This window comes from Globicephala melas, chromosome 10, assembly GCF_963455315.2.
Source record: "Globicephala melas chromosome 10, mGloMel1.2, whole genome shotgun sequence".
In the NCBI taxonomy this organism is placed as follows: domain Eukaryota; kingdom Metazoa; phylum Chordata; class Mammalia; order Artiodactyla; family Delphinidae; genus Globicephala; species Globicephala melas.
The window spans coordinates 77,087,344-77,159,432 of record NC_083323.1 but is presented as its reverse complement, the minus strand read 5'-3'; the positions used below and the strand labels follow the sequence as shown (position 1 = coordinate 77,159,432).

General features: G+C 39.4%; 1 protein-coding gene and 1 non-coding gene across 3 annotated transcripts; one reads left to right on the top strand and one right to left on the bottom strand.

The window, feature by feature from the left end:
- Positions 1-39,336: 39,336 nt before the first annotated feature.
- On the top strand, positions 39,337-39,471 carry LOC115839172 (small nucleolar RNA SNORA70). Its single transcript, XR_004033943.1, has one exon. It is a non-coding gene; the product is annotated as a small nucleolar RNA SNORA70 (small nucleolar RNA).
- A 1,085-nt stretch (positions 39,472-40,556) lies between these two features.
- SINHCAF (SIN3-HDAC complex associated factor) lies at positions 40,557-70,059 on the bottom strand. 2 transcript variants are annotated; one of them, XM_030830438.2, is made up of 6 exons: positions 69,904-70,059; positions 55,589-55,736; positions 54,190-54,289; positions 52,450-52,576; positions 46,103-46,253; positions 40,557-42,651 (listed from the first exon to the last, which is right to left on the bottom strand). In XM_030830438.2, exons 2-6 carry the CDS (start codon positions 55,714-55,716, stop codon positions 42,492-42,494), a joined length of 666 nt encoding a protein of 221 aa, XP_030686298.1. In that variant the 5' UTR covers positions 55,717-55,736; positions 69,904-70,059; the 3' UTR covers positions 40,557-42,491. The 2 variants fall into 2 exon arrangements, with proteins under 2 accessions (XP_030686298.1, XP_060161928.1); XM_060305945.1 differs by lacking the exon at positions 69,904-70,059 and adding an exon at positions 61,119-61,235.
- Positions 70,060-72,089: the final 2,030 nt, after the last annotated feature.

The following is a 72,089-nucleotide window of genomic DNA, read 5'->3' as shown; positions in this document are numbered from 1 at the left end:
CTATTGTCCCCATTACAATCAGTGAGCCCATTTCTGTAACAGCATCTCCTACCAGCAGCCCAGAGCTTCTCCCCAAGGACCTGCTTTATTTCTAAGGTAAACAAGAGTGTCCTCTAGGTTCCCACAGAACGTAATGGCTGGTGGGTTTTCTGGCCTATGTAGTATATTCAGTCTAGCATGCCCACGTCTCTGTACATTTTGATTTCTTCTTTCACTATTTGCCATAGCAGTGCTTCCAGTTCTACCTTATTTAATGTAAGCTAATACATGCTTTATCCTGAGCATCTAAGAGGCGAACTTGCAGTGTATTAGTGCCATCTCCTGGCGTCCTTGCCAAGGTGTAAGCCCTGTACCACGAGAGAACACTCACACAAAACAACCTCCCTTTTCCAATGTTATATTCTGTGCCCCTTGATTCAGCACCCTCAGAATCCAGCCCCACACATACACTCCCAATTTCTGAGGGTACACAATGACCAGGTCCTACAACCACTTCACTTCAGAGTATAGTCCATTTTTCCCTTTGTAGGCCCAGTACTTCTCTGGCCGAGTTATGTTGGAACTTGACCCCAGTTACGGGTCTGATGGCCGCAAGAGGAGACAGAGATACATCCTGAGCAGGGCACAAGATTTTTTGCATCATCTGCAAATAAACAAGGGGCACTAGCCTTTAAAAGGAAGGAGTGTATCACTTCTGCAGGTCTAGAGGGTCCAAAGTAATCATGGAATCTTTAGTGCACAACCCAGCTGTCCCCACCCAACACCTCAGACTCTCACTCCTTCCAAATCAGGGCCCTGACCTAGAAATAGCAGACCAGCTTGAGCTGAGAATTCAACATTCTCTGGAATCCTGTTACTCTTAAAGATGTCTTCAGTTTACTGCTCCCAGGCTGCAGGAGATGGGAATCAATTTATGTAAAGCCAAGGCAGTACTCTGGCTTCACATTTCACAATATATTGGTGAGTAATCGTCCTCAGCCTTTCATTGCCTCTCTCCAAAGCAGCCATGACCATCTAATTGCAAACAACAGTTATCTAATTCCAAAATACTTATACTTACTTAATTCCCCCCGAAACTCTCAAACCCCTGAGATGTTGCACCTGCCGGCACATTTCTTCCCATCAGTATCCCATCTCAGTTTACCACTTGTAAAAGTTTTAGCAATAGCACTGGAACCGCATGCCTGGGACTATTAATGCTCCCCCTACTACCAGCAATAGGGTCTTTATCACAGCCAGCCAGGGCCAGCAACAAAATCCCATTTTAGGACCACAATGAGAACCAGCTGTCATTGGTTGGGTTTCCCAGGAAACAGACTGAGACACTGAGGTTTCTGTGCAGACGTTACTGGAGAGCCCTGGCAGACATAGCCCCTGTGAGTGGTGAGGGAAGAAAGACTGGGCAGAGAAGAAAGTTTGAACTGCAATGAGGTTGCAGCCGAGGTCTCAGCAGATTCCCATGGGGAGTTCTGAAGCTGGGATGGCCCTTCTGTGATATCCCAAATTGAGGCAAAGTCGACAAGTCTTTGTCTCCCACATGAAAAATTCATTAGGTGTGCCCTGTCCCCAGGGAGGGAGCATAACCTTGGGCAAAGTGTCTTTCTTTTGTTGAGAGCAGGTCCTAGCTGGGAAGCATCAGGCAACAACTCCTCCAGCAAGTGGAAGAATAAGAAGTTCTGCAGCCCTGCAGGGGAATCTGGGCGCACACCACAGCATCCACAATGCTCTGTGACCCTGGGCATAGCACTTCACTTGCTGAAACTGTTTTCTGATCTGCAAAATAGGGGAATGATACCTACTTCACAGGATATCCAAAAGATCAAGTGAAAAAACAAGTACAAGCAATTTGGGACTGTTAACAAGGTTATTCTTTTCAGTCTGAATTTTGTGGCAATCTCACCACGATCTATGTCCCACACTCACTTCTCATCTCAAGAGTAGTCAGTATTTTACTTTTCTAGCAAGATTTATCTTTAAAGTCAATCGTATTGTTTCTCCAAAAAGTCGCAGCTATGGGGTTAAGACATGGATAATTAATTATGTGCATACTTGGATTATTTTTCATCATAAATTTCTAAACTAGATCCTATAATAATAATAAAAATCTATTAGTCTATAATCTGGGACTCGATAGAGAATAAAAATAAAAAATTTTAAAGTTTGAAACTGCTCGCAAAAAATTTGACCAGTTCAAAGGAGATTCTGAAATGAATTATGCTATTTTAAATAATTTTCACTAGAGGGGGCTAGTTACAAATAAATACTTTTACACAGCTTCAATTGCTGAGTTTAAATATATTTCAGACATGTATACAAATCGTGCATCTAAAGCTGCCTGATCGATATGGGTATATTTTTAAAACTCAGATAATATCAGTTGAAGATAGAAGATTAGACCTTAAAATTCTAAAGGGAGCATAAAAATCTTCTCTTTCCAAACATTTTGGAACATTCAAAATATTTGTACAGTAATTCTAGAGCATTCACAGATATGATGTCACTTTTTGTGTTTAGGAAGAGAAAATCAACTCTGTGATCTGTAACTCCCGATCCAACTTACCTATAAAATGATTGTTTGGAATATGAAATGTAAGAGTGTAGTTTATACAGATAATAATTAGAAATACGTTAATTTAGAGTTACTTTTAAACGATTTTGTAATGAATGGAGCTGCAACATGATGAGCTATACGGAACTTAGAGTACCTTGATTTGATTTCACTTATTAAAACAAGGGAACAGGGCTTCCCTGGTGGTGCAGTGGTTGAGAGTCCGCCTGCCAATGCAGGGGACACGGGTTCGTGCCCTGGTCCGGGAGGATCCCACATGCCGCAGAGCGGCTGGGCCCGTGAGCCATGGCCGCTGAGCCTGCACGTCCAGAGCCTGTGCTCCGCAACGGGAGAGGCCACAACAGAAAGAGGCCGGCATACCGCAAAAAAAAAAAAAAAAAAAGGCAACAATTTGAGAATAGAAGACACTATCAATACCATGTTTAAACATGATTCATCCTATCGATTTAGTGACCTCTATAATGCATTAGCTACAGAAAACCCTTGTTTTCAAAATGGAACTGGGGGTGAGGGGTTGGAGAGGAACTAGTTTGCAAATTTTGCTGTATGGAACTTTGTATTATTGCTGTTTTTCTGGATTACCCTAAACAGAGTTATATGTGGTGCCTCTTCTCCTCTCTTCCTCCTCCTTTTATTTATTTATTTATTAGTTAGTTAGTTGAGCTGGGTCTTAGCTGAGGCAGGTGGGCTCCTTAGTTGCAGTATGTATGTGGGATCTAGTTCCCTGTGAAGGGATCGAACCCAGGCCACTTGCATTGGGAGTGCAGAGTCTTTTCCCCTGTACCACCAGGGAAGTCCTCTCTCCTTCTTTTTTTAAAACTTCATTGACTTCTAAACTCTGAAACTTTTCTACTCTTTCTCAACTTTCATTTCTTGACTTGGTAAAGACTAAGACAAAATAATCTAGAAGCAAGCAGGAAATAAGAGTTCATTGCAACGTGGTGCAAAGCAGAGCCTTTGGCTCTAAACTCAGGTCGACCATGATCTGAACTCAATTACACCAGTTACGAGCTGCGTGATCTGGATAAATTCCTTAACCTCTGGAAGCTTCCCCATTTTCAACTGTAAAATGGAGGCAATATAAGAAGATTCTTGCAAGGGAAGCATGTAAAGCACTCAACATAGTGCCTTTGGTACACTCCGGCTATTGTGATGGTGAGAGAGAATTTGTGATGGGCAGGAATGGCAGAATCCCAGGCTGTGTTCATGGACCAAACTCCTGAAAATCAAACCAAGAATTTTGGATCAGGAAGAGACCCCAGAGGTCATCAAACCAAACCCTCTTTTTTTTTTTTAATGATGAAAACCAGGACCAGAGAGGCTACGTGTCTTTCAAAAGTTCCCACAATAACATGCTCACAATATGAAAAGCCATAGTGATAGAGCTGAGGTCTCCTCACTTCTGGTTCCATCGTTGTATCAGGGGCTATGAGTCCACGGCCTAAACCTCCTCTAGGAATAGGGCGCTGGGCTAGGGCTCAGGACCTCGTAGAATGCCAGAGGAGGGTGGAACTTTCCTCAGGAAGTATAAAGACGTTAGCAGCTCTCTCTAGCTCCTGGATGAGGCCAGCCCATCACTTCTTTACATGGTGATTTCTTTGGGGCTCATCTCCTTATTCTCCACTTTGGGTTGTATGGTAGGAACTGATCAGGGGCTCGGTGGCAGGATGGGGCTCAGAAGCAAGGACACAGAAGCTGTGTACTTAAGGGTGGAGGTATTTTGTAGACTTTGCTAGCTGCTTCCTTAGCAGGGCAGTAATCTTTGCCAGTCCTAAAACTGTGGTACAGCCATACAGAAAAGGAAGCAGCGCACATATTAATGCTCTAGGCTGTGCCTCAATCTAAAGGGGTGTAGAGTTTGTGTGATCCACCACAGGCCTGCACAGGTCACTGTGGTGACTGGCTACAGTGGATCTGGAGCAAAATTCCTGGCCAGCAATAAGCAACGTTCGTCCTCTGGCATGACCGCTGTGGAGGCTGAAGTGCTCAACAGCTGGGGTCATGGCTGCTCTTCTCCCAGACGACGATGACCACGTGGCCTCCTTCTTCTCATGGGTTTTTGTTCTTCACCTGTACCTTTCCCCTGACTTCGGATGTGCTGCTTATTTTCTGCTCTAGGCACATTAAATAGCTGTTTCCGTTACGTTTCTGCCTTTGAATCATGGATCCAAGATATTAGCTGTAGCACAAATTAGCTGATGCCAAAAATATCCCTTTTCCTGAGTCTTTCACTTCACACATTTCACTCAGTGGTAATGACTTAAAACTTTTATTCTCAAAACCAGTTGGTTTAATGTGAGATCTGAGGGAGAAGTATCAAATAAGTGAACTAAATGTCTCAAATTCAATGATTTCTATTGGCTTTTCTTAAATTCTTCTATGGCATAATTTTGAAAAATTATTTTTAGGGAGGAGGAGAACAAAAAAGAGTTATTCCACTTTTTAAAATGTAAATGAAGAGAGGCACTAGTGATTTGCTTAGTCAGGGCTTCATTTTTTTTTTTTTTTTTTTTTTTTTTTTTTTTTTTTTGCGGTACACGGGCCTCTCACTGTTGTGGCCTCTCGCTTTGCGGAGCACAGGCTCCGGACGCGCAGGCTCAGCGGCCATGGCTCACGGGCCCAGCCACTCTGCGGCATGTGGGATCCTCCCGGACCAAGGCACGAACCCGCGTTCCCTGCATCGGCAGGCAGACCCTCAACCACTGCGTCACCAGGGAAGCCGAGGGCTTCATTTTTTAAGTAAAATAATATTGAGTCAAAGAAGAAAACAAATATAACATCAAACTATTTGCAAAATAATGAAAATGAAAGTAATACATATAAAACTTAGTTTAGGAGTTGTAACCAAATATACTCAATGGTAAATAACCTTAAATTTAAATGCTTTCCTTCTTAAAAAATTTTTTTTCCAACTATTCAACTCATAAAATTAGAATACCTAAAATTAACCTAAGAAAAAGGAAAATAGAGATAAATTAAAAAATAAAACAGTAAAACTGATAAAGCCAATAGCATGTGTTTGGAGGGAAGAATACAAACAAAAATAAACATCTTCCTGTCAAATTCAATACACACACACACAAAGGAGAAAAAAACAAATAAAGAAATGAGCAATATACTGGAAATTTCTTGTTATAAAATAACAAACTTCAGTATATGCAGATAAATGAAAATCTCAATAAATTGGATGATTAATAGAAAACTTGTAATGGCCAGAACTGACTTGAAAGAAAACCTGAAACTTATAACTGAAGAAAATATTCAGTTATCAAAGGAATGCCTACAGAAGCTTTCCAAGCTCAGTTAGTTTTGCAGTTGAATTATTTCAAACTTTGCAGAGTTTGACAAAGATACATAAACATATGAAAAGTAATTTATTTGCCAAACTTAGTCTGTGCAGCGGAACTCATTCATACCCTGGGTGTGAGTTCCTGCCCTCTTTCTTCATTGACTCCGGGAAGTCTACAACTTTCACCCAGGCTGCTAAAACACTTGATTGGACTTTTCATTTCTTTGGTTCTTAGAAAGTTAAAATGTTTTTTATGCCCAGCTCCACAGACTCCTGATTTTGATGAAATTTTGCCTTCTTTCATATTCTTATGTGAAGAGCCACCCAACTTTTTAAACAGTTTTGAATGGCATCTGATTGCATTCTAGAAAACTCTGTGCCTTTGAGAGACCATGAGGTCATACTACTAAGGTCATTTTCCTAACTAGCCCTTCCAGTTATTAAAACATTATAAACCACAATAATTAAAACAGAGTGATATCGACATAAGAAGAGCTTTTCAGTGAAACAGAGAACGCAGAAACAGGCACTAGATCTTAAAAAGACGTAAGTTATAATAATCACTGATCAACAGAAAAGAGGAAAATTGTTCTATTTATGCATAAATCCTTTTAAAATTAGCTAGCTCTTTGGTGATACAAAAAAAAATTATAAATTCCAAATGAACAAAAGATCCAAATATAAAACAAAAGCAAAAACTATAACATAAATATTTATCTTTTTTAATAGAATAGGACTTTCTAGGTTTAAACACTAAAGAAGATATCCATTTGACTGCATAAAAATTTTAAATATCTATATATCACTAAACATAAAACCAACAAGAATAACCAGTTGAAAATGTGACAAACATAAAATGGTTAATATACTTTATATATAGAGTTCATACAAATTGCTACGAAAAATAATAAGACCTCAACAGAAGATTGATTAAATTATATATAAAGAGGTTTCCCAGAAGAGGAAATATAAATAGAAAAGAAACATGAAAAAATTAACCTAGCACAACACCAAGAGTGAAACTTAATGTGGACAATCAACTTTGGGTGGTTATGAAGTATCAATATAAGTTCATCAGTTGTAAAAAAAACCCCACTCTGGTGGGATTTTTTGATAATTGTGGAGGTTATGCATGTGTGGGTGCAGGGGGTACACGAGAAATCTCTGTACCTTTCTCTCAATTTTGCTGTGAACCTAAAACTGCTCAAAAAAACTGTCTTTGAAAAAAGACTATAAGAAAAAATACTAACCTCACTAGAGATCAAGTAAAAGCAAATTTTTTCCAATGGAAAAATACCTACTTTTTCTATGAAATTAACAAAGATTACAAAACTGAATATTCAGTGGTGATGAAGGTACCATAATATAAGTACTCTCATATACTTCTGATGGGAGTTGATCAATATAACATTTCTGGAAAGCCATTTAATACTATCAAACATGTTTAAATATTCTACCTCTTAATCCAGTTTTTCTGTATATTACTAATCTATTGCTGCATAACAAAGTACCCCCAAATTTAGCAGCTTATAGGACAATAACTTTTCTTTACTGAAATGTATTTGACACATTGTAAAATTTAAGCATGTTAATTTGATACATTTACATATTGTAATGTGATTGCCATTGCAGCAATAATGAACACATCCATCACATGACATAATTATCATTTCTTTTTAGTGCTTGGAGTAATTAAGTTCTAGTTTCTTAGCAAGTTTGATGATTATAATACAATATTGTCTGTATTCACTCTAGACAATACATTTATTATCTCACATAGTTTTTGCAGGTCAGGAATCTGGGAGTGGCTCGGGCTAGATGGTTCTGGGTCAGAGTTTTTCAAGCTGTTGGCCTGGGCTTTTGTCATATGAAGGCTTGCCTGGGGCTGGAAGATTGGCTTCCAGGACAACTCATTCACATAGCAGTTGGCAGGAGCCTCAGTTCCTCAACACGTGGACCTCTTCATAGAGATGCTGAAGCATCTTCACAATGTGTCAGCTGTCCTTTGCCAGAGCGAGTGCTCCAAACAGAGAGAACAAGGAAGAACCCATGATGACTTTTGTGACTTAGCCTCAAAAGTCACACTTCATCATTTGCAATATTCTATTGGTTAAACAAAAAAGCTCTATGTATTTAGTGTGGGGTTGGGAATGGGGAGGACTTAGACAAGGGCAAGAATACCAGAAGAGGGGTCTCACTGGGGGTCATGCTGGAGGCTGGTCACCAGAGTCTACTTGTTGGAATCTAGTTTAATCAAATAATTTGAAATGCAGACAAAATTTTATACATTAAGATATTCATTGAAATGATATTTATAATAGTAACAATTTGGAAACACAATATTCAACAATTAAGCTGGTTAAGTAAACTATGGCATATCTATGAAATAGAATATGATATTCAATCATATGTTCATGAAATGTTTTAAATTATTTTGGAAAATGCTTATGCCCTGGTGTTATACGATAAAAATGGTGTATAATATTGAGCATTTAGGGAAATCCCTGGCAGTGGTTAGAACTCGGCGCTTTCATTGCCATGGGTCTGGGTTCGATCCCTGGTCAGGGAACTAAGATCCCACAAGCCATGCAGCATGGCCAAAAAAAAAAAAAAAAAAAAACTGAACACTTGTAATGTGCTAGGGACTGTTCTAAGTGCTTTGCATGTATTAATTCACTTAATCCTCACAATAACCCTATTGAGTAGATCACTAATATTATTCCATATTATAGTTAAGGAAACTGAGTTACAGTGAAAATAAGTACCAGATTACACAATTAGAAAGTGGAGGATCCAGAATTCAAACCTAAATATTCTGGCAATGTTAACCACTATACTATATTGCCTCTTATATAGTACCATAGTATTATATAAAATATATATAATTTTCATATTTCTTTGTATATTTATATGTATAGAAAAAAGATGAGAAGAAAACACACTAAAATATTAATGACTACTACCTCTAGATGATGGAATTGTGAATGATTATTCAGTTTATTTTTCATACTTTTCTCCATTTTCAAATTTTTCTAAAATGGGTACACATTATGCAGATCATCAGAAATAATCCTTTCAAGGAACGATACATACTGTTAGGGACTGTGTCTAGATTCCAGTGACAAGAAAGCAAAATTTAAAAATTCATTCATCTAGGGGCTTCCCTGGTAGCGCAGTGGTTGAGAGTCCGCCTGCCGATGCAGGGGACACGGGTTCATGCCCTGGTCCGGGAAGATCCCACATGCCGCGGAGCGGCTGGGCTCATGAGCCATGGCCGCTGAGCCTGCGCGTCCGGAGCCTGTGCTCCACAACAGGAGAGGCTGCAACAGTGAGAGGCCCGCGTATTGCAAAAAAAAAAAAAAATTCATTCATCTAGGAAAAGCATTACCAAAGTTATTTCACTTTCAGTCCACCACACTGCAAAACCATTTTGTGGAAGGTGAAATATGTTAGACTTTGTGCATGTATTATGTACACAAGTATAAAAAGAATGACAACACATTTTTTAGAGTGTTTTGTAGAGTTTACAAAGCTCATTCACATAGTTATTCATTTGATAAACCAGCATGCTTCAGCAATTAACACCCTTTCCAGCTATTTATATCACTCTTGAGATGTTTGAAAAAGGCTCTTTGTTAATTGGTACTGAACACAGCCAAATTCTTCCAGGGTATGTGGTTTTGTACAACATTCACTGAGGAAAGCAACCAATTGTATGTGTGCACACCCCAGGCAGAATTTGTTTAAGAAAACTGAGATATGTTTTGGGGTTTTTTTTTTTGTTTTTTTTTTTGCGGTACGCGGGCCTCTCACTGTTGTGGCCTCTCCCGTTGCCGAGCACAGGTTCCGGACGCGCAGACTCAACGGCCATGGCTCACGGGTCCAGCCGCTCCGTGGCATGTGGGATCTTCCCGGACCGGTGCGCGAACCCGTGTCCCCTGCATCGGCAGGCAGACTCTCAACCACTGCACCACCAGGGAAGCCCCGAGGTATTTTGAGTTTGAATGTTTTCCTTCTCTGACTAGTGGTTATCATTTTAACTTTGTTCTTTTTAAAGCTTTATTACACAGCCATGAAAATACCAATTTTAAACCTGCTGATGGGAAGCAAGTAATCTGCTCATTCTTTAAAGGTACATGTATTCTTTCAGGTCAATAGGGTCACACTGCAATATCCTGAGCGTTTGCGCTCAGTTGAATTAGAAAGTTTATGGTTGAATTTGCCTCGCTAAGTAGCTTAGCTACTCAGTTGTCCTCAGTGGGACTTTGCTGAAGGGTATATTTTCATTATTTCCTGCTAATTTTAAAGCGTGGCGTGTTGTACTGCAAAAACTAAGTAATTCTTCCATGAGAGGAAAACAACTACCATAGCACCTGTTACATACCTTCCACTTTACTTATTTAAAAAAACATTAAAAGGTATTGCCAGGTGAGTAAACTGTTTTATTTTGAATCTAAATGACCAAACATCTTTTAAAGGGTATGTAATCAAGGAGAAGAAGGAAATTTGGATATTTTCCCAAGGGTTAAAAGGATGGTTACGTGCATGGGGGTAAAGGAAAGAGGCAGTGATTTAGACTGCAGATCTAATGTCTTCAAAACAATGGGCACAGTTGACAAGGTGTCTGGTTGGTGTAATGGAAAAACCAATAATTCAGGTTTCAAATGAGATTTTGTTTTTATGCTTGAATTATCTTATTTTTAAGATAAGTTTGTCTTATTTAACTACATAATCACCAGCTTTACCCTTTGTGCTAAAAAGTGACCAGGCAGATATGTCACCTCAGGCAAGGGAAACAAAAGCAAAACTAAACAAATGGGACTACATCAAACTTTTGCACAGAGAAGGAAACTATCAACAAAATAAAAAAACAGCCTACTGGAGGGGAGAAATATTAGCAAATGATGTATCTGATAAGGGGTTAATAATCAAAATATAAAGAACTTCGGGGCTTCCCTGGTAGCACAGTGTTTGTTTAAGAATCTGCCTGCCAATGCAGGGGACATGGGTTCGAGCCCTGGTCCAGGAAGATCCCACATGCCACAGAACAACTAGGCCCGTGCGCCACAACTACTGAGCCTGTGCTCTAGAGGCCACGAGCCACAACTGTTGAGCCAGCATGCCACAACTACTGAAGCCTGCGTGCCTAGAGCCTGTGCTCAGCAACAAGAGAAGCCACCGCAATGAGAAGCCTGCGCACTGCAATGAAGAGTAGCCCCCGCTCACTGCAACTAGAGAATGCCCAGGCACAGGAACGAAGACCCAGTGCAACCATAAGTTAATTAATTAGTTAATTTTAAAAAAGAAATAATGTTTGGCACATAGGTGACCATTTTATATATATATATATATATATATGTATATAAAGAACTTATATAATTCAGTAGCAAAAAAATAATCTGACTAAAAAATGGGCAGAGGATCTGAATAGACATTTTTCCAAAGAAGACATACAAGTGGCCAACAGGTACATGTAAAGGTACACAACATCACTAATTATCAGAGAAATGCAAATCAAAACCACAAAGGGATATCACCTCACACATGTTAGGACAGCTATTATCAAAAAGACGAGGAGGGCTTCCCTGGTGGCGCAGTGGTTGAGAGTCCACCTGCCGATGCTAGCGGACATGGGTTCGTGCCCTGGTCCGGGAAGATCCCACATGCCACGGAGCGGCTGGGCCCGTGAGCCATGGCCACTGAGCCTGTGAGTCCGGAGCCTGTGCTCCGCAACAGGAGAGGCCACAACAGTGACAGGCCCGCGTACAGCAAAAAAAAAAAAAAAAAAAAAAAGACGAGGAATAACAAATGTTGGTGAGGGTGTGGAGAAAAAGGAACCCTCGTGCACCGTTGGTAGGAATGTAAATTGGTCCACCACTATGAAAACTGTATGGAGATTCCTCAAAAAAATAAAAATAGAACTACCATATGATCCAGCAATTCCACTTCTGGGTATTTTTCTGAAGAAAACAAAAACACTAATTTGAAAAAATATATGCACACCTATGTTTATAGCAGCATTATTCATAATAACCAAGATATGGAAGCAACCTAAGTGTTCAACAGTAGATTAACAAATAAAGAAGTTGTGATATATATACAATGGAATATTACTCAGCCATAGAAAATGAATGAAATCTTACCATTTGCCAAAATATGGATGGACCTGGAGGGTATTATGCTAAGTTAAATAAGTCAAAGACAAATACCATATGATTTCATTTATATGTGGAATTCTTTAATGAACAAACATAACAAACAGAAACAGACTCATTGAGGGACTTCCCTGGTGGTCCAGTGGTTAAGAATCTGTCTTGCAATGCAGAGGACGCCGGTTCAATCCCTTGTAGGGAAACTAAGATCCCATATGCCACAGGGCAACTGAGAGCATGCACTGCACCTAGAGAGCCCGTGCACCTCAACTAGAGAGAAGCCCTTGTGCCGCAGCAAAAGATTCCGCATGTCACAACTAAGACCCGACTAAGCCAATAAATAAATAATAAAAAAAAAAAAAGGAAAGAGACGTTGATACAGGGAACAAACAGGTGGTTGCCAGAGGGGAGGAGGGTTGAGGTGTGCAAAATAGGTGAAAGAGATTAAGAGATACAAACTTCCAATTATAAAATAAATTAGTCATGGGTATATACTGTACAGCACAGTGAACATAGCCAGTAACATTGTAATAATTTTGGGTGGTGATACGTGGTAGCTAGACTTGCTGTGGTGATCATTTTCTAAAGTATAAAATTCACTATGTTGTATAGCTGAAACTAGTATAATACTGTAAGTCAACTATACTTCAATTTTAAAAGGTGACCAGGTATGATAGTATGGCAGGGAAAGCCTCATATACCCCAGAATACGTCCAGTTGGGCTCCATTGGTGTGATCCTCTGACTAGCTGCAAAAAAAAACTGTCATGTGCTTCATCTTACCTTCAAACCATTGTAGTATATGGGGGGGGGGAAATGGCTATGAATTCTTTGCAGCAACTTCCATCAAAATGTAGAATCTTTTTCCCCACATCCTGAACATGGACTGGCCTTGTGACTTGCTTTGGACCATGGGACGCAAAAAAATGAGGGGCAAGCAGAAGCTTGAAAAGCAATTATGCACTGGGGCTGGTCCTCTATTGTTGCCTTGGGAAATAAGCTACTAAATAGGGCTGAGGTTTCCCCTCCATTTCAATAACCACTGAGCTCAACCTTTCTGATAAAACTATTGGTTTAATTAAAATGCTGTTTTTGATAGGAGATATTTATATTTACTTGACAAGAAACTATGCAAGGAGATTTATGAAAGTCATGAAAATGAATACATTCCTGTCTACGTCCTGCAGGAAAATTAATAAGGCAATAGCCTTAAAAATACACAATAGGGTCCTCACTTAACATAATAGGTTTCAGTGTAGCAGTTATTGATAAGTCAGTTGTCTGGATATTAGAATATATATCCATGTATCTATCACAGTGTTTGGCACATTGCTGGTGCTCAAGAAATAGTTCTTGAATAAATGAATGAATGAAGGCATGAATGAACAAATGGGAAGCGTAAATGGCTGTTATATTCTCTGACTTGGAACAGCAAAGAAACTTGATGTGCCTTGTGATGATTCATTTTATGTGTCAAATTGGCTAAGCCATTGCACCCATTTATTCAATTAAACACTAATCTAAGTGAAGGTATTTTTTTAGATATGGTTAACATTTACAATTAGTTGACTTTAAGTAACGGAGATTATCCTTGATAATCTGGGCGGGCCTCATCCAATCAGTTAAAAGGCCTTAAGAGCAAAACTAAGAGAGAGAGGGACTTCCCTGGTGGTGCAATGGTTAAGAATCCGCCTACCAATGCAGGGGACACAGGTTCCATCCCTGGTCCAGAAAGAGCCCACATGCCACAGAGCAACTAAGCCCATGTGCCACAACTATGAGCCTGCACTGTATAGCCCACGAGCCACAACTACTGAAGCCCACGTGCCTAGAGCCTGTGCTCTGCAACAAAGAAAAGCCACCCCAATGAGAAGCCCGCGTACCGCAACAAAGAGTAACCCCTGCTCGCTGCAGCTAGAGAAAGCCCATGTGCAGAAACGAAGACCCAACACAGCCAAAAATAAATAAATAAATAAATAAATTTATATTAAAAAAAAGATACTAAGAGAGAGAGCAAGAGGTCAACAACTGTTGAATCTATATGAATATATATATATGTGTGTATATAGAATTGTGTTACACTATCATTGCAACTTTTTGAAAAATTTTCAACTTTTTGAAAATTTTTTTCAAAATCAAAACAATTTTTAAAGGCTGGAGGAAGGTAAATGGAGTAAAAATGTTCAAAGTCCCCATATTGTCTGGGAATAATAAAAGTACTTATTTATATAATTTTAATTAATCAAGGATTCATGTTTAATCTCTTGAGTAATCACTGAAAGAGTAGTAGTAACTAACAAGCTAATGCTAGAGGTGGGGGGAGTAGGGGCAGCAATGCCCCTTTCTTTTTCCAAAAGAAAGCAGAGAAAAGAGGGAATAAGCAACATAGCATACACAGGATAAAACAGAAAACAAATGGTAAGATGAAAGATTTAAATCCAAATATATAGTAATTACATTAAATGTAAACAGACTAAAAGAGAATGGTTGTCAGACTGGATTTTAAAATGATTCTGTTTTCATAATGAAAGTAAGACTTTTTCACTCTGTTGACATTTGCACTGATGGTGGAAAAAACAATGGTGGGGAAAACTGCTGGCACCTTAACCCAAGTCAAGGCAGTGACACTAACCTGTACTAATAGCCATTGTTCTCTTCTCTGCCAGGTACCGGCAAAAAAAAAAAAAGTCAGTTTTACTTAAGAATGACCTTGATGAAGCATTAAACATTACTAATTTTATGAATCTAATTCTCAAAGACAGTTCTTCATACAGAAGGAGTCTTAGCAGTCTTCTCCTCCTGTCCTGTTTTCATACAAATCACCTCTTCAGGATTCTAATAAGTGATCAATTAGTTTGGGCTTGAATGCTTCAAGGGATAGGGAATGTGTTCCTTATTACAGAGTTTATTGAAAGGCCATCAGTTCCTATTGTCTTGTCCCTGACCAGCCTCTAGTTCCCCCAGAGAACAGATGCTTACCTCTCTGCAAAGCAAACTGCATCTTTGACAGTGCTAGTAGCTAAAGGCAACATTTCACCAACATTCTAAATACCTTTGGTTAACAAAGCTGAAGATTCCCTAAGAGTTATAAACCAGATAATACTGAAAGAGCCAGGAGGGTACCGTGTTAAAAATAATCAAACCCACGGGCTTCCCTGGTGGCGCAGTGGTTGAGAGTCCGCCTGCCGATGCAGGGGACACGGGTTCATGCCCCGGTCCGGGAAGATCCCACATGCCGCGGAGCGGCTGGGCCCGTGAGCCATGGCTGCTGAGCCTGCGCGTCCGGAGTCTGTGCTCCGCAACGGGAGAAGCCACAGCAGTGAGAGGCCCGCGTTCCGCAAAAATAAAACAATAATCAAACCCAGTTTTGTGTGTGTGTATATTTCATTTAACCTTATAATAACCACATAAAAATTAATAAACTACTATGGCTCACTCCACAATTTATACATACACATGTATTTTAACACACTCTCTAAATTTATTTTCAGAAACTATAATGTGCACAACAATAATGCTAGGAATTGTAGAAAATACAATGTGATATACAACAATAACTGCCCTTAAGAAGCTTAGAGTGCTGTGTCTTTTCTGTAGACTCATGGTAAATTTTACTCGCCCATCGCTCTTTTTTACTTTTGATAAATTTATTTATTTTTGGCTGAGTTGGGTCTTTGTTGCTGCGGGAGAGCTTTCTCTAGTTGCAGCGACCAGGGGCTACTCTTCCATTCGGTGCACAGGCTTCTCATTGAGGTGGCTTCTCTTGTTGCGGAGCACCGGCTCAGGGGAGGTCTAGAGCGCAGGCTCAGTAGTTGTGGTGCACAGGCTTAGTTGCTCCCTGGCATGTGGGATCTTCCCGGACCAGGGCTGGAACCCGTGTCCCCTGCATTGGCAGGTGGATTCTTAACCACTGCGCCACCGGGGAAGTCCTCGCCCATCGCTCTTTGACTAAGAAATAAGCTGACTTTGCTTCTCTAATCAGTAACCACCATGGCAAGGAAGAACTAGCACCTTATAGAAAAAACATTCAAACAAAAAAGAGGCAAGAATAAAACAGATGACACTCCGTTTAGATTGACACGATGGGAAAATGCCAGCCATGATTAATATTAGTCACAAAGACTCAAGGAGCCAGAATGTACCTGACAGTATTCAGGGTTATATTTTTGGAAAGATATTTTTGACAAAGTTGCATTTTCTTACATTCCAACTAGTTACCAAGGATGTTCAGGGCAAAAACCTGCCTGACCAAGTTCTCTGGTGAATCTTACTTGTAAAGTGTGTTCCACCATCACAAAGGAACAGACTTTAATGCCTACATTCATGGCAGTCAAGCAGTGGACTTTGCATTGCTCCTTTTGTGTTGGATTTACCAAAAAGCACAAAAGATTTCTAAAATCTCTGGTAGCTGCTCCATCCATCAGTATCCAGTAGGTGCTTCCAGTCTGGATAATAATGGGAATCATGACACAGAAAATATTTTTTAAGTGACTTCAAATATATTGGTCTGTAATTTTTTTTTTGGTAGTGTCTTTGTCTGGTTTTGGTATCATGGTGATGGTGGCTTCATAGAATGAATTTGTAAGTATTCCCTCCTCTTCAAAATTTTGGAATCATTTGAGAAGGATAGGTGTAAGTTCTTTGTATGTTTGGCAGTGAAGCCATCTGGTCCTGGACTTTGGTTTGCAAGGAGTTTTTTAAATTACAGTTTCTATTTCACTTCTAGTGATCGGTTTGTTCAAACTATCTGTTTCCAATAAATGCTGGAGAGGGTGTGGAGAAAAGGGAACACTCTTGCACTGTTGGTGGGAATGTAAATTGATACAGCCACTATGGAGAACAGTATGGAGGTTCCTTAAAAAACTAAAAATAGAACTACCATACGACCCAGCAATCCCACTACTGGGCATATACCCTGAGAAAACCATAATTCAGAAAGAGTCATGTACCAAAATGTTCATTGCAACTCTATTCACAATAGCCAGGACATGAAAGCAACGTAAGTGTCCATCATCGGATGAATGGGTAAATAAGATATGGCACGTATATACAATGGAATATTACTCAGCCATAAAAAGAAACGAAATTGAGATATTTGTAGTGAGGTGGATGGACCTAGAGTCTGTCATGCAGAGTGAAGTAAGTCAGAAAGAGAAAAACAAATATTGTATGCTAACACATATATATGGAATCTAAGAAAAAAAAAAAAGGTCATGAAGAACCTAGGGGTAAGATGGGAATAAAGACACAGACCTACTAGAGAATGGATTTGAGGATATGGAGAGGGGGAAGGGTAAGCTGTGACAAAGTGAGAGAGAGGCATGGACATAAATAACACTACCAAACATAAAATAGATTGCTAGTGGGAAGCAGCCACATAGCACAGGGAGATCAGCTCAGAGGTTTGTGACCACCTAGAGGGGTGGGATAGGGAGGGTGGGAGGGAGGGAGATGCAAGAGGGAAGAGATATGGGAACATATGTATATGTATAACTGATTCACTTTGTTATAAAGCAGAAACTAACACACCATTGTAAAGCAATTATACTGCAATAAAGATGTTAAAAAAATTATCTGTTTCAACTTGATTTAACTTTGGCAGGATGTATGCTTCTAGAAACTTGTTCATTTCTTCTAGGTTGTCCAATTTGTTGGCATATGACTGTACTATTCTCCTATGGTTTTTTTGTATTTCTGTGGTATCTGTTGTTATTTCTCCTCTTTCAATTCTTATTTTGTTTATTTGGGTCCTCTCTCTTCTCCTCTTGGTGACACTGGCTAGAGGTTTGTCAATTTTGTTTATCCTTTCAAGAAACCACCTCTTGGTTTTACTGATCTTTTCTATTGTTTTTTTGATCTCTATTTTATTTATTTCCTCTCTGATCTTTATTATTTCCTCCCTTCTGCTGACTTTCAATTTTGTTTTTTCTTCTTTTTCTAATTCTTTCAAGTGGTAGATTAGGTTCTTTAGCTGAGTTTTTCTTTTTTCTTGAGGAAGGCCTATATCACTATTAACTTCCTTTTTAGAACTGCTTTTGCTGCATCTCATAGACTTTGTAAGATTGTGTTTTCATTTTGTTGTCTTGAGGTATTTTCTTTATTTTTTTAATCTATTTTCTTTGAGGTATTTTCTGACTTCTTCTTTGATTTCATTGTTGACCCACTGTTCTTTTAGTACAATGTTGTTTAGTCTCCATCTGTTTGTTATTTTCCCCTTTTTCTTCCTGTGGTTAATTTCTAGTTTCATACTGTTGTGGTCAGAAAAGATGCTTGAAATAATTTCTACCTTCTCATATTTATTGAGGCTTGTTTTGTGACTTAGAATGTGATCTATCCTAGAGAATGGTCCATGTGGGCTTAAAAGAATGTGTATTCTGTGTTTTTTTGGATGTAATGTCCTGTAGATATCAATTAAGTTCAACTGCTCTATTGTGTCATTTAGGATCTCTGTTGCCTTATTGATTTTCTGTCTGAAAGATCTGTCCATTGATGTCAGTGGGGTGTCAAATTCTCCTACTATTATTGTATTCCTGTGAATTTCTCCCCTTATGTATGTTAGTATTTGTTTTACATATTTAGGTACTCCTATAATGGGTGAATATATGTTTTTCTTAATGGGATTTGTTTATTTATTTTTTTGGCTGCATTGGAGGTTCATTGCTGTGCATGGGCTTTCTTTAGTTGTGGCAAGCAGGGGCTACTCTTCGTTGTGGTGCACAGGCTTCTCATTGTGGTGGCTTCTATCGTTGCGGAGCATGGGCTCTAGGTGTGCGGGCTTCAGTAGTTGTGGCATGCAGGCTCAGTAGTTGTGGCTCACGGGCTCTAGAGCGCAGGCTCAACAGTTGTGGCACACAAGCTTTGTTGCTCCGCAGCATGTGGGATCTTTCTGGACCAGGGATTGAACCCATTTCCCCTGCATAGGCAGGCAGATTCTTAACCACTGAGCCACCAGGGAAGTCCCATGAATACATGTTAATGAGTGTAATATCCCCTTCTTGTATTGGTCCCCTTATTATTGTATAATTATATATAATTGGTCCCCTTCTTTGTCTTTCTTTATGGACTTTGTTGTAGAGTCTATTTTGTTTAGTATGAGTATTGCTACACCCCTTTTCTTGTCCTTTCCATTTGCATGAAATATCTGTTTCCATCCCTCGTTTTCAATCTATGTGTGTCTTTTGCCCTAAAGTGAGTCTCCTGCAGGCAGCATGTTGTAGGTTCTCGGGTTTTTTTCCAATCTGCCACTCTGTGTCTTTTGATCTGAGCATTTAGTCCACTGACATTTAATGTAATTACTGATAAGTATGTACTTACTGCCATTTTAAATCTTGTTTTCCAGGTGATTTTGTAGTTCTTCTTTGTTCATTTCTTCTCTTTGTTTTTCCTTTCATGGTTTACTGGTTTTCTTTTGTATTATGTTTGAGTTACTTTCTTTTTGGTTTTTGTGAATCTACTGTATGTTTTTGATGTCATTACCCTGGTTTTCAAGTATGTTAACCTGTAACTACATGTACTTGCTTTAGACTAATAGTCATATAAGTTCACATTCTAAAGATCTACATTTTTTTACTCCTCTCCCCCACATTTTGTGATTTTGATGTCCTACTTTACATCTTCATTTTCATCCTTTTGCTGTTAATTGTAGTTATAATCCCTTTCACAAAATTTTTTATTGTCTTTTAATCTATGTGCTGCACACAAAAACCATAGAACTAATAAATGAATTCAGCAAGGTAGCAGGATACAAGATCAATACACAGAAATCTGTTGCATTTCTTTACACTAACAATGAAATATCAGAAAGAGAAAGTAAAAAAAATTTCATTTAAGATTGCATTTTAAAAAATGCCTAGGGGCTTCCCTGGTGGCGCAGTGGTTGAGAGTCCGCCTGCCGATGCAGGAGCACGGGTTCGTGCCCTGGTCCGGGAAGATCCCACATGCCGCGGAGTGGCTGGGCCCATGAGCTATGGCTGCTGAGTCTGCATGTCCGGAGCCTGTTCTCCGCAATGGGAGAGGCCACAGCAGTGAGAGGCCCACGTACCAAAAAAAAAAAAAAAAAACACCTAGGAATAAACTTAACCAAGGAAGTGAAAGACCTATTCACTGAAAATGATAAAACATTGATAAAGGAAATTGAAGATGATTCAAAGAAATGGAAAGATATACCATGCTCTTCAATTGGAAGAATTAGGATCATTAAAATAACCATACCACTAAAAGCAATCTACAGATTTAATCTAAGTTTTAAGATTTAATTTAATAGATTCCTATCAAATTACCCATGACATTTTTCACAAACTAGAACAAATAATCCTAAAATTTGTATGGAAACACAAAAGACCCAGAATTTCCAAAACAATCCTGAGGAAAAAGAACAAAGCTGGAGGTATAACTCTTCCAGACTTCTAACCATGCTACAAAGCTACAGTAATCAAAACAGCATGGTATTGGCACAAAAGCAGACATATAGATCAATGGAACAGAATAGAGACCCCAGAAATAAACCTACACACCCACAGTCAATCTACAACAAAGGAGGAACGAATATACAATGCAGAAAAGACAGTTTCTTTAGCCAGTGGTGTTGGGAAAGCAGGACAGCTACATGTAAATCAGTGATATAAGAATACTCACTCACATCATATACAAAAACAAACTAAAAATGGTTTAAAGAACTAAATATAAGACATGACACCATAAAACTCCTAGAAGATAGCATAGCCAAAACATTCTCCAACATAAATTGTAGCAATATTTTCTTAGATCAGTCTCCCAAAGCAAAAGAAATAAAAGCAAAAATAAATAAATGGAACCTAATTAAGCTTAAAAGCTTGTGCAAGCAAAGGAAACCATAAACGAAACAAAAAGACAACCCTCAGTATGGGAGAAAATATTTGCAAATGATGTGACCAACAGGGGTTAATATCCAAAATATACAAACAGCTCATACAACTCAATATCAAAAAAACCCAATCAAAAAATGGGCAGAAGACCTAAGTAGACATTTCTTCAAAGAAGACACAGAGATGGCTAATAGGCATATGCAAAGAAGCTCAACATTGCTAATTATTAGAGAAATGCAAATCAAAACCACAATTACATATCACCTCACACTGGTCAGAATGGCTATCATCAAAATGTCTACAAATAATAAATGGAGGGGGTGTGGAGAAAATGGAACCCTCCTACACTGTTATGAGAATGTAAATTGCTGTCACTATGGAAAACAGTATGGAGGTTCCTTAAATAACTAAAACTAGAGCTACCATATGATCCAGCAATCCCATTTCTGGGCTTATATCTGGAAAAGATGAAAACTCTAATTTGAAAAGATACATGCACCCCAATGTTCATAACAGAACTATTTACAATAGCCAAGGCACAGAAACAATTCAAGTGCCCATCAACAGAGAATTGGCTTTAGAAGATTATATATATATATATATATATATATATATAATATTGCCTTTTGCAATATCATGGATAAACCTAGGAATATCATACTACATGAAGTAAGTCAGACAGAGAAAGACAAATATTATATGATATCACTTATATGTGGAATTTTTAAAACAATACAAATGAATCTATATACAAAACAGAAACAGATGCACAGACATAGAAAACAAACTTATGGTTACCAAAGGGGAAGTGGGGGAGGGATAAATTAGGAGTTTGGGATTAATAGATACAAACTACTATACATAGGGAATTCCCTGGTGATCCAGTGGTTAGGACTTGGCACTTTCACTGCCATGGCCTGGGTTCAGTCCCTGGTCAGGGAACTAAGATCCCACAAGCCATGCAACATGGCCAAAGGGGGGGGGAAAAAAAAACTACTCTATATAAAATAGGTATGCAACAAGGATTTACTGTATAGCACAGGGAACTCTATTCAATGTTTTTTAATAACCTATCATGAAAAATAATCTGAGATATATGTATATATATCTGAATCACATGAAACTAACACAATATTGTAAATTGACTATAATTCAATTTTTAAAAGTCTTCAAATAAATGGTCAATGAGTTTGGGAATGACATAGAAAAATCTAGCCAATCTAATCTCTTATAAAAATATAAAAGTTGAGGAAGCCCAAACTTTAATTGGGCAAACTAAAGAAGATAGTAGTTCTGGAAAATCTTCTGGGGAATTGAAAAAAAAATGCCTAGCCTAGCAAATATCGGATTTAAGCTACAGATTTAAGAATCTTCTTAAAACAATCCTCAACATAGTACTAGCAAACCAAATCCAACAATACTTTAAAAGGATCAATACACCATGATCAAGTGGGATTTATCCCAGAGATGCAAGGATTTTTCAATATCTGCAAATCAATCAGTATGATACACCACATCAACAAATTGAAGAATAAAATCCATATGGAGATAGATGCAGAAAAACTTTTAACAAAATTCAACACCCATTTATGATTTTAAAAAAAAACTCTCCAGAAAGTGGGCATAGAGGGAACATACCTCAACATAATAAAGGCCATATATGACAAACCTACAGCTAACATCAAACTCAATGATGAAAAGCTGAAAACATTTCCTCTAAGATCAAGAACAAGACAAGGATGTCCACTCTCGCCACTTTTATTCAACATAGTTTTGGAAATCCTAGCTATGGCAATCAGAGAAGAAAGAGAAATAAAGGGAATCCAAATTGGAAAAGAAGAAGTAAAACTGTCATTGTTTGCAGATGACACGGTACTATACATAGAAAATACTAAAGATACTACCAGAAAACTACTAGAGTTCATCAATGAATTTGGTAAAGTTGAAGATACAAAATTAATACACAGAAATCTGCTGCATTTCTATACACTAACAAAAAAGTTCAGAAAGAGAAATTCAAGAAACAATCCCATTTACCATCACATGAAAAAGAATAGAATACCTAAGAATAAACCTACCTAAGGAGACAAAAGACCTGTACTCTGAAAACTATAAGATGCTGATGAAAGAAATCAAAGATGACACAAACAGATGGAAAGATATAACAGGTTCTTGGATTGGAACAATCAATATTGTCAAAATGACTATACTACCCAAGGCAATCTACAGATACAATGCAATCCCTATCAAATTACCAATGGCATTTTTCACAGAACTAGAACAAAAAATCTTAAAATTTGTATGGAGACACACAAAAGACCCCGAATAGCCAAAGCAATCTTGAGAAAGACAAAAGAAGCTGGAGGGATCAGGCTGCCTGATTTCACTCTACTACAAAGCTATAGTCATCCAAACAGTATGGTACTAGCACAAAAACAGAAATATAGATCAATGGAACAGGATAGAAAGCCCAGAAATAAACCCAAGCACCTATGGACAATTAATCTATGACAAAGGAGGCAAGGATATACAATGGAGAAAAGACAGTCTCTTCAATAAATGGTGCTGGGAAAATTGGACAGCTACATGTGAAAAAATGAAATTAGAACATTCTTTAACACTATACACAAAAATAAACTCAAAATGGATTAAAGACCTAAATGTAAGACTGCATACTCTGAAACTCTTAGAGGAAAATATAGGCAGAACATTCTCTGACATAAATTGCAGCAAAATCTTTTTTGATCCATCTCCTAGAGTAGTAGAAATAAAAACAAAAATAAACAAGTGAGAACTAATTAAACCCCAAAACTTTTAGCCAAGGAAACCATAAACAAAACAAAAAGACAACCCACAGAATGGGAGAAAATATTTACAAACAATGTTACCAACAAGGGATTAGTCTCCAAAATTTACAAACAGCTCATGCAGCTCAATATCAAAAAAACAAACAACCCAATCAAAAAATGGACAGAAGATCTAAATAGACATTTCTCCAAAGAAGACATACTGATGGCCAAGAGGCACATGAAAAGATGCTCAACATCACTAATTATTAGAGAAATGCGAATCAAGACTACAATGAAATATAACCTCACACCAGTCAGAATGGCCAACATCAAAAAGTCTACAAACAATACTGGAGAAAAGGGAACCTTCCTACACTGTTGGTGGGAATGTAAATTGGTACAGCCACTATGGAGAACGGTATGGAAGTTCCATAAGAAACTAAAAATAGAGCTACCATATGATTCAGCAATCCCACTCCGGGGCATATATCTGGAGAAAAACATGGTCTGAAAGGACACATGCACCCCAGTGTTCACTGCAGTGCTGTTTACAATAGCCAAGACATGGCAGCAACCTAAATCTCCATCAAACAGATGAATGGATAAAGAAGATGTGGTACATATATACAATAGAATATTACTCAGCCATTTAATAAATGAAATAATGCCATTGTGGCAACATGGTTGGACCTGGAGGTTATCATACTAAGTAAGTCAGACAGAGAAAGACAAATATCATATGATATCACTTATATGCAGAATCTAAAAGAATGATACAAATGAACTTATTTACAAAGCAGAAACAGACTCACAAACTTAGAGAATGAACTTATGGTTTCCGGGGGGAGGGGTGGGGGTGATGGATAGATAGATTGGGAATTTGGGATCGACATGTACACACTGCTATATTTAAAATAGATAACCAACGAGGACCTACTGTATAGTACAGGGAACCCTGCTCAATACTCTGTAATAATCTAAATGGGAAAAGAATTTGAAAAAGGATAGATACATATATATGTATAACTGAATCACTCCTGTACACTTGAAACTAACACAACATTGTTAATCAACTATACTCCAAATTAAATTTTTTAAAAAAGAATCTCCTTGGGCTTCCCTGGTGGCGCAGTGGTTGAGGGTCCGCCTGCCGATGCAGGGGACACGGGTTCGTGCAGCGGTCCGGGAAGATCCCACGTGCCGCGGAGCAGCTGGGCCCGTGGGCCATGACCGCTGAGCCTGCACGTCCGGAGCCTGTGCTCCGCAACGGGAGAGGCCACAACAGTGAGAGGCCCGTGTACCGAAAAAAAAAAAAAAAGAATTTTCTAAATGCTGACAGAGAATTCTTACGAGGCAGGGGTGGAACAGGTGAGTGGTTAAAAGAATATGCCATATAACATTATTTAAATATTAAATAAAAATATCTGTCCTCATAATCTATTATCTTCACGCCATGCACATCTTATCTTCTTCTCTTTAAGTTTTTGCCAAATACTAGTCAATATTTGTTTAAATTTTTCTCTTCACAGAACAGCAATGATAAAACTTTTATTTAAAAAAATTAGTGTATATGCAATCTTATATTTATATGCCAATAGAAAAGGATGGTGGAAACCAAATCAAGAATAAATGAGAAAATAGTGGTGACCAAAAATAAAAACTAATTTTAAAATCAGTTATGTAATGCTAGTAATATTAAACATTTATTGAGGGCTTGCTGTGTGCTAGGCATTGACTAGGATTTATCATGTACTATCACACTTAAGTGTTATAACAAATCTGAGCGTGTCAGTTGGGTTTTCTGGGAAGCAGATGGAGTTAGGAATGAAAAAGGTTTATTGGGGGACGACGCCTGTGGAAGATAAAAGCCTGGAAAATCAGGATTGGCACAGGGTCTTCAGACCACACTGCAGATCTGACACGTTAAAGAGTCAGCAGGCTGGGACGGGTGAGCCTCAGACCGCGCTGCAGTCTGACAAAGTCTTAGCCATCAGAAACTCCGGAGCAATGTTTCCCTTTAGAGGAGTCTCATCTTGGGCTGCAATGACTACGCCCGTACCCCACTGAGCTCAACCACTGGCCGGGGGCTGCCCCAGATCATGATCTACCTCAGAAATCTGAGCTAGATCCTGAAGGTGCTAACACTCCTTAGAGCTCAAGAGCAAGTCTTCTTTTTTTCTTTGCGGTACGCGCGGGCCTCTCACTGTTGTGGCCTCTCCTGTTGCGGAGCACAGGCTCCGGACGCGCAGGCTCAGCGGTCATGGCTCACGGGCCCAGCTGCTCCGCGGCACGTGGGATCTTCCCGGACCGGGACAAGAACCCGTGTCCCCTGCATCGGCAGGCAGACTCTCAACCACTGCGCCACCAGGGAAGCCCACAAGTCCTTTCTTGAAGACAGATCTGATTGCTGTACCTCATGGCTGTCACAAAGAGGTGGGTTTTATTATGATTCTCGTTTTTTAGAAAGGAAAACGAAGCACAGAGGTTATATAAATTTCCCAAAGTTACACAACTAGTAAAGAGCTAGTAAATGTCCCCTATTTTCCTTGTGGCCGATAAGTAAACATTTCTTTATAATTTATTGGAGTTTTTAGAAATGTTCAACTTTCGTCAGTGCATCTTAAAAGGCTTTTTTAAAATATTAAGTGTTTTACATTGTTTTTAAACCTGCTAAGTATACAAAAAGACTATAATGTAAAAGTTTTCGTTTTAAAAAGCAAAATCATGTGGAAGAATAAGTTCCAGAAATATTTAGTCTTATTTTTCTTTTCTCCCCAATCAAAAGGTGTTGTTGTTTTTAACAATTAAATCTCTGGGCAGCAGTAGTCAAAGGTGCTAAGTCTCATTGTGGATGAAGAGTTTACAACATAGTTTTAAACACCTGAAAACTGGAATTGCAGGAAAGTGCTCGGAGCCCCATAATTACAGTAGCACTCCCTGGTGCTGCCATAACAATTTTATTGCCAACACACTGGTCTTTTTTACCTCCTTCACCAGGGGGATATGAAGGCCCAGGGGAAACTATCAAGCAGCAGGCAGTCTAGCAGTTATAGGTACCATTTGCCTAATGACATTTTCTAAAACGATTTCTTTATTAACTGGAGCACTTTCTCCTTCCCCTTCAATTTTCATGTTTTTCTGACTCTGAGGAAAACCCAGCTTTTGGGCAAGCCAGAGAGTCAAGGTGGCCCAAGTCTTCAGAATTCCTACATCTTAGCCGATTCTTTGATCATAATCTATTATGGGAACGAAGGGAATTGTGGAAAAACCAGAGAATACTAGCAGGCAGAAAGAGGAAGAAAACTGCCACACAGAGCTCTCTAACATGGTAGTGTAAACCCTTCCAGTCTCTCACTCTCTAGTGTATTTTGGTTTTCTTTTTGTTGTTTTTTCAAAATATAGAATCATTCCTTAAATATTATTTTATAACTTTTTTCTTTACTCAAGATCATGAATACCTTTTCACATTAATAAATTAATTTCTACAAATTTATGGCTCTAGTCCAATTCATTCAAAGAACACCCCATAGTTGAACATTTAACATTTTTCTTTTCCTTCTTTTTCTTTATATAAAAGCTAGGAATTTAGTGAATACCCTTGCAGCCAAATTTTTTGCTAATTTTTTGAGATAAAATTCACAAAACAAAATTTACCATTTTAACTATTTTAAAGTGTACAATTCAGAAGTTTTTAGTATAGTCACAAGGTTGTGCAAGTATCTAATTCTAAAACATTTCCATCACCTCAAAAAGAAATCCCATGCTCTTAACAATCACTCCCAGTTGCCGCCCCCAACCCCCTGGCAACTACTGATCTACTTTCTGTTGCTATGTCTTTACCTATCCTGGACATTTTATATAAATGGAATTATACAACGTGTGACTTTTTGGGTCTGGCTTCTTTCACTTATCAAAATGTTTTCAAGATTCATCCATGTTGTAGCATGTATCAATACTTCATTCCTGTTTTTTAAAATTTATTTATTTATTTTTGGCTGTGTTGGGTCTTCATTGCTGCACGTGGGCTTTTCTCTAGTTGCAGTGAGCAAGGGCTACTCTTCACTGCGGTGCACGGGCTTCTCATTGCGGTGGCCTCTCCCGTTGTGGAGCACGGGCTCTAGGCATGCAGGCTTCAGTATTGCAATACGTGGGCTCAGTAGTAGTGGCTCGTGGGTTCTAGAGCGCAGGCTCAGTAGTTGTGGCGCACAGGCTTAGTTGCTCCGCGGCATGTAGGATCTTCCCAGATCAGGGCTTGAACCCATGTCCTCTGCATTGGCAGGCGGATTCTTAACCACCGTGCCACCAGGGAAGTCCCTTCATTCCTTTTTATGACTGAATAATGTTCAATCATAGGAATACACCACATTTTATTTATCCATTTATCAGATGATGGACATTTAGGTTGTTTCTACCTTTTGACATATTACGAATAGTGATGCTATGAATATTTTTGTACAAGTTTTTGCATATGTTTTCAGTTCTCTCGGGTTTATACCTAGAAGTGGAATTGCTGGGTTAGGTGGTAACTCTATGTTTAACTTTTTGAGGAGCCACCCATCTGTTTTCCACAGTGGCTGTGTCATTTTACATCCCCGCCAGCAGTGTGTAAAGGTTCTAATTTCTCCATATCTTCCCCAATAGTTGTTATGTTCCTTTTTAAAAATTAGTAGTATCACTATCTTGGTAGGTATGAAATGGTATTTCATTGTGGTTTTGATTTACATTTCCCTAATGACTATTGAAGTTGAACATTTTTCATGTGCTTACTGGTTGTTTATATATCTTCTTTGAAGAAGGTCTATCAAATCCTTTGCGCATTTTTTAATTGGGCTGTTTATCTTTTTATTGTTGGTTGTAAGGGTTCTTTATATATTCTGGATACTATGGCCTTATCAGATATGTTACTTGCAAATACTTTCTCCCATTCCATGAGTTGTCTTTTCACTTTCTTGACTGTGTCATTTAATGCACAAAAGTTTTTAATTTTGATGAAGTCCAATTTATCTATTATTTTCTTCAGTTGCTTGGGCTTTTGGTGTCATATTTAAGAAACTGTTACCAAGTCCAAGGCCATGAGGATTTATACGTATGTTTCCTTCTAAGAGTTTTATAGTTTTAGCTGTTACATTTAGGTCTTTAATCCATTTTGAATTAATTTTTTTATATGGTATGAGGTAAGGGTTGAAATTCATTCTTTCGTGTAGCTAAATCTTACATACAATCTTAGTCACTTACATTGGATAGATTCCTAGACATACAATGCTTTAGTTTTGAACACAGAATTTGGATTTCTAATTCCAGTGATCGTTCCATCATCAATGAAGATAAAAGAAGCAAGAGTGCACTCTCGAATAAAACATTATGTTAATTTTCTTTATGAGCAAAGGACTAAAATCAACAACAAGAAATTATTGGATCACTGCCTAACTCATTTTCTATTTCTATTTGTCTGCTACCTACCTCTACTATCTTAATTACTTTTGTTTGGTGCTTGTCAGAACGATCACTGTGAGAATTCATTTGGGACCTTAACTTCTAGATCACTATGGGCAAGTTTCATCTCTTTTTAAAGACGGTACATGAGGAGATGGCATGGAGGAGTGAGTGGATACACAAGGCTCTTCACAAACATGAGAACCTGCAGAAACCATTTATGACTATCAACCCTTGTTCATCTAAGAAAATAGACTTTCTTTTATCCTCTAATCTTCCAAATGTGAATTACTCCTCTTTCCCTAAACTTTCTTTCCTTGGAGCTACAAAATAGAAAGAATGGAAGCTCCCATCTCTTCTCCCTGCCAGTATTTCATCAGTGCTGATAAAGCTGTAAAGAAAAAAACTCCTTAAGTCTTCCACCGTCTACAGACTTAGAAAACTGCTTGTGTAGCAGTGGAACATAAACCACAACTGGGAAAGAGCAGGACCTAGACACCAGGATCTGGAGTGGAAGACAAAAGACCAAGGCTATTATTGTACGGGGGCTGGGAATGGAGAGCTGGATTTATAAGTGATTTTTTTTTTTTTTTAGTTTGTTTAAAAAAATGTTCCATTATCTTTACAACAAGAATACATGTTTTTAAAGCCAGAAATTTTGGCTTCTTAACTATGGTTATTTGTTCTCGGGTAAAGAAGGTCATGGTTAATGCGCCCATTGCATCCTACATAACGTGATTATAATAGCCACTGTCAAGGAAAATTGTGTGAACTTATTCATCTAATATGCATTAAATTTTAATCAATAAAAGAAGAGACCTGTATCTAACCAAGTAGTAACTGAGTTCTCCCACAATGTGAAAAAAATAAATAACTAAAATGTGGGGTTTGAAGATATTTGAGGTCTAAAATCTCTCTCCCTCAGATGAGTTAAAAATTAAGCAGCTTGGTTCTCCAAGCTGCCTGGCACAGCTAATACTGGGAGTATGCACTACAGTAAGAGTCAAGTGGGCAGTATTTTCTGTAGAGCATACTTTGCAGTTTCACTTTATATTCTATAAGTCCCAAGCAATGCTGCTTTTCTGAGCTCTTTGGTGGTGGACTACAAAATGGTAAAAGCACTTAAAAAATCATTTGCCAACATCTCCTAAAACTGAACATACACATCTCCTAGTATATAACCAACAGAAATGCATCTATATGTTCACCAGAAGACATGTACTAAAATGCTCATTGAAGCTACCCAAATATCTATGAAATGTATGGTACATTCACATGATGAAATATTATATAGTAAGGAGAATGAATGATCTAAAACTATGTGCAACAATATAGCTGAATCTCACAGAGCTAGCAAAAAAAAAAAAAAAAGCCAGACAGAAAAGAGTACATGCTAAAGTGAGAGAGAGGCATGGACATATATACACTACCAAGTGTAAAGTAGATAGCTAGTGGGAAGCAGCCGCATAGCACAGGAAGATCAGCTCGGTGCTTTGTGACCACCTGGATGGGTGGGATAGGGAGGGTGGGAGGGAGGGAGACGCGAGAGGGAGGAGATATGGGAACATATGTATATGTATAACTGATTCACTTTGTTATAAAGCAGAAACTAACACACCACTGTAAAGCAATTATACTCCAATAAAGTTGTAAAAAAAGAAAAGAGTACATGCTATATAATTACATTTATATAAAGTTAAAAAACAGGTAACATTAATCTATATTGTTAGAAGTCAGGGGAAAGTAGTGACTAGGAAGGGACATGGGAGGTAGGAATAGGAGGGCCTTCTAGAAAACTGGCAATGTTGTGTTTCTTACATTGGATGCAAGTTACATAGGTGTGCTCAGTTACTGAAATTCATCCAGCTGTACATTTACCATAGTGCCCTAGCCTTTTGTGTTACACTTCAATGAAAAGTTTGAAAGTAAATGTACCCAGGGAAGCTTAAATTTTAGTGGCTGAATTGTTTCTTTTATCTTTAATACTTTTCAAATTATTTTTACTTTCTCATATTTCTACTTAAATCTACAAAAATTCTACAGAATTTTTGGTATTGGCATCAAAATTTTTTCTTACTATTGGTCTTTCTGAGCCTCTATTTTCTCATCTGTAAAATGAAGACAACACTAGAGTTTATTAAAAACTCTAGTTTTAAAAGTAGAGTAGCTGTTAAAAGCCAATGTGATTTTTAAAGTGTTTGTTAGCACAGTGCCTGGCACAAAATGCTCAATAAATGGTCACTTAATACCTTCCCCTAAACCAGTGGGGCTGTTGCGTGTGCTAACGTGGCACCAGGGCTTACCCCTGTCTAAGCATTTCTTACTATTTTCCAAGACTATGAGACACTTGAGAGCAGGGGTAGTGTGTAGTCCATTATAATTTTCTCAGTGCCTCGTTCAGCAGCTAGTGTGGAATAAGAACTCAAAATTAACTAAATAGGGCTTCCCTGGTGGCGCAGTGGTTGAGGATCCGCCTGCCGATGCAGGGGACACAGGTTCGTGCCCCAGTCCAGGAAGACACCACGTGCCGTGGAGCGGCTGGGCCCGTAAGCCATGACGGCTGAGCCTGCGCGTCCGGAGCCTGTGCTCCGCAACGGGAGAGGCCACAGCGGTGAGAGGCCCGCGTACCACAAAAATAAATAAATAAATAAATGAATTAACTAAATAGATGATTGAATAAATAAATTTCTGACACTTTGCAACATCTATTATTTTATTGCTAAATTATGGAATCACATTCGTTTTCCCTGAAACAAGTTTTCTTAGTTCCCACCATCCACTAATAATTTCTCTCAAAATGTTCTGACTTGATTCTCTTCCAAAAGAACCTCTTTCTACTACTTCCTCATATTCTTCATTACCTGTCATGTTGGGTAGCTGTGGAGCTTCATTTTACAACTGCTAAATCTAAATAACTGATTTTCTACCCTCCACTCTCAACCTCCCTTAAAAAGCTTGCACATAATTTTATCTCTCTTGGCCCATTTCAGTGCCTTCAGTTGTTTGGCAAATGTAGAGACTAATAAGCCAGTGCGGTCATTTCTATTTTCTATGGAGTTTCAATATGATTAAGAAAAAATAATTGGGGGCTAGGAATTGTGGGTATCCAGTTGAATGGGAGGCAAAGGAAGAAACTAGAAATCCCCAGGCTTTTTTTTTCTTTCCACCAATGACAAGGCACACTTAATAACTTTACTCCCGAGGGAGGATATGCCATTCTGAAAAACACTCCACTCTTGGTGATAAAGGCAGGGGAGAGGAAATATTACACCGCGGGAGAGGAAACCGTTTGATAAGCATGTAATATAAACCAGCTCTGGCAACTGTCATTCCTCCTTCCCCATCAAATTTAGGAAAGGTCCATAAACCATTTTCTCTAATATTTCACCAAAATAATCTCTTGGACTTGAAAATAAACAGTTCCTACCCCTAACCCTCCACCACTATGTGGCAACTAGAGCAATGAACTTCAAATATTTTAAAAGTAAACTTCTTATTGACATGTAATACACATACAGAGAAGTATGCAACTCTCTCCAAACCTTTCTGATCTCTCTCCAATTAGTGAAAAAATAAAATAAGTATATACTCTTAATACGTTTCTTCCATACATATATATATATGCACATGTAACACTGTGCTAATATTATGTACCTTAAAAAACATAAGAACATAGAAGGAAAATAGATCTTAAAAGTTATCACAAGAAAAAAAATCTGTAACAATATGTCAGTGATGGATGTTAACTATAGACTTACTGTGGTGATCATTTCACAATGTATACACATAACAAATCATTGTTGTACACCTGAAACTAATACAATGTTATATGTCAACTATACTTCAATAAAAAAGGAGGAGACAAAAAGAATGAGAAAAAATAGATAGAAATTATTTTGTATACCCCAAAGGACCAGCCTTGCACACTACTTGGAAACCACACCTGTACAGACAGTGGGAGCACGCTGCCTTAACAACCAGATCAATCAGAGGCTCTAGGGAGGGCTTGGTAACTTCTGGCCTCAGTTGTATGGCAACAGCTTAATCTCCAAATGTACACTGGACAGACATCCAGGCTGTCCTAATCCTTTAGGACTATGGCCACAGTATCTGCGATATTCAAGAATTGACTCCCCAGTAGCATGTGTTTATCACAATGGCAGTCTTCTGGGATAGGGAATTTGGAGAAGGAAAACACAAGTATGCTTTCTTTCTCTTTTGTGATAATTTAAAATTAACTGCAGAAAGCAGTAAAGGTTGCTTTTAGTTCTTAACAAAGATTAAACTTATCTTTGTGAAAAGGAAATAGAAATAGATTCTCCAGACATTTTAAATATGTTTCTAAGACTTACATTTAAGCTAAAATAACCGTTTGGCTGACTGTGGATTCAACAAGGGATTAGCTCCAGTTTTAGCTCCACAACTAATGAGCTAGGTGATCATTAGGTAAGTTTCTCCATCTGTAAATAAGCGCGCTAAACTGGATGAGCCTAAAACATTCTCAGAGTATTTTGTGTGACTAACACCACCTTGTGGACATTCATATAGTACCATATGATAAGGGGAGCTTCGTAGCCAAGATAGAAAAGCTGCTGGTTAAAACAGTAGCAAAGGGCTTAGTTTTCCCTGGTAGTTCTAGATGTCAACCTCCTCAATAATGAAATGGTTTAAGTTCTTCAGAAGAAAATGAAAATTAGAATTTTTAATTATGACAGATTCCTTATTTTAACAATTGACAGACTGATATCACCAGGATGCTCTAGAAACGGCCAAAGACATCCCCACTGCATCCCTCATCACTGGTTTATTTGAGATAGAAGGAAAACATTACAAAGAGACCTGAACTCTGTCTCATGGAGTTTAGGAAGCAGAATCTCAAGCTGCTAAAGCCAAAAGCATCCCTGAATTCATGCACTCCACTACCGTTATCTTCAGTGCTAGCATAACGCGGGAGTGGGGGGAAGCCGGGGAGGGGGAGGGGTGGAAGGGACAGCATTTCTGTTGGATGTGAATGGTGCGCCCTTGGAGTTGTTCCAGGAGGCTAGGTTGGCCGAAGCAGGCAACTGGCCTGGCTTAAACTGGAGATTTAGGCCTTGAGGCTAAGAGGTATGTTGTACTATTTCAGCATGTTTTATGAATTGGTTCCACCGTACTGTTACAGCTCAGCCAAACTTTACCCTTCAAAAATCATCCTGAGGGGCTTCCCTGGTGGTGCAGTGGTTGAGAGTCCGCTTGCCGATGCAGGGCACACGGGTTCGTGCCCTGGTTCAGGAAGATCCCACATGCCGCGGAGCGGCTGGGCCCGTGAGCCATGGACACTGAGCCTGCGCATCCGGAGCCTGTGCTCTGCAACGGGAGAGGCCACAACAGTGAGAGGTCCGCGTACCGCAAAAAAAACAAAACAAACAAACAAACAAAAACAACTCATCCTGAGAGCCTATCTTGGCCACTCCCTGGATCTCAGCACACTTTTGTAGAGCGTAATTATATTTGGTATCGCTTCATGCCCTCTATACAATTTCCCAATCCTGGGATTCATGTGCTGCCATAAGCGTAATCATCTGGTAGTGAATACATTTTCTTCTTTAAGCACTGAAACTTAAGAAAGCTTTAGGGTTTTTGGTTTTTGTTTTTTGTTTTTGTTTTTGGAGGGGGTAGGTGTCGATGTGAACTGTTGACGACCTTTGCTGTGCTCACCATAACTACAGGTAATAAAAAAGTTTTCATTCCTCCTGTATCCCGTATTTAGACCCCAGTGCTAAAAAGAACAAACCTTCACTGTGCACCTACTCATTTTATTATTACTACAACTCGGGTTGCTATTATTTCCTCCACTTTACAGAGAAGGAAAAGACCTCAGAGAAAATTTATCAGAGATCATAAAGCCATTAAATACCAAAACCAAGATTTGAATTCAAGTCTTCTAACTTTAATTCCATTGTTTATTCATCTATGCCACAGTGATATTAACTAAAAAGCTCACATGCTAAACATAAACCCTACTCCCATCCGTCACACCTTTACTTCTGAATGGGAACCACAAGGAAATCAAGAAAATAAAAGTCAAATGCAAGTAAATGGCAAGAATAAGCAAAAGAACCTTAGTGAGCTAGGATTCTCAAAGGACTTAAGGATTACATGATTTCTCAAGCATCGAAGGACTATTTAGAACCCTTAGTAGGGTCTTGGACATAGGTGCTCCATGAACACTTGAATGAAAGGGTGTTTAAAAAGTTTCACAGTATCAGCCCACAGATTATTCATTTACAAAAGGAAAAACGTGCTTTAAAATGGAAAGATCTGGTAGTCACCATCTTAACCAAGTGATCATCTTAACATCGCCAGCAGTGGGGCAACTTGACATTGTGCGCCTCTGCTGATGCACTAAGAGATGCCCCGCACAACCAGAAAGTGTAATCTAAATCTACTAAGAAAACAACCAGAAAAAATCCAAGATTTAGGACATTATACAACCGATTCTGATACTTGAGAAAGTTCAATGTCATGAAAAAATAAAGGCAGGGAGGACTATTACTGATTAAATTAAAAGAGGAGCGACATTAACCAAATGTGCATATAAATTGTGACTAGATCCTGGATGAGGAATAAAGTTTTAAAAGACACATTGGGCCAACAGGGGCAATTATTCCATACAGATCTATCATATTAGATATTACTGGGCTATCCGTCTCAGGTGTGGCAACGGCACACCTAAGGATGTAGAATATCCTTATTCGTAGGAGATGAATGCTTACGTATTCAGGGATGAAGTGTCATATTGCCATAACCTACTTTCAAATGATTCAGCAAAGCAGAAAAAGTACTTGTGGTAAAATTTAACAGTTGGTGGATCTAGGGAGAGGTTATACTATTGTTCTATCCCTTCAACTTTTCTGCGTATTTAAAAATGTTCAAAGTCAAAATATTTTTTAAATTCTTGAAATTCATCAAGACCATTAGCATAAATTCAACTCTTCTATGATCATGACTTGTGAAAATACAAAGTTGTAATCAGTCAGTTAATAAATATTTATTGTGCTCCTACTTACATACTAAAAACCACCGTACTAGACTCCGGGAACTATTGTAGTAAAAAATAGACATGGTTCCTGCTTTCATGGAACCTACTTAGCATACAATTCTGTGTGTGTGTGTGTGTGTGTGTGTGTGTGTGTGTGTTGGGGAGGGTAGTGGTTGCTCTGGAAGCCTTCCCCAAGTGGTGCCTAAGCTGAAACCTGATGGATAAGTAGGTGTTGCCTAGCTATAGGATAGTGGGGAAGTGGGTCAGAGGGAACAAACAGTATGTGTAAAGGTACTAATGATGGAGTTGGTCAATCTGGAGAGTGACAGGAATGTTTATTCCTATGGCTTCCCCCAGCCCCCCACCCTTTTTTACATAGCCTGTCTCCTGGTTCCATTGACCACTCCCGACCCCCAACCCTTCAGACCTAGGGGTAGTAACAGCACCCTAACATTACTAGCCCCAATGTTACCAGTCCTGAGAACTGCACTTTCCCTTGGAGTTTCCCTACACCATATGCATAGCTTTGTAAAGTTCCTTTATTAAACTTTCCTCAAATTATCCAATGTCAGTAAGCCATCTATTTCCTGCTGGCACCCTGATTAATAAAAAGTTCTGGAGAGAGACTTGGGAGATGTCTGCATATTTTAGATAGTATTTGGGACCGTGGGAAAGGAGATGCTCTGGGAAGAGGGTTGAAGGTGAACCCTGGGCCAATGAGCATCTGAAGTAGGAAACCTGGGAACAGCAGTGTTACCAGCCAAGAATGCTTCAAAAAAAGAAACTATCAATTGTATCAAGTGCTATTGAGAGGCTGGATGAGTAAAATGAGGGCTTTGGAATTCCCCATGAGAAAGCCATCAGTGACCCTTGGAGTGTTGGGGGCAAAATCAACACTGGAGTGGACTGTAAAGGTGATTGGAAGCAAAGAACAGACCTGTTACCTTCAAAAAAAAAATAACTGTTCAGGTTCCTATTTTAGCTCTACCCGTGACTTGCTGAAGAATCTTGAGACCTCTGTCTTAATTCCTGAGAGGTAAGTATAAACATAAAACAACCACTCTCCTTGCAGTTACAAAAAAACAATACCTGGACAATGATAAAGTTAATGTAAGCTACGGAAGTGTAGAGAACTGAAGTTCTCAAACAGAGTAAATTATTTCCCCCACTTTCAGACACTGAGACAAAGGGCAGGCTTTGCCAAAAATCTTTTTGGTCTCTCTAAACTGAAAGATTAAGCTCTTTTACACTGAAGCCTGCAACTAAGCATGTCTAAGAAGCCCCTACTCGACATACAATAACAAGCAGTTTCTAACCAGGGTGCAAGATATTTGAAACCTAAAGCATTCTCATGACCACAATAAGTAACCAAACTCCATAGCCCGAGAAATTGTTAGAACCCTCAGATCCCTTTCTGTGAGAACATGAGCCTGTGAAATTATCTAACTTTGATCCAACTGGGCTTTCTCCTCCCTTCCCAGTCCACTGAACATCACACAAAAATGACTGCCAGGGCAGCATAATGCTAAATCTGGGCGATTGGGAAACTGCTCTAGGGACGGTCAATCAAGAGGCTCCCTCGGTATCCTCCATTCTTTACTACAGAGCAAGCAGTTAGTTCTGGCTACCTTCATTTATTTTTAGAAGATTCCGTTGTTTCAACTAAACCTCCTAGAGACTATTTTCTCCACAAAAAGACAGTATATAATATGTACTTTCAACATCAAAATTAACAACATTTGATTAACTGATTTAGACAAAGTTCAACCTCTTCACAAGGGTGAAACTTGCCCCTCGTTTTCATCCTTCGGAAGAGACCCAGGTGACCACTCAAAATGCAGGTTAAGAAGGCACCATTGCTATAGCAGGGACAGGGTCCAGTTTGAAGAGCACAGGCTTTGGAATCAGGAAAGCTGCTTTTATTTAAGTTATATGGCCCCCCTTGCACCCCTTCACTGACTACCTGTAAACAGGTTGTTTTGTTTTTTCACTTTGCAAGCTTGTTTGAACAGTGTTTACAGGTGCCAAGCCCACCACAGTAGGTATTTCATAATAGGGGAACTATTTTTCTTTTTACTTGCTACACCCAAATGCTTGTATTTTAGGACAAAGAGGCCCAATTTCAAGTGGTTCACGTAAGAAAAAGAAGAGGCGTTATGGCAGACAAAACTCTATGGTCCCCACACACCACCTCTTGTGTTCACTGTGTAACTTGAATGTGGACAAGACGACTGTCTTGTTAGGTGACTGGCTCTGGAGACCTGCTGGCTGGGTACAGTGAGTGCCATGTTGGGAGACCCCAAGTGGTAAGGAACTAAGGGGGCCCTCCAGCCAGTAGTTTGGGCTCTCCATCCTACAGCCACAGGGAATGAATTCTGCCAACAACCCAAGTGAATTTGGGGTGAATTATTCCCAAGTCACCTCATGAGAATGCAACCAAGTTGACACCTGTTGCAGCCTTGTGAGACCCTGAGCAAAGGACCCAGCCACACTGCACCTAGATGGAAACTGAGATCAATTTCTCTTAAGCCACTACATTTTTGGTAATTTTATTAAACAGCAATAGATCATGTAGGTGCTGTCATCTTTCCACTACTTAGGTTAACTTAGTAGCTTCACAGTAACTAGATTAGGTGCTGGCAACATCACCTAGACTATCCCAAAGCTAATTTAATTGTAGTATAAGAAGTTTGACCCACAGGATCTACCTTTCCCAGGTAATAAACTGTTTTTAAAACTTTGATATATGGGAGTTCCCTGGTGGCCTAGTGGTTAGGATTCCAGGCTTTCACTGCCGTGGCCCAGGTTCAATCCTTGGTTGGGGAACTGAGATCCCGAAAGCCGCACGGCACAGAAAAAAACCTTTGGTATGAATTATACCTCTTTGGATTCATCATAAATCTGCAAAGTAAACAATTCTGGTAAGTAACAGAAGTTTAGAGACTCACAAAAGTCAAGTGACTCAAATGGCTAATAAGGGGGTAGAGCCAGGAATCAGAGAACCCAGGTCTGACCCCAATCCCAAAAATCTACCTTTCTCTATAACCACCTTTTATAGTTTCTCTAAAGTCTCAATGATGCTTCCCACTATGTCCATAGACAATACTAATAAAACCATATTACAGACATTGAAACACTGGAGACCTTTTGTCCTTCACTGTTAAAATCATCTTATCCACTAGGTTAATTATTGTGCACATCAGTTAAAATGTCTTTTAGAAAAAAAAAATGTCTTTTACATTTGCAGCCAGTTAAGCCAACTGTGCTCTTTTCCCCGTGGGGGCCCGGTGCGCAACGGCTGCAAACAGCAGCCTCCTCAGTAGTGTATGCAGCCTGTTGCCTGTATGGGTTGCCCTAAGGGACCTTGGAGACAGCCCTTTCCAGCAGACATTAATGACTGACATGCTGTCCCCAGTCTAGGCTCCAGACAGGTATGCGTGGTGCCTTTGGAAAGCCCCAGGGCACAGTGGCCAGGGTCCACATTGGCCAGGTCATAATGTCCATCCACACCAAGCTGCAGAACAAGGAGCATGTGATTGAGGCCCTCCGCAGGGCCAAGTTCAAGTTCCCTGGCCGCCAGAAGATCCACATCTCCAAGAAGTGGGGATTCACTAAGTTTAATGCAGATGAATTTGAAAACACGGTGGCAGAAAAGCAGCTCATCCCAGATGGCTGTGGGGTCGAGTACATCCCTAATCGTGGCCCCCTGGACAAATGGCACACCCTGCACTCGTGAGAGCCTTGGCGCTGCCCCCTCCCTACCCATGCCCACCAATAAACCCTACTTTCTTGTCCCTGTCAACAACAACAACAAAAAATGTCTTTTACAGTCAGTCTCCGACTTAATGATGGTTCAACTTAGGATTTTTTGATTTAACAATCACGCAAAAGCGATATGCATTCAGTAGAAATCAGACTTCAACTGTGATCTTTTCCCCAGGCTAGCAATATGCGGTATATGACACTCTTGTGATGCAGCGGCAGGAGGGAGCCACAGTGAGCCACAGACCCCAGTCAGCCACGCGATCAGGAGGGTAAACTACCAGTACATTTAGCCATTCTTGCTTTCACTTTCAGTACAGTATTCAATGAATTACATGAGATAGTCAACACTTTAATGAAAAATAGGTTTTGTGTTAGATGATCTTGCCAACTGTAAGCTAATGTAAATGTTCTGAGCATGTTTAAGGTAGACTAGGCTAAGCTATGATGTATTAAATGCATTTTTGACTTACAATATTTTCAACTTACTTTGGGTTTATTGGGACGTAACCCCATGGTAAGTGGAGGAAGATCTGTATTTTAAAGTCTGTATTTCTCAGTAAAGAGGACTTCTTTCCTTCATGGCTTGTTATAATACTAAGGGCTTACACTGAGTATCTGTGAGGGTCAAAAACATTAGTTACTCTTACTTAAGAACACCTTTCAGACAAAGCCACAAAACAGCTTCTTTTATTTTCTAGTAAGACTAAATTTATTCAATACCCTAGTAAAAGTTTTGATTATAAGTATCCAACAGTATAAAAAGTACAAAACAGATTTGTAGATTTCTAATATATTAATACAAAGTGCATGACTACATACAGTACATCCTACAGGCAAAGAGAGGTGGAAGGGGAAAAAGAAGACTGTGGTTGAGGTCTAGTAATAAATAAATAAATACAGAAGTAGAGATGATCCATATTATAGTATATTCTACCACCAATACTGCAGCCAAAATGTACAAAAAAAAAGAGAGAGAGAAAAAAACCATTTCAAAATAACTCAGGAGGAAGATGATAATGGCTGGGATTCTTGTAATACACCTCAAAGTCTGTGGGAGAGCTGACCCAACTCACTATGTAGTCTGTGCATATGGTGGCTTGTAGTTTTTTCCAGAGGAAGAAATATAAAACTTTAAGTTTAGATTAAGAACTATAAAACTATAGGGTACCCATAAAAATTGGCTCACTCCTTCTTGTTATTTATACTATCCAATCTTTAAAATCCAGTTTTAAAAATAAGCACTGAGTCATGTTATTACAAGGTAGGCAAAGGATCCTCCCGCATTATGAACAGTCTGAACTGGTGATATATTCTTCCTGAACTTTTAGAAAAGAGGCAATAGATAGTACTTTGGTTTGGGTTCAAGTAAAAGGCTTTTAATGAAGGTTTTACAATTGAAGAGCTCCACGTTTAGGATGTATCATCTAACACCTCAATGTTCAGAAAGCCTGACTAAAAGAAACCAAACCAAAACCAACCCACTCAGCATGAACACACACCTCTTTTCTTTTAGTAGAATTTTACTTTAATATAGAATGAAAAACAAAAAACAAAAACCCAAAACCCAAAACCCTAATAGGTTAAAACAAGTCAAACAACCATTCTACACAGATAAAACCTTCACAAAGGTCAACCGAAGTAATCCAGAGCTAAAACTGAATTGTGCAGATTTTCATTGAAGTCACCAGTCATGTAACATAAACAAATTATTTACACACTTGCAAGCCCTCTAAGAAATGTGCCCCAAGAAGCATTAACCTTTGTTTTTTTCATGTGCCATCCTGAAGACTTGCACATTTTATTTTTCAGATCATTTAACATTTTAATAGAGTGCATTCTCTACCAAGGGGTAATGCTTTGGTACTATTCATATAGGATTGCCTATCCTAAAGATTTGACATTTCCCCAAGAGGAACTTTGATTCTGCTTTAGAAGTTTCATATAAATTAAAAACTTTATCAAATATCAATATGGAGGGAGGTGACACAGGATGCAACATATACAGTCAAGTTACCTCTGTATATTTAGAAATTACTCCTTCAAGATATTCGCACTAGAGAGCTTAGTCCGTCCCGCTTAATATTCAGTAGTACAGGTTTGAATCATCAGAACCTTGGCAACACCGTAATATTTCAAAGTTATTAACAACTACCTCTAGGGGCAAGTCTGTGTTTACTGAGTTATGACAAATTTATTATAACGAAGGAAAACAAGTGTAGCCAGCCATCTTAAAAAATGCCCCAACCACTGCTTCTCAATATAGAAAGACTAAAACTACATACGTTTATCATACAACAAATCCCATCTCTGTCCCCTGAAATTCCCCTAATTTCATTCATTAGAAGGGGATTTTTTTAAAAAAGCCTTAAAGAGCACTTTACAGCAGCATTCAGCTTTCCTATGAAATACTCAGCATCTTAAATATTATGTACACTTCTTTTTTTCCTTTTAGTAAGCTAGATACTGGCTTCAGACTTTGTGGAACTGGAGGGAAAATAACCCACTCAAAACTATTCTAGAAATCATCTTTTGGCAGAATAACAGGTATCCAAGTTAAAAATAGGAGGGTCATTTTGTTGGTGTTTTCCAAAATTTAACTCATTTTTTGTTCCCCTTCTACATCAACCTCAGTCACCACTCCTGAGTGGAGATGGGTAGAGGCTCTGGCCCCTGAGCCTCCGGCTTCTCAGCAGCTGCCTTCTTATTGCTGCAGCAAGGCTTGAATAGATGTGTGTCGATGAGGACTTCCCCAAAACGGCCTTTATAGATAATGCCACAGCATATTTTCTGTCTAAAAGAAAAAAATGGAGGGACAACAAAATATATTAAATAAGGCAGAAAAATAGGAATACAAAAAAAGGAAACATCTACTCATCATTATAACTAGTACAGCATGATCAAAGGTTTTACTTCCACAATCTCATCACATTCCTAATGAATGGGCTCCTAGAGTGACCCCAATCTGCTAGGTAATGGGAATTACCCAGGCGCCTTAAATCCCGCACTGGAATCGTATCAAATATTAAGAGGGAAGAAGGCAATCTGAGAGACAGCAGTCAGTTTCAGAGGCTGCTCCTAAAGTTATAAACGGTTTCCTCCAAAAATCACCAAATCTTAAAGAAAACAGCCACCATAAACAGGCTGATACAGCTGGTGGTTTTATTTTAATACTGAGCAGACAAAAAATATATACACATATTATCAAATATACATAAAGGCATACAAAAATGACAACACAACAAATCATCCATGGATCACACACTCTAAAAAAACCTATTATTTCCTATGAAGTCCCCCGTAGGCCCCTCTCCAATCCCACTCCACCCAATCTCATTCTCTCCTCCTTAATTTCAGGTTTACCACTCTGTTTTTTCTTTATATACAACGTTTGCATCTCTAAACATATTGCTTGTTATCTCATATATAAAATATATAAAATAAAAAATATATATAGAAATGCGCATATATGGACTCACACTGTACGCTACAATTTTTTTGCTCAACAGTGACTGAGGTTCATACATATTGTTAGAGCTTTATTTCATTTTAACTTATGTACCGTATTCCACCATGTGAATATACCACAATTTACCCACTCTCCTTCTGATGGGACAATTTTTGCTATTACAAACATGCTGTACATACTGGTGCACAGGTCTGAAGGTGTTTTCCTAGGTTACGTTGCTGGGCTATAGGAATGGGAACGTGTTCAACTTTACTCGAAAATGCAAATTATTTATCAATGTGGTTCCCTTCTATTCCTATTTTGCTAAAGGTTTTATTTTAAACCTTGAAGCAAAGTTCAAATTTATCAAACATCTTCAATATACCACTAATACAATAAGCATTTTCTCCCTCCTTTAGGAAACTGTCAAATTATATTAGTTGGCTTTCTAATGCTTCAAACAATCTCACATCCCTAGAATAAATCTAATCTAGTTATGATATATTGTTTATAACATATCAAAGTTATGTTAGCCTCATAGAATGCTTGGAGCCTATGCCCTCTTTTATCCATAATCTGGAAAAGCCAGTGCAAGATTAGAATCATTTGTTTCTGGAATGTTTGGTAGAATTTGTCTATCTAGGTCTGGGATTTTTTGAGGGAAGACTTCTGACCACTGAATCCATTCCTTTATTATGAGACAATTCAGGTTTTCTACTTTTTCCTGAGACAGTTTTGGTGAAGTGTCTTTTTCTACTAATGTATCCACTTCACCTATATGTTCAAATTTATTGTCATGAAGCCGTTTCTAATATCCTATTGTCTTCTAAACTTCTGCTTTTTCTATAGCTGAATCTCCCTTTTCTTATCCAAGATGCTTATGGGTACCATCTCTTTTTCTTGACCTGCTTTATCTCTAGTAACTTTTTTGGTTATGTTTTTCAAGAACCAACTCTTAGCTTTACTGATACTATCCATTCATATTGATTTTCTACTCCATTTATTTCTACTCCTATCTTTAGGATTTCCTTGCTTTTATTTTTTTTTATATTGAGCTTCATTAATCTTTAAATTGGATACATGTAACTTCATTTATTTTAAATCTTTCTTTTGTAAGAAGCATTAAAGGCAACTTTTCTTCTACCTCTTTAACTTCATACCACATGTTTTGATTTGTGGTATTTTTCAGTTTTTTTTTTAGTTATAAGGATTTTCTAATTTATACTTTCTTCTTGAACCCATGGTTTCTTTTTTTTTTTTTCATGGTTTCTTAATTTACAAATATATGGAGGTTTTCATCATTTTATTTTGCTAGATTGATTGATTGATTGATGGATGCGTTGGGTCTTCATTGCTGCACGCAGGCTTTCTCTAGTTGCAGCAAACAGGGGCTGCTCTTCGTTGCGGCACGCAGGCTTCTCATTGCGGTGGCTTCTCTTGTTGCGGAGCACGGGCTCTAGGCACACAGGCTTCAGTAGTTGTGGCTTGCGGGCTCAGTAGTTGTGGTGCACGGGCTAACTTGCTCCACAGCACGTGGGATCTTCCTGGACCAGGGATCGAACCCATGTCCCCTGCATTGGCAGGTGGATTCTTAACCACTACGCCACCAGGGAAGTCCTGCTAGGTATATTTTAAAACTCTCCATCCTTCTCTTCTTCTCTGGAGGTTTTACATTCTTATTTTTATTCTTTTAGTGGTTATACAGTTAATTAATTGAACTCTAAAGTTATTCAATACATTTACTGTCAACAATACAAAGATATTAGGACATTTTAACTCCCATCACTTCTATTACTTTGACTTATATGTTACTGTTGTCATTTAATTCTTTTTTTAAAAATTCCCATCTATTATCATTTTAAGCCTTCAGTGTTTGTTTAAATTTACCTATAGGCAACAAATATTTATTTATCCTTCTCAGAATTTCAATCTTGGATCTCTTCTTTCTGCCTATAGAATTTTTGTTATTGAGTCAGTTTGGCAGCAAACTCTCAATTTTCTTTTTCTAGTCAAAAAGTCCTATGCCCTCATTTACGAAAGATATTTTTGCTACATATATATAATTTTAAGTTATAATTTTAAGTTGAGAGCTATTATCTCTTGGGCCATTGAAGGTATTAATCTATTGTTTTATGGCTTCCGTTGTTCATGCTGCCAATTCAGCTTGTAGGTTTGCTGTTCCTTTGAAAATAATGTCTTTATTCTCTCACTACTTAAAATCTGTTTTGCCTCCCATGTTCCATAGTTTCCCTATGATGTACCTGTGGGTGAATCTTCTTCACCCGTAAGATAATTGCTTATTACCTTGCTTTTAACTTGTTAGTCTCCCCAAATCTGTGAACTAGAAAATCCTTAACCACTTTCTCTTTAAATATTCTCTCTTTCTTAGTCTATTATCTCTTTTTTGACTTTGGGGTCCCTCATTCACTCAGCATTTGGCCTCTGATTATTCCTTATTAACTTGTCTACTTGTTGATGCCATTTTTAAAGACATAAAAAATATATATACTTCTAGCCCTTTTACTTTTTATCAGTGGGAGAGTTGGTCAGAATGAATACCTAGTATTCTCCATCATAGGAAATTTAGATTTCTTAACATGATTTCTACTTTAAATCAATTTTAATAGAAAAAACACACAAAATCCACACTCTCAGCTCCATTCTTGCCTAATCCACCTCCAAACACATACGCTACCAGCTGTGTGCCAAATGCCACTTAATTGCTAAGGAAGTGGGAAACCGTTGCCTATAATTAAGAAGGTTTGCTGGTTAGAGAGTTATTTTCTGTTGCTTTTACCTTTTCCAGTATGTGAGATCTAAAAAGGAAAACACTGGCGTTCTGTTAGAGCCAGAAGCCATCTCTGTATCTGAGCCATCATCTGACTGGTTACTATAACAAGGCGATTGAGCTGGAGAGGCACTTGAGGTGGTACTGTGAGCATCAGAATCTGAAATAAAGTGAAAACAAATTATAATTTCACTATATGCAGCTGCAACTAAGCCTCAGCATAAAATACAGTGAATGAGATTTAAAAAAAAGAAAAAATTTATTTTTTATGCACTATTGACATTTGAAGATATTTGTACTAAAGTGTATCCAAAAGAAAATGAGCTTCCAATAAGATGAAGAGCTGACACACTTTTCTCTATTCTCCTGCTAATAAGTACAACTAAAAATAGATACGGACACAACACATAAAACAAAACTAAACACTCTGAAAGTTGGCAACAGCTAGTGAGCTCAAGACTTAAGGAATGAAGCAGGGGTGAGCTCCCTAGCTTTTATGGGTTTTCTTTTTGTCTCCTAAATCCCAGTCTTGCAGCTGAATGCCAATGGGTGCAGATACACACACACACACACACACACACACACACACACACACACACACACACACACACACACACACACACACACACACACACACACACACACACACACACACACACACACACACACACACACCCAACAGAAGCCTGCCCTCTCTAGCCAAAGGACCAGGAAAGGGGCAGCTTAGCGAGAGAGGAATCCTTTCGGAGGCAATAACCGCCCCCCTTTTTTTTTTTTGCGGTACGCGGGCCTCTCACCGTTGTGGCCTCTCCTGTTGCGAAGCACAGGCTCCGGACATGCAGGCTCAGCGGCCATGGCTCACGGGCCCAGCCGCTCCGCGGCATGTGGGATCCTCCCGGACCGGAGCACAAACCCGTGTCCCCAGCATCGGCAGGCGGACTCTCAACCACTGCGCCACCAGGGAAGCCCAACAATAACCCCTTTACTCCAGCCAAACACCTCAGAAAAAAAAAGGGTCCCCACCCCCACCCACTGGAGCAAAGGCCAAGTGGGGAGCCTAGGTTTCCATCCTCCCAAGACTGTTAGGAGGCCCCCCAACACCTGCACCAGGGTGATGTCAGTGGAAGCCCTCTGAAGAGTCGGGGCCTTCACTGTGGCCCACCGGGAACAGGAGCACCCTCACCACGCGGGAGCCTGAATTCCCAGCCCACCCCCACCCAGCCGCAGTCAGGAGCTCCTCCTCCCTCAGATACCAAAGGAGGCTGGAAAGGAGGTTAAAAGTCAGGGGGAACCTGACTTTCAACACCACTTGGCAGTAACAAGGTGGTGCCCCCCCCATTTCCCCTTCTGGAAAAAAAAAAAGCCAGTTAAAACAGAAGTAATAAAACTCCAAGTCTCACAACACAATTTAAAAACGTCTAGGTTTCAATAAAAAATCGTTATCATATCCAGAACCAGGAAGATCTCAAATTGAATGAAAAGTCAAGCATCTATTAAACACCAAGATGACAGAGACGTTAGCATGATCTGACAAAGATTTTAAAGCAGCTATGACAAAAATGCTTCAATAAGCCATTATGAACAAGTCTGAAATAAATGAAAACATAGCCTCAGCAAGTAGGCCTCAGTTAAAAAAAGCAGCTATAAAGAACCAAGGAATTGAAATCCGAACTGAAAAAATACAATAAGTGAAATAAAAAGCTGAGTAGACAGGCTCAACAGCAGAATGGAGGGGAAAGAGGAAACAATCAGTGAACTGGAAGAAAGAACAACAGAAATCACCCAACCTGTACAATACAAAGAAAACAAATGAAAGAGCCTTAGAGACCTGTGGAACTACAACAGAAAACATACATTCATGTGACTGCAGTCCCGGAAGAAGAGGAGAAAGAGGGCGGAGGTGAAAAACTACTCAAATATAACAGCTGAAAACGTGCCAAACTTGGCAAGAGACATAAACCTATAGATACAAGAAGCTGAGCAAACCCCAAACAGGATATACCCAAAGAAATCAATGCCAAGACACATTATAATTAAACTTCTGAACACTAAAGAAAAAGAAAAAAATCTTGAAAGCATCCAAAGAAAAATGATACCTGACCCATAAAGGGAAAACAATAGATCCTGACTTAATAAGGAGTAAAGGCAATTCATCAGATACAAGCTAAACATGATTTAGTGTTTTTGCCCTCAGAAGACTTCATATAAATTTACAAGCCAGAAAATAAATCTTTTGGTTGACAGTCACTGAGCTATAAAGCTATCATACTGCTATTCTCAGCAACAGCAACATCAGACAGGGGTTGAGCCTACCACACCTCTTACCTTTGGCTAAAGACTCACCACACGCCCCCCAGGACAGGTGGATAGAATAATCCTCCAATTCATAGAACTAATCAAACATTTATTAAGTATCCACTAGACATCAAACCCTGTGTCATATCCTACATGGGAAGAAACAGACTAAAGAAAACTTTTTTGAATAGCGCTCACAAAGCATTTTCTATTAACAAAAGTTTATATACAATAGCATAAAATTAAGTATCTAAAACAAAGAAGGCACCAATTGGTGTTTTTAATATGTTCATTTACTTCCAATATATGAATAGCTTAACTTCATGAAAAAACAACCAAACAGAATTCTCAAGAGTAGCAGGCTTTACATAAAAAAGAATGAAATAATGCCATGTGCAACAAGATGGATGCAACTAGAGATTATCATACTAAGTGAAGTAAGTCAGAAAGAGAAAGACAAATACCATATGAAATCACTTATATGTAGAATCTAAAATATGACACAAATGAACCTATCTATGAAACAGAAACAGAATCACGGACATAGAGAATAGACTGGTTGTTGCCAAGGGGGATGGGGCTGAGGGAGAGAGGAAGTAGGAGGGTGGGGTTAGCATCTATAAGCTTTAACATATAGAATGGATAAACAACAAGGTTCTACTGTATAGCACAGAGGACTATATTCAATATCCTATGATAAACCATAATGGAAAAGAATATTAAAAAAAGAATGTAAAAAAATAAATTAAAAAAAAGGAGTAGCAGGCTTTAAAGGAATAAGTCTATAGGAATATTTAAAAGACTTCCCTGGGACTTCCCTTGTGGTCCAGTGAGTAAGACTCCGCGCTCCCAACGCAAGGGGCCCAGGTTCGATCCCTGGTTGGGGAACTAGATCCTGCGTGCGTGCCACAACTAAGAAGTCCACATACCACAAATGAGAAGCCTGCATGCCACAAATAAGAGTCCGTGTGCTGCAACTAAGAAGTCGTCCACATGCCGCAACTAAGAAGTCCGCATGCTGCAATTAAAGATCCCACACGTCGCAACTAAGACCCAGTGCAAACTAACTAAATAAATAAATAAACAGCACATACACTGCTAGGGTGTGTGTTTAGAAAAAAAAACAAAAGACTTCCCTAATAATTAACAGCAATAGCAGTCATCTCTATGCTGCTCTAGTGATAGTCATCACTATCCCAGGGAGTGTTTAATATCTATGAACCATTTGAAATTGCAGTTATTTGACCATGTCTACCTATAAAAATGGCAATTTTATATGGTTCAATCTAACACCTGGGACACTAGGATACAATTATATATAGAATCGCAGTTAGGGAAAAAAAAACTCTCTTCTAGAATGTAAATCAGGAAATTCTTCAAAGAACTGAAATTTTTGAAGTCTTAAACATTAGGGAGGTAGGATTTGGAAAGGCACAAAAGACTAGTTAGATAGCTTGGGGTAGGTGGGGATGATGAGTAAAATTGGAAGCAGAATACACTATGCACACGAAGGGAACTGACCCTTTCCCTAAAATGGTACATCCAAAGACATGCTAGGGGTTTTCCATTTTATTCTACAGCAACCAGAATCATTGCAGGTTTTAGGAAGAAGAATGACAAAAAGAATGGCTAACATTTATATGGGAATTTATTTCGCTTTGTTTTGTTTTACAAAACCCCTTTTACTTGATTATCCTCACTTCTGATTAAGAAATTGTGGTTAAATGTTAAGCAACACCAGGGTCACATATTTGTTCAAGAACTGTAACTCAAATCCAGATCTTCAAGCCCTAAGTCCAATGCCTTTCCAGTACACCACAAAGGAAAGAATGTCCCAGGAAGAGGAATACAGGGCAGGTACATGCAAGATGCATGGAAGCAAATATATAACCAGAGACAGGGAAACCATTTAGTGGGTGATGTATAAAAATTCAAATATCTCAAAACTGTTATGGTGCACACAGCTGCTAGCAATTCACAATGCACCTGGGAAAATCATGTTTCACTCTGAGTTTCCAAAATCCAGTTATTTTCAGTTTCCAACCCCTCCACAGCACAGCTTTATCACAAAAAATCTGAAATTACACTGGACATATTCCCTTAGGTAAGGCAAAAGTTAGTCAGATACTTTCCCTATAATTAAAGGGAGACGCTAAGAATATACAACGAATATCAATTTCTCTACCCCTCAAGTTATAGAAGAAAATTACTATTTTCTAAATGTTCACTAAAACATTTAAAGAGAATAAAGGGTAGAGTCAGTCTTTCTTACCCCCTTGGTGATAGCTGGTTAAGAAACAAACATGTATAATTAAAATATACACATATTTGATGTTGCCTAAATATTTTACTATAGATGTATTAAAATATTTTAGCCAAAGATTAAATATATTAACAGAATAACTATGGACTGGTAACACCAACTTACCTGAGAGCAGAGTTAGTAGCAGATCTGGAAAGACTCTGGAGTCCTGTGGCATGAGTTACACTATCCCAGAGAGCAGAATGATATTGTAGAAACAGCACAGGGCTTTGCAATTAGACAAACCCCAGGTCAAATTTATCTCTACCACTTACTAAGTGACCTCGGGTCAAGGTGAAATCACTACTTTGTACTTCCTATCCTAATCTCTAAAATAGAAATCATTGGGATAATTATGTATGTAAAGTGCTTGGTACATATACCAAAATGCTCGAGAGATGATAGTTCTCCTTCCTTCCTCTCATTCTATCTGATCAGTAACTTGTCTTTTTCCATTTTTCTAAAACAAGCACTGATTGATAAAACTTTGTCTAACAAGGTCCTACAGATTTTTTTTTTTAGCTGCACTGCACGGGATGCGGCATCTTAGTTCCCCAACCAGGGATGGAACTCGTGCCCCCTGCGGTGGAACCTCAGAGTCCTAACCACTGGACCGCCAGGGAATTCCCCAGTTTTGTTTTGTTTTTTAATCCTGAAAATTCCAATACAGGTCCACCTACAATTCTGAAAATGTTCTCAAAACAAAAGTTTATTCCTAACCCTTTTGGTCACAAAATCTGGCCTGACCTGGACTATAATTAGGTAAGCAAACCTGACTAGCTTATTTACAGTTAGTTTATTCCACCTATATGAATATGCCTACATTTTTCACACAGAAACACTAATGTGTTTGATTCAATAGTGCTGCCTCAGACCCCCCTGGGTGTAATAAATAACATAATAACATTATATGCAGTGGATTTCCTTTTCAAAATCTGAAATCTAGGGCTTCCTTAGTGGCGCAGTGGTTGAGTCCGCCTGCCGATGCAGGGGACACAGGCTCGTGCCCCGGTCCGGGAAGATCCCACATGCCGCGGAGCGGCTATGCCCGTGAGCCATGGCCGCTGAGCCTGCGCGTCCGGAGCCTGTGCTCCGCAACGGGAGAGGCCACAACAGTGAGAGGCCCGTGTACCGCAAAAAAAAAAAAAAAAAAATCTGAAATCTAAATTCCTAAATACAGAAGTACCACAAAAGGTCCCCTGCCCCCAATGACTTCCAATAAAAGTAGACGAGCTTAATATTAATTTATCATTCCCTTCCCATCCTCTCACCCCACACAACACACCAAGCCCCCTTAAACCTAAAGGTCTTGAGGCTGGCTTTTACTGCAATATCTGAGTTATGATTTCCAAAAGTACGCTCCAGAGAACCTGGGCTTTAGTCTCAGATTGTCCACTAATTATTTATATACCTTTCTACATATCTCCAGGCCTCAAACTCCTTAAGAATAAAAATCAAGTAAACAAACTTGAAAAGTTCATCCTCTAGAAAATTAAGATGTCAATAAAGAGATCAGAATGCTCTGTGTTCTTAGCACAATCTGAAGAAGTGGCTGGTGAAAGTACTTTTAAGACACCAAAATCAAAGATAAAGTTCTAAGATTTCATAGAAATAAAATATCTCTCCCAAGTCAACATTGCCTCCCACTCTTTTTTTAAAAAGCAATAAAAGAAAATATGGTCCATACATGCCATGTGCCACCCCAGACAAAAATAAAAACAATTATTCTTAAATCCTCATGTTTCAATATCAAACTTACTGTGACGTTTAAATTCCTTCTGCAGTTTACTGATCTGGTTGCTTTTTATCCTGTTTCCAGATAGAGTTTTCACTTTCTTTGGTTTCAGGGTAGTCTTTAGACTGGGTCCTGCCCTTGCATCTACCACCTGGAAGAAAATACTGAATATTTAATACCATTTTAAAAATGACACCTCTGTATTCCCTTGGTTCAGACGAATGCTTATTTGAAGGAGCCAAATTTGAATTTCCTACTCAGTGTTTGAGAGCTCATGTGCACTTTTAATCAACACATGGTATTAAAGAATAATTTATCTAGTGGTTTTTTTCCTTTGAAGTAAGTAATAGCAGGAGTCTGCTGGGCAAAAAATTTACATAGATTTTATATATGGTGAAAATGACCCAAGTAGGTTAAGAAAAACCAAACCTAACAACAATTAACATTTCTATAGGATGATGTTCCGCAGTTTACAAAAAGTTTTCATATACTTTTGATTTTAACTTCACCACAAAGCAGTAAGCAGTAATTTGTTACTCCAGTTTTAGGGTAAAGAAAAACAAGAGATATTCAACTATGTATTTTGCCTTATTTCACTAAGCTAGTAAATGGGCAAGGGTGGGTGGGGAAGGGGCCCAGATGCAAATCAGGGTTTTCAGACCTATGCTTTATGCTCTTTTTACTACACACCCTTAATCCCTGAGGTCAGCCACGTGAGGGCAATGGCATGTTCTTCCACAGCCTAGCGTGGCCACTGGTCTAGCCCCATATGGTCTCATTTCTCATGCCTTCACTCACATTGGCTATTTGCAGATTTCTACTCTTATGTAAAAGGTTGACATCACCTTCAAAATCACAATTTGGATCTTCTCCAGGTAAGCTATTAATTAAAGAAAAACTCACATTTTTATAGGTTAACAGACCCACAGAAACCTATTATAATAATGAAACATTGTCACCAAAGGACAGTGTAAGGCTAGTGTAAGAAAAAAGGTAAAGAACAAATATTTTTTGCCCGCTTAAAAACAAACATTTTGTATAAATGTCATAAATCTTCTGAAAGCTAGCATACAGAAAAATTAAATAAGACCTAACGGTGTCGTTCTGGTTATTGAAAATATTTTCTAAAGAATTCCAGTGACGTTATAAAGTGAAATGCAAATAGAAAACACATTTACATTCCAGTTTGATCTCAACTAGATTTAATATAGATTAACAATAGCTTCTACGTGAGTGATTACTATGCATTATACTTTATATACATCATCTCATTCAGTTCTTACAACAGTTCTGTGAGACAGCTATTATCTTTGCACTTTATAAATAAATGTCACTTGCCCAAAGTTCACAACTAGTAAGTGGTAAAGGCAGGCTTTAAATCCAGTTCTGATTATAAACCAATGTGCTCATTAGTACCAACATGAATTAGGACATACATAATCCTAGGAGATGAAAAAAAGGATCCATGTCTAATTAACTCTAGGAATTTCTGGGTTAAACCTAAAAATATGTGAAATGTACACTGTGGATCTCCAAAAATGGGTATATTTGATACAACCTTAGAGAAATGCCATACCAAGCTATTTTGCTCCCCAAAATGCCAAAATGTTAAGTGATTATATCTGAGCAGCAACTAGTGCTTTTCTTTATTCTTTTCAGACTTTTCTACCCTAGGAACATATTATTTCCTAAATTAGGGGGAAAAATTAATGTTACTTTAAATATAACAGAGGTATAACTGAGAAAGACGAAAGATGAACTCACATGATTCCAGTTTTTTTTTGATCCTGCTGGCAGTTTCTTCCATCTTTTCACAAGCAGGACACAGGCATTACAGATGTCTCCTGAACGAGTCTCATGTAACCTGATAAGAAAACAATCAAACCTTTATTAGTCTCCTTTACATTAAAGAACTCATGCAAGTACATTTCTTTTAGAAAAAACACTATTTATAGTTTATAGATGTCATTTCTAATTGTCTGGAGTGATCCAGTTCCATTGTTTCTGTAGAATATTTCAGAAATATAATTAACTTCTAGATCCAATGAATCAATTCCATGTGCTACAATTTGGTCATTTTAAAATAAAGACTGTTTTTTAAAACAATAGCAAAATTTAAGACCTAGAGAAGATCCTGGTCACCATGGTTTTAAACAATGCTGTCCAATTAATCTTTCTTGAAATGTGTAGATACTTCATAAGCAATAAAACACGACCCTTTAAGTAAAATAATGTGCCGTGATATTCTAGTTTCACAACAAACAAAACCAGAGAGGCACTGTAATTTTTTTTTTAATGAATATATCTGCATGGGGGAAAGAAATCTATAGTTACCAAGCTATTTTTTAATTGTCTCTCTGAGGAATTTTTCATTTACTATACTTTTCCTGTATTATAAATACACAGAAAAATACTAATAACATTTATTATATATACAATTGGAAATAAAGACATTAGGAGAAAAATGTAATTTCAAAAGGCAAGGTTGGTTAGTGGAGACTCTTTGACAACCTTCAAAATTAAGTACAAAGTCTAGGATTAACAATAAATAATCCACAAAATGTTTTGATAAGAAAGAACAGTGGTGAAATTAATTTCTAACATGGGAAATGGCTCAACATTAAGTATTTTATTTCATCCAAGTATTTGTTGGAAAGTAATTTCCATTTTATTAAGCAGAGGTTTATTGTCAAAAGATAAATAAAGAACGAAATTATAAAATAAAAGCTAACATAGCCTGACAGGTTTCAGGGCAGTACATTAAGTCCTGCTAGTATCCTCAGCAGATGGGGTTAAAATATATTTCTATAATTTAGAAAAACAATACAAAGGACAGAAAACTAGTGGAGGACAATTACTGTAAGAGAGAATAAGGGTAATTTTTTAAAAAAAATCTCTTTGTACATCCTGAAGTTAACAAAAGGGTTTGTTTGATTATAACTTCTAAAGGGCTTCACAATTAATTTGGTAGTTCCTCATAATCTAGAAAAAGGAAGGCTGTCAGTATTGTTTGATTTAAGAGCAAGTGCCTTGAAATAACCTAGATTAGAATATGAGTGATTTTAATTATTAGCACACTGTTCCAATCCCTTTGCTTAGAAATACTTCTGTATACTGTGATCTTTTTCACTCCAAAAATGGTACAAACATCACATGATCTTACCCAAAACAGCTCTGGAAGTCCTTTTCATAGCGTTTACTGTCAGTGAATCGAGAACTGGAGGATTTAGCTCTGCAAATACAGCAGCCCTCTATACTTCGGTACATCTTTGGCTTGTGAAAACCAAACATCTTTTCTTCTGGGCAATAGTCTGTAAAGCCAAGGGAATTGATGACACAGCTTTGTTGAGGGCTATAACAAGAAACCATTAAAAGCGAACTCTCTGCTCCACCCTACCCCCAGCAATGCGGTATTACATGACCGAGAGAGGAGGGCACTGGTGAAAACCTCTTGGACCCACCTCAATTCTAGGCACACGAGCATAGCAAGTGTCTAAAACACACAAAGTAGCTCAGGTATTTAACAAGGCTTCTACTACCTCCTTCTCCCCTCCTGGCAAACACTCATTCTAAAATTGCAGGAAGGGTACTTCCCTGGTGGTGCAGTGGTTAAGGGTCCACCTGCCAATGCGGGGGAAACCGGTTCGATCCCTGGTAGGGGAGGATCCCACATGCTGCGGGGCAGCTGGGCCCGTGCGCCACAACTACTGAGGCTGCGCTCTAGAGCCCACAAGCCACAACTACCGAAGCCCACACCTCTGGAGCCCGTGCTCCACGGCGGGAGGGGTCACCGCAATGAGAAGCCCACACGCCACAACGAGGGGTAGCCCCTACTCGCCGCAACTGGAGAAAGCCCGCACGCAGCAGACAAGACCCAACGCAGCCAAAAAAGGATAAATTAATTAATTAATTAATTTTTAAAAATAAATAAAATAAAATTGCAGGAAGGAGGCATTTTCTAAAATTCAAGATTTTAAGTAGAGAATACAACAAACTCTCCCCACTATCCTGTGAAGTAATGGAATCATACACAATGGAGGACACATCCTAAAATTTAAGCTAAGGCACCCCTTTTTATTTTGCATCTCTGCATTAATGTGATTCCCCCCTCTTGGAAAGTTTTGAGCATTTACTACAGGACCACTATTTGATACTAAGCACAAAAGTAGCTCAATATGCATCAACCTACACTACTTTGCCCTATGGGAAATCAGAGGGGATTTCTTCTGTGATAAATGGGAAGTTCTAAGGCAAGTTGTTCCTGAATTGAAACTACTGAAAGGAGGACGTAAAATACACAAAACTCCAGGGTTATAATTTAAGAATAATAATTTTATAAATCATTAAGATAAATTAAGAATGAGCTCATGTTGCCTGCCCAGTGGTCTGCCCCTCACAGCTGTTACAGAGGTTTTTGAAGTTTTTCAATGAGGTGCTGTGCCTTAGAACAGTAATAGTGGGAGGCATACGTTCAAAAACGTAAACTGTGATTTCCATGATCAAAAAAATCTCAACATCAAGCAAGGAAGGCAGATGCAGCTCCAGGGCCGGATGCAACAAAAATGTAGCTGGCAGTAAACAAGTACCTTGTAAGTAATTTAGAATATCCAAACCAAGGACCAACTTCACCAGAACATCTGGACTAAGAGAGGTGATGAAACGGTAATGAACAGAAACTAAACCCCAAGGGACAAATCCAGAGCAGGGTGTATGTGTGTGTGTAAAGGTCCAAATACAAATTATCACAAAACCATCATATAAAGCATCAAGAAGAGAAAATTATTAATACCAGCTAGATTTGTGCCCACAGTTTTAGGAGTTATAACTACAGAACACCACCTTTTTAAAAGTTCTTTTAGAAATATACTCAAATATACAAGTAAAACAAAAATTTTGGTGTTTGTCTTTGGATGACCTCTTGCCTAACCTCATTCCATTCCATTTCTGGTTAGCCATACCAGAGCAAGTATATGAAAGTGATTCAGAAAAATAACCAAATATCCAGGATGTTTTGTGTGTGTGTGTGTGTGTGTGTGTGTGTGTGTGTGTGTGTTTGAGATGCAGGGATTCTGAAATATAAACAAATGATTTATAACTTGTTTTTAAGAAAATATTTTATCAGTAAATAACTAAAGACTTAAGTCTTCCTTTTAAACAGGGGCCACTGTTCATTAAGTGTTCTTTGATGTTTTTGTTGGTGAGGGAGGCAAGCAAAAAGGGAGGTGCAATGGGGCAGAAGGACACTGATGCATTTCAATAATTAAGCCTAAACTAAGTTACTTTAAGAATTGTTAAAACAAGAAAATAAAATACTCCTAGTTGATTAATTATTTTCATTAAATGAGATTTTTTGAAAGGAAAAAAATGAGGAAGGTGCTCTGTATATAGTAGGAAAAGGCACAGACCTGTGAAATGAGGTAGATTTCTTTTTCCATCTAACAAACCCATATGATGAATGAAAAGAAAATTGCCTCCTGAGAAAATGGCCATGTGCTGCTTTGGAAAAAACCACGTCAAATGACACAGGTTTATAGAAACTTATTAAAATAAGTACTCAGAAAGTAGAAGCTATTGCTTTAATTTGTATATTTCTGTTTTGAGGCAAAAATGTAACATAACTTTCTAGTCCTTACACCAAACTGTGGGCTCTCCAAACTCCCCCAACACCTTCCATTACCATCAAGGTCAAAAGTCCAGAGTTCCTCTTGCAGTCACCAGCTTCATCAATAGCTCTAGGAAACTTCAACCTCTCTTCTCAGCAAGGATAAAGGAAGTATACAGCAAAGAAGGCCAGTTCATTCCATTAACACACAGACCAAATCCTATTACAACAGACAGACTCCTATCTCTACCCTCACAATCCCCTTCTCTCCACAAATAAACATGCCATCAAAACTATACAAAAATCAGATCATCTCCAATATATGAACTACCTTCCCTGAGGCTGGATTTGACCAAGAAGCCAGAGTTTGTGCCAGTTATCATGGGGGCAAGCTGCTAAGAAATACTAGGGCTACCGCTAGGTACTGAGGCTTTCCTTTTCATCAGCAGCTACTGTGAATCAACTGTTCATCTTCAGTATGATTTTTGTTGTTGTTGGGGATCTCCACAAAACTTACCCAATAGTACCAGTGAAACAATCCATTCTTCAGCTTGAGGATATTCTTCTTAGACATCAGAAAAAATACAATAGCCTGATGTCTTCTGATTGATAATCTTTTATGTAGCTCTGCAACCTTTTTTTCCTGACAAAATTCTTCTGCCTAAACATCTGAGTGGGGTCTAAATCCTAGGGTTCACCCTCTTCCAAGCAGTGCTAAATGCAGTAAGCAGGCAGGCACTTGTCCTAATGCAGCACACAAGTAGCGCATGAGCCTTTTAATGGATGATTACTTAATAAACCTATTAAACCTTTTCTGAGCTTATTCCTGCACTTGAGAGGTACCTGGGAATCTGCAGCAAATACTCAGGCGTTTCATTTTGGGCTCTGTTTACAGCAACCCAGTTAAGCAGTGGTTGGTGTTTAGCCATTTTGAGCTTTGGGGAGCAGAGATTAACTGAAAATATTTTCACAAAATCTACAGACCCACTAATGTTTTAAAAAACAAAAAACCTTACCTAATCTCTGAGAAAAAACTAAGGACACAAACTGGCTCTGAAACCAAGTTACTTTGTATATTTGAGAGGGTAGTGGGTGAGCATGGCACATTTGATTTTAAACTTGGAATTTCTGTTATCTCAACAAACCGGGTGGTTCTTTAGAATACTTCTTTCCTATAAAAATACTGAATCACTATGTTGTATACCCGAAACTAACATAATATTGTGAATCAACTTCTATTTTAAAAAAAGAGTATTTCTTTCCTAATTCCACATTTGTGCAATATTAAATGATCCCTCCAGAACAATCTATTTTATCTGTTCAAATTATTTGTGATTTTTGCATCTATTCTTATAGGTGTCACATCATTCAGCAGTGTTTTAATAGAAGGAAGCTAATACCATCTGCTTCCTAATTGATGAATAGTTACAGATGAGAGTGTACCCCATACAATCTCACCCTTAAGCATGTATTTGCAGAAGGCAGAAGAAAATGTACCTTTGAGATAAAGGCAAAAATCAGAAAGAAGTAAAATGCTGATTAAAAACCGTCATTTGCCTTCTAAAATTAGATAGTAGTGATAGCTGCAAAACTCTAAATACACTAAAAGCCACTGAATTGTACACTTTAAAGAGTGAATTTTATGGTACATAAATTATATCTCAATAAGCTTGTTTTTAAAAATAAAAATAGACTGGGTTGGGAATTCTCTTATTGTCTTTATTCATCTTTGTAACCTCAGCACCTAGAATAGTGCCAATCATGTGGTATGTACTCAATAAATGTGTTGATTAAACTTTTTTAAAAAGCTGTCATTTGTATAGCACTTCATGTTTTATAAAGCACTTTCATTGACATTAGTTCTTTATCTACTGTCAGCCAAAAAGCCACAAATTTTTTTCAATACTGTAACAGTTAAAGACAAATCAACCATGCTGAAATTACTGTTCTGTCCAATTTAATTCAATCGCCCCAAATTAAAAAGATTAAAGTTAATAGCTAAGTCAGCAAAAGCCATAAGAGAAATAACTATAATTACATGAACAAATAGCATACATAGACAACAATGTGAATTTTTTAAATGCAACAATCAATTCTAAACATTTGTTTTGATTGATTTACTGGGGTTTCTTCCACTTTAAAACTTCCAAAAAGTTGATCGTAAAAATTCAGTGATCGGGCTTCCCTGGCGTCACAGTGGTTAAGAAGCCACCTGCCAATGCAAGGGACACGTGTTCGAGCCCTGGTCCGGGAAGATCCCACATGCCGTGGAGCAACTAAGCCGGTGCACCACAGCTACTGAGCCTGCACTCTAGAACCCGTGAGCCACAACTATTGAGCCTGCGTGCTACAACTACTGAAGCCCATGTGCCACAACTACTGAAGCCCACACGCCTAGAGCCCGTGCTCCACAATAAGAGAAACCACCACAATGAGAAGCCCACGCTCCGCAACGAAGAGTAGACCCCACTCGCCGCAACTAGAGAAAGCCCACGCGCAGCAACAAAGACCCAACGCAGCCAAAATAAAATAAATAAATTTACCTTTAAAAAGAATTCAATCATCAACTTAATGAAAGGATGGGAAATGCAACCTTAGTGTTGGACAAGGAAAGGCTGAAGTAACCACTGTTTATCAAGATACAAAAGAGCCAATTCTAATCTGATCTAATGAGATTATGAAGCCAAGGAGCAGGGATGATGTCTTACTACACTTAATTCGGCACACATAAGGTAAGTTTACTAAGTACAATACAATATAAATGGGAAAGAAATCTTCACAGCCAATAGTGAAGGGATGCTATTTAAGAAAAGTTTTCTGAAAAATAGCTTGAAGGCGATGTCTTACAATTTTTAATAATACCAAATACCTGATTTTAAGTTCCAACTAAGAAACAGTATGAAGAATCGTGAAATGCAAATTTTAGGGCTTCTAGTACCCTTTTTAATATGGAATTAGGAGACAGTGAGGTGAAGAACTTAATTCTGCAGAGTATTTTCTTGTCTTTCAAATCTTATAAGGATGTGATTTTAACATTTAGGAAAATGGAGAGGGTCCTTATTATGATAAATGTAACATGTATTAGGCTCACCTTAGTTGTTATGTATGCTTTGAAGGACACCAATAGTTTCTCCAATGTAATAACTTCCCCAATTTTACTTTCTAGACTCCTTCTGGGTAGTAAAGTCTTTCTTATATTCAAAAGTACCTTTCAAAACTCAAAATGCCACTGGATGGACTAGATAGATAGAAGAAAACAGAGAGAAGTAAGTATGCCAACGATGATAAATCAGCTTTACAGTTAACTTCACAACTTGTCCATGCCATCTTGAGAAGTGAAATTCTGATGCACAAATTAGGGGTGCAACCTCCCAAATTAAAACATTCCTCAATTAAAGTTATCTTAGTTTTCAACAGACCAAAACCCTATAGCTTCTAATCATCACTTTTTCTCTCTAAAATCCAAATGACCTAGACCTTTAAAAAAAAAATACATAAGAAATTGGAAGCAACCTAAATGTCCATGGATTCTCAGACTGGTTTACGTATGGTGTCTTCATAATACAGAATACCCTTTCAGCCCTTCAAAAGATGGCAGTAGTTCTACGACATGTGCAGGGAGGGAACTTTTATCCAAGGTATCTTGTTATACAGTATAATCCCATAGTATGTTTTTAATGAGAACCTAAATACACAAACTGGCTTTTTAAAATAGATTTTTAAAAACTAGTAAACAGCAGTTGCCTCTGAAGGGTGCAAGAATGAAGGAGGCTTACTTTCACTTTACTCCCTTCTATACTGATTTTTTTTTAATCAAGTGCACCACACCCCAAAACCTTAGTTATCATCACATATCTTAACTAAAGAGGAATCTGAAAACTCCCAGAGAGTTTAAATAAACTTCCTCAAAGACATACGGACAAAGAGACACACATTAGGAAATATATTCCACAGGAGAGAGTACAGAATAGACTAGTAAAATCAGAACAGACAGAACAGAATGGGAAGGAAACTGCAGAGAAGAGACAAGCAAAAGATTTGTAAAGTGGGAAGGAAGCAGTGGTGAACAAAGACAAAAGGAACCAAGCAACCAAAGACAACTTTGAAATGAAGGAGATGTATTCTTTAGACCTGAACTTTAAACGGCAGGATGATGGGAAATGAAGAGAAATACGAAAAAACACTCATGATCAAAAGCTATGGGCAACCTTGAGTTTGTGGAACTAGTAATGCTACCCTCGACACCATTTTAGTCAACAGTACTCTATCTTTAATCACATATAAGTACAGGATCCAGTAAACACTAACAGTGTAACTGGAGCAACACTTCACAAAGGGTCAAACAGGACTGAGTGTTTTGTGTTCTCCTACTGCTAGGCCACTTGGATGCAGTATTCCCCTACAAGGAGACATGTTTCGGCAGGGCTTAAGGAAAGCCATGGAGCAATTAAACACTACTATTTCCTCTCACCTGCTTCTAGTAGAGACCAACCCACATCCCAACACCAAAGGTTCTGAATTTACTGATTCACTTTTTTAAGTGAAATTTAACAATTTAAACCTGCCTGGAGGAAAACCGAAAAAGAGGTGATGGATCCCCACTTGTTCGCCAATAGCTTCTCCAAACATGTACCCAGCCTGAGAAATTACATGGTAAAATATTTATACAGTGGTGCCTATGGAATCCACGTTAGCAGAATCTAGAACTCCTCCTACGGGAAAGCGGTCAAACTCAGAAATAAGTGTTCAGCTGAAGTAGCACAGGTTAAAAATAAAAATCACAAATCCAGGTCTGAGTTTTAGATAGTATAAAAAAATCCCATTTTGACAGTGTTATAAAAAAATCTGGGTATCCCAATACCAGATTAAGAGAGATTCCAGTGGATGGGAAAGTTAAAGGTTGGGAACATAGTATTTATTTGCTTTTAAGAGATGATTATCAGTAAGACATGCAACTATTGTGAGTGTGGTGAAGAAGGCGCTATGAGTCAAGTTGGAGTCTATTTCTGCTTTTGTCTTTACAAGTAAATACGAAGTCACTTAGAATTTTACTTCTCCCTTTGTAATATTAGGGTGAAATCACTTAGAATTTTAACTTCTCCCTTCGTAATATTAGGGTGAAACCTCACTTCTACTTTCCAGGGACGCTGTGAAGCAAGAGTAGAAGATAACAGTGTATGTACATCATTTATTTCCTTAAATTTATAAGACTTGCACATTATAGAAATATGAACTCTATCTGTCCCAAGGCACGCACAACAAATTAAAATGAAGGTAGAATCTTGATTTCTGAAGGTTTTCTTTTAAGACCAGGTTTGTGGGAAAAGAGACACTTAGCATTTTCAGAGAGACTTTTAAGTTCATGAAACTAGACCATATTCCTTTCAGTGAAGCTTGTTCTCCCATTTTCAAGTTTGACAAAAATGTGAAGAAAGCACACACCTGGTCTAACCCAAACCTCAGGAAAGTTCCTTAAGCTCTCTGAAGCACCAATACAAGAACTGGCAGTCCTAACCTTTAAATGCCCCAAATTGATTATATAGTCTTCTCTTCCAAACACGCTCTTCCTGTGTTTACCTATCTTGGTTATCATCCATACAGTCACATATAAAATCTGCAAGTCAACTAGGCTCTCTCTTCTCATCCTCTGCATGGTCCCCACCATGTCCACGATGAAATCCTTAGAAAAATCTGCTTCTTCCTTCACTTCTCTGGTTCATGTCCCTTCCATCCCTATTGACTGTTTGTCCCTCATTATGGTGTTCGAACACCTGTCAGAGCCTCATAACCGACTTCCTTGCACCCTTCAAACAGGTGGTATCTTCCTAAAGTTCAAATGTTAATATCCCTTCCAAGGTACCAACACTGGCTTCAGGATACATCCAAACTCCTTGGCAAGAAATTCAAAGCTTTTCAGGATCTAGTCCTGGCTACCAGCTGCTCCCAGCTTAGAATTCTGATATTCCAGGAGTGTCAAACCAACTTTAATAACTAGCCGCATCTCTACTTAGGCTCCTATTTTTGTCCAAGATGGTTTCTCCTCCATCCCCTTAACCTGAGAATTTTTTAAGGATTATATCTTTTTACAAAACCTTTCCATAGCTAACAAACACACCTGAACTTGTTTAATATGTTATTTCCTCTACTCAATGATAAACCGTTACAGGGCAGAAACTAAATGTATTATTTCCTCTACTCAATGATAAACTGTTACAGGGCAGAAAGTCTTACATTACAACCAGGTGCTGAATGTACAAAGTATACAAAACTGGGTGGAACTTGCTAAGAAGAGTGGGGTGGCCAAAATAGTGTTGAACAGTGTTTTTAAGGGCATGAAATAGGAATGGTGTCCATAATAAAAACATGTATTAAAAAACTGATGCTTTGAATGGTGTCATTTTTCTTTAACATTTAGTCTGTTGACTTTTGTGGAAAAAAATTGTGAGCTTTAAAGATTTCCAGGAAATGTAAACCAAATGAATTACTTTAATTAGAAAAGATTAATAGTAAACAAGTCAATGCTTTCATAACAACTGGTAGAAGAAATATTTCTTGCTGATTTCAAGCAGGCACGTGGAGAGGAAGGGAAGATTAGGAGAATACTGTGCGGAGAAATGAATCGCAAAATGAGAGCTATTTAAACTCAGCATACATTAACACCAACCAAATTTAAAAAAACATTAATCCAAACAAACTTATAGTACGTGAAAACAACTAAATATGAAGCTAGAAATGAATTAGTTTTGTTCAACTGCAACTTTTGTACTTGAATATATAATAGCAAGTGTGCCTGTGACTTCCATATTTCTAGTACAAAAAGAAAACTTCGCTCCCTTGAAAATACACTCCCCCTTCTTATGCATTAGCTGCATTTCCAGATCATTTCCATAATACAGAAAACCTTAGTTGCAGATTTAATTAAAAGAGAAACTGACAAAAAAGAGAGAAAGAAACTGGAGAACCAAAAGACAATAAAATATTTTCACTTTATAACAGGACACTCTTGTGGACAAGAGAAATCAGGAAGAAAGAAAATAGCATATTCTAGATTTCCACAGGACTTTTTGATGTAAAGTGGTTGAATCAGAATTGGATTGGCAACTAGGAGTTGAAGGCAGTGTACTCCCAGAACCAGTTCCTGAAGGTGGGGGAGAGGCCAAAGACATTGATTCTTTCCACTCATCATTTACTGAATTACTTCCTCCAGCAAGGAAACTGATCCAGGCCTCAGTTTTGTCTTCTGTAAAATGTCTACTTCCCAAAGTTGTCAGGACAATAGTCAGTATTTACCAAGCACATGATTTGCTTATTTATATCCCCAAGAACCAGGTATTATTATTATTATTGCTATTCTGCAGGTGACAAAATTTGACTACAAAATGACTTACATCTTTAAGATGATCAAGTCTTTGGAACCTAGGCATTTCAACCCCAGAGGCTTTTGAACAACTAACCTAGTGCCTCAACAAATGTGTTCCCCTCATTCTTAGCCAATTATATTCCCAACACTGCTTAGGGAAAAAAAGAAAACATAATACTTTTAAAGCAACCTACTATGTGCCTGGCACAGTAAATTAATTTGTCCTTACAACAGCTTATGAAGTTGGTTTAGATTTCAAATAAGCTTAAGCTTTCCCCAGTGAAAAACTTATTTTACATGGAAAATCATTCTCAAATTGCTTTTTTGACATAAATCTGCCTGAATTTGAGCCTCATGAGCCAGGGTTTCCCAGGGCCTGATTACAACTCTGGGAAAAAATTGATCATCCAGGTTCCAGATATACAGAATTAACAGTACTGTGCAACAGCAGCGTTGAGGCCCACACAGGTTCTAGAATATACTATGTATTGAACTTTTCAACTCCAATCTCTTGCAAAAGTAATGCAAAAAGGGAAGACAGCAGAGACCTTGTCTGTGTCTTTCCCACTCTCAACTCATTTACCTTTATAAACCAAATTTCTACTGCACATTTCATCTTATATTTAAAAAAAAAACCCTTAAGATATTTTATTTGAAATTTCCCAGAATATTGAAATTCTAGCTGTAACTCGGCTACAAAATACTAATTAAGAAAAACAAATCAAAGAATTTCACAGTGTATTTGCAAAGCTCTTCATACTCATTTTATTTATTTTTATGCTGCAAACATTTTAATGATTATTGTTGAACATACATATTGGAAACTTTTTTACTTCAAACTGCAACAAGTTAAATAAATGTTTATAATATACAAAGAAAATACAACCAAAAGTAAAACTTGCTTTAAGTGTGCCTTGCCTCATATGCATTTTAAATACCTGACCCAGAGAAACAACTGCCCAAAGCCAAAAAGTTATTAAATCCAAAGTTTCTCATTCTCTCGACAAGATCTTTCTATTCACTTAAAAAATGTACTGTTACTAATACTGGTAGCCTTTAAGTATTTGTAATTTAGTCAACCAAAACCTGGGGAAAACGTTTATTTAATAACAAAACAATGACAGCACAAAACTGATTTTAATTTGTATGGATGTTTTGGTTTGTGTGGGCATGGCATCTCAGGATATTATTATTTTTCGGTAATGACCACTTTTAGATTCTAGCCCTTAAACATGGTCAAAATGCAGGAGAAATCGGGAAAGAAGCAACAGACGTGGTGCTGCTTATCGGATGTCTAGACTGCAGGCAAACCCCAAATACCAAAGAAGCATCCATGTGTCAAACCAGCATAATTTCTGAGCTATGCCTGGGGCCACATACCAAAAAAAAAAAAAAGTTAGCTTGGAAAGAAAATCTAAGAGGGGTAACCAGAAGGTCAACCCCAGTTCACAGGAACTATGAAGCAGCTAGCAGGGATCGCTAGCCATCACCTTGTGTCAACCCCTGAGCAGCTTCCTCCCCAGCCCCCAGAGAAAATCTCCAAGAAAGGCCTAACTCCTACGTGCTAGCTTCTTCAAGGTCGTCCAAAGATAACGCCCGGAACATTGAGCCAAGCATACCTTTAGGGCCAAGGAAGATTCCCCCTTCCTCAAACCACTATATAAATACTTTAAATGCCATCGGGCTTTTCTCCAAGTCCACCAGAAATAAACTCCCAGAATTTAATTTAGATTCAGCAACTAATAAACGTGTTCGGTTTTGCAACGTAAGTTATTAAAGGGCTTTTCAAGTCCGGCAAACTCCAGTTCAAAAACAGGTGCTTTCAGAGTACTTTTAATGACAAGGTCAAATTCATTTTTTTAATTATTCGGAGGAAAGGAGGTGGTGTAGTTTTCTTAAGCTTCCTTAGGACAACGTGAGAGAGGAGTGAGGGGGGAAGGACGGCTGGGGAGAAACTGTCTCGCCCCGGGTTGATGTTTGACTGAACAGTAATTCCTGGTCTTCCGGGTGCCTGGAGTAATCGTAATCGAACGTTAGAGCGAGAAAACAAAAACAAAGAAACCTAGTAGGGTCAGAGTTACGAGAACAAACTCTGCACCGCCCTACCACCCCCAAGAAGTCACCCCCCCCAACCAAACCAGCCCTCGCCCCAGCCGGCCCTCCTCCCACACGTAAACACACAAAGACGAGAGCTGCACGCACGATTCACCCACAGTCCTCACTTCCCTTTGTAGGACAACCGGAGCCCCGAACTTCCCCGCGGTGGTTTTTCGGTGTCGTCGGGGCTGGGCCCCCTGCACTTGCGGGCCGCGGCTCGGCTGTGGGGGAGGGGTGCTCGCCGCGCTCGCCGGTTTCCCCGAAAGCAGCAAAATGCCTCCCCGTCCCGCCCCGGTTCTCCGCGGTCGCCCCAGGCTGCGCTTCCCCCCACCCCACCCCGGGCACGCGGCGACGGCCGAGACAGAAGCACCCAGGCAGCAAAGAGAACCGCTCCCCGGCGGATCGGTGGGTAAACACAGCAACTGGGGTCGGAAGGAAAAGTTCCCGCAGAGAGCTGCCCGCCGGGGCGGGGCGGGGGTTGCGGCGGCGGCGGCTGGAGGGAAGCGCGTCTCTCGCCGCCGCCTCCCTCACCTGCGCCGGAACAACGGGCCCCGCGCCCGCCCGCCCACCCGGCCGGCCCGGCGCCTCCCGCAGGCCGCGCCTCCCGCACGCCGCGCTGCCGGGGCTTGTTCCTCCTCATGGCTTTGCCCTGACGTAATTCAAACATGGCAACAGTTCGACTTCAAAGGCGGATCCACAGACCTCCCAGACGCAGGCTTCGGCCCCGGGGAGCGGGCCGAGCCCTCGCGGCCGCGCTCTCCCGGGCCCTCGGCCGTCGCGGCACCCGGCGCCGGGGCTCCAGCGCCGGGCCCCGACTGCCGCCCCTCGGCCGCCCGCCGCGCGTTAGCACGCCGCCTCCCCCGCGCACCGGCACCGCACCGCGCACAAGTAGCGCCGCCAAAGTTTCCCCGCGAGGGCCCGAGAGACAAAAAGCCCCTCCCGAAACTCGTCCGAACTTAGGGGGGGCCCAGCCCGCCCGGCGGCCGCCCTGAGTGCCGGCCGGGCCCGCACCGGCACATGCAGCTCTTTGTTTTCTGTCCAGCCGGGCGCTGCCTACGTGCAGCCTCAGGGACGTGGGATTGTATCTCAGGGGGAGACACTTCACGACCGCCCAGGGGAAGGGTCCGGACCCTGCGCCCTGGGACTCCGGGGCTAGTCCCAACGTCCTCCCCTAGCAGCAGGCCCATTTAATCGAAGTTTTGCAATGTCCTTGATAAGAAACGCCCGGATTCCCCGCCCCGCACCGGCCGAGAGTTGGCGACTTTCACTCTGCTTTTTAAACTGGCAAGACGCCATCATCAGCAAGTCACATTGTCCTGCCGGCCGGCCCCGACAGCGCCCGCATCTCCCGGCTGACCGCGAGCCGGACGCTCAGCCGGACCCCCGACCAAACCCGGGTCGCAGCCCCAGCACGTGGTCTGTCACGCTCGGCACAAAAAGCAGTGCCCTCCGCAGTTGCCGCACTCCTCCGGCTCAGTCAACGCCGCTGCCTCCATCCCGGAGTCAACTCGGCTCCGACTGGCCATCTTAAGCCGCGCACGGTCGCCCTAGAGAGCGCCGCGGCGCCCACATCTACGCTACAGGTGAATAAATTGCGAACCAAAGTTGAGGCTCCACAGACACCCCGGACGCCCGCGCTGACTGGGCGCGGCCCGGGGAGAGGCGTCTGCTAGCCGGGGCCGCTTCCGAGCAGCCGCGTGTTGCTCATTGTCGCATCCGCATCCCTCCAGAGTTGGGCGGACAATGCCACCCGCGTGCACTCGGGCCACGCCGGCACCGACCCGAAAGGCCGATTTAAACGCCCTCCGCCCGACAGCTCGCAAGTAGGCGGCAACTTAGTTTTCGAGCGAGGGGCGTTCATTGTCCACCCTCATCACAACACGCGCGGGGGCCGCAAGAAACTAAAGCACGAGGTCCAACAACGGCGGCCGGCCACTCCCGGGCGCGCGCCCACGCGGGTGCACCGACCCGGGGCCCCTCCGCAATCGCCAGCAACTCCTTTTCGCTCGGGCCTTTCAGCCACCGAACTCCTTGTCGCCTGCGAACACTGCGGCTGAGAAAAGTCATTGTCACCTTCAACGTGGATCCCTCACCTCAGGCGATTCCTCACTCCTTTCCAGGCTCCACTCACTTCCCCCACCTCAAGACTTTCGGTTTGCCTCAGATACCCTCCCCAACTGAAAAGCACTCACTAAACATGCAGATACAAAAGAATCTGAGGTCTGAAGATCACGAAAACAGCGCTCCCAGCAATGCCATCTCCAAGACAAAACTTCCTGTGTGTATATAAATGTGTGCGTGTGTGTCTGTGTAAGGAAGGGGGAGGTGGTGAGGTTAGGTGAAAAGAGAAAAAGAGCCACTCTCAAATCAATGCCTCGTGAGACAGTTTTGCACCACAGTAATGGTTCGAGTCACTCACCTGCCAAAAGCAGACGTTCCACGCGCAAAAACGTTCCCGAGGTGCGGAGTGCACGCCAAGCCAAGCCCACCTCCCAATCGCTCCCTCCTCCTCAACTGCCTTGTCTAGAAAGATTGTCTCCTGCAGTTCTGCAGTTGCTACCGCTGGCGCGGAAGGTGTAGATTCCGCTTTCCCTCTGCGCACGCGCGGCTCCTGGTACAAAATTCTCCTGAATCGAACTTATTTGCATACGGGCGCGCGCGCGTCGATGGCTGGGAGGGGAGAAGGCCCGGCGGGCGCGCGCGCTCCCGAGGCCTCTATTGTCCTTTTAAGGGGAGAAGCGCCGCGGCGCGGGAAACGCGGCGGCCAGAGAGAAATGGGGGCGGGGACTGCTTACTACAGTGACGTCACGTAAACAAACGCCCCCTGGCTGGAGGCGGCGGCCAACGGGGAGTGGCGGGATGGGAAAGGCGGAAAGGTTAGCAACCCAGGGAGAACACTAGACTGCGTGAAGTGCTTTCCACTCTGAAGCTTTTCAGGCGCACCGTTTCGCGTTGAAAAATAGTTTTGAAAGCTGTTTTTGCAAAGTGTTCACACCTGTGCCCGGTTTCTGGCCTGAAGTGACAGGGGAGGTGGTCTTGCAAGCATCCACACTGAGTTTATACGTTTCTCACATTTTCTAAATTTTGTTTGAAAATGGGTTTTTGAATCATTTTTCTTTTTTAATTTTCTGGGGCCAGAAGAGGTTTGTCTTTAATGAGTCTTTTAGTAAAGTCCCATTTTGACACTCTATCCATTCACTAACTCCTGTCTGCCCTCCTCAAACAGTAACCCAACCCATAACAATCCAATTTTCTTCTCCACTTTGGCCTTAAGATTTCAAGTCTGAGTTGAACGGTTGTTAATTTCCGTGGGAACAGTGTCGCTTTCCTAAAAGACTAGTTAGTGGAAAGCCAGTAATCTAGGGACGTGCATACCATCTCCAGCTGCTGGTAAAGTGTGTTCCACTCACCCAGAAATAATACTACCAACTGGTGGTCTTGGGAATTGAAAAAGTAGCCATGCTTCTTGCCTCAGGAGGGGGAAAAAACTGAAAAACTGAAATAAATCTTCTCAAATTGGTAAGTGAAAAATGAAAAATGACTGTGATACACCTTTATTCCCAGAACACTTCTAACACCAACAGGCTGAGACCCTGACTTAATGATAGAGGGACATGGGGAGAGAGGAAGGATGTTTTTCCCAGAAACTTGATATTGGTCCCAGGATACAAAAGTGTGGACATCAACCATAAAACTTAATCATCTGCTGACAAGTTTCACTGCTTTCACTGTAGTGTCAACAATATGGATTTAAATAGATACTTCTGAAATGCTAATTTAAATAGGACAGCCAATTCCTAGTACATACAGAACAAATCCACTTCTGAATTCTTCAACTAATGCTTCTTTTTTCTTTAAGCTCTGTAGCATACTACTTCTGTAACTGTATATGAAAGCAATATATTAAATACCTGCAAAGGAGAAAAAAACTGACACCTCTCACTAAAATGTGAGCTCCCTAAGGGCAAGAATTTAATGTTGTAGTCATTTTTGTACTCTAGTGCCTAAAAACAGTGCACAGTACATAATAAACTCTGACTAATTGCTTGTAAGTAATAAATCAGTGGACATTTTCAAATTTATTATAGACTTATCTCACATAAAAACAGTTTTAGTTTAGAATTTTTGTGTTCAACTTAAAATGAGTTTGGAAGTTACAGTGATCACCTTGATTGATATAATGCCTGTCCTTATCATAAGTAAAGCAGAATAGGCTTAATAACCATTTCTGGGGCTTGGTGGCAAAATGGACTCTAAGCATAAACTTCTACCTTCTTCTTTCTGAAGAGGATTTTTTAAGTTTGGCCCTGGTTGTCTCAAGTACTTATATGGTTTATGACAGATACTCCAAAAATAATTTCACATTAGTATATGCTTCTGAAAGTATGGAAATTGCAAGTATAGTAATATTTTTCAAACTTCAATTATTACTTATAGGATATATCTATATATTTTATTTAAATATAAAATATATATTTATATAAAATATAAATACACACCTTGAATGCCTTTCCTCTTGAAAGTTTATGTAAAGAATATATATTGTAAGCCATTGTTTTATAATAACTTTAAACAGAGTATAATATAAAAATATTGAATCACTAT

Excerpts from the sequence above, each read along its gene's own strand:
- SINHCAF (XM_030830438.2), bottom strand. The coding sequence starts at position 55,716 with ATGTTTGGTTTTCACAAGCCAAAGATGTACCGAAGTATAGAGGGCTGC. Across the intron at positions 54,290-55,588 it reads GACTTCCAGAGCTGTTTTGG|GTTACATGAGACTCGTTCAG; the intron begins GTAAGATCATGT and ends TTTTCTTATCAG. Across the intron at positions 42,652-46,102 it reads GATCTCACATACTGGAAAAG|ACAGAAAATATGCTGTGGCA; the intron begins GTAAAAGCAACA and ends TTTTTCTTTTAG.